This window comes from Pleurodeles waltl, chromosome 2_1 (genome assembly GCF_031143425.1).
Source record: "Pleurodeles waltl isolate 20211129_DDA chromosome 2_1, aPleWal1.hap1.20221129, whole genome shotgun sequence".
Lineage (NCBI taxonomy): Eukaryota > Metazoa > Chordata > Amphibia > Caudata > Salamandridae > Pleurodeles > Pleurodeles waltl.
In genome coordinates this window covers 559,101,576-559,173,664 of record NC_090438.1, presented here as the reverse complement: position 1 = coordinate 559,173,664, position 72,089 = coordinate 559,101,576, and positions in this window count along the sequence as shown.

Here is a 72,089-nt window from a genome sequence, read left to right as displayed (position 1 = left end):
ATCACTCATGTCAATACATATTTTCCATTTACAAAGGAAAAGTACTTTGCTACAGCTGTCAACAATTACCCATGTAAGTCATGCCACATGTATGATGGACACCCACGCATCACAGACTGCAGTGAGGCACCCATACCCATTATACACTGAAGATACCTTGCTCCTGGGTGGCTGATGTCAACCTATACATATTCCTACATGGCAGATGACAGTGATCCACATCCTACTTATCTTTGACCAGTAACATTTGGGAGGAATGATCTGTTGGAGATAACACCTACTATAAGAACAAATAGTAAATATTTGTTCACTTCACACAGCCATATGTGGTCCCTGAAAAGCAATAGGTCTGAAGATTCTCCATAGTTTTTTTCCTAAGTCCCAGGTTGAAAAGGAAAAGCACACCAGTTGGGAACACATAACCTGTCTGCACAAATAAGCTCCCATATGATCTGTGACACATGACACATCCCTCATTGTCAGGGGGAGTAGTCAGTCCTTCACTCAATCACCTGGCAAAGATGCAAGCAGGAACTTGCCTTGTACTCTCCCCCCTGTGGCTGCGGTGCTGCCCTCAAATGCCCATCCAACTCCGGGTAGGCCTCTACCAAAATGCGGGCCATCAGCGGGGTCATTGTCTGATGGGCACCCCGTCCACGTTGGGAGGGCAGCCTCAGCTGGGCGTCCGCGATATTCCATGCCCAGAATCTCAGGTCCTCCCACCTCTTCCGATAGTGGGTGCCCCACTGGCTGTGGAGCCCCAGGGTCCACACCTTTTTTGCGATGGCTCTCCAAGTCCCCTACTTCTGATGGGCATTGACTGCTGTAGCATCCGCCTACCGCCATGATGACTTCCGCTAGTGGTCTCAGGAGGTTCCTAATGTTCAGTGGAGTAGGTCAAGCAGCCACCATTTTAGAGGCATACAATGCAATTTGGGGTGGGGGTATGGCCCCCCTCCCTCTTTTTTGATAAAAATCTTCCCTGGTCTCTGGTGGGATTTCTGCCCCCTTGGGGGCAGATGGGCCACACAAAAATAGGCCGATCCACCCTCAGGGGGGGCAGAAATGGCCAACAGCTCCATGGGGAGCGACCCTTGCCTAAGGGGCTGCCCCTCCAAACAAAACACACACCAATCCCTGGTGCTAAAGTGGTTTCTGCTCCCTGGGGGCAGATTGGCCTAATAGAAATAAGCCAATCTTCCCCCCAAGGCAGGCAGAAATGGCCTAAAATAAATTTGCCCCCAGGGGAGCGACCCTTGCCTTAGGGGTGGCTCCCCATCTGTAAAAAAAAAAAAAATCAAAAATACTTGGTGCCCAGTGGTTTCTGCTCCCCTTGGGGGCAGATCGGCCTAATTAAAATGGGCCCATCTGTACCCATGGGGGACAGAAGTGGCCTACAATAAATGTTATTGGCTAAGGGGTCGCTCCTCTTGCTTGAAACTGATGTAAAAAAAAACAAAAAACTGTTGCCTAGTGGCTTCTGCCCCCCAAGGGGCAGAGCAACCAAATTAAAACAGGTCAATCTGCCCCCAAGGGGGGCAGAGAAGGTGTCACAAATAATTGCCCCCCACGGCAGTCACCTTTGCTCAAGGGGCGCTCCCCTTCATTGTTTAAGTAAAAAAATTAAATTATCCAAGGTGCCTAGTGGCTTCTGCCTCCCTGGGGACAGATCGGCTTAATTAAAATTCCCCCCCCTCCGAGGAGCGAGCCTTGCTCAAGGGGTGGCTCCCCTTCATCATAAACATTAAAAAAAAACATCCATGATGTCTAGTGGGCATTTCTGCAGCCCGATCACTTCACGATCGGGCTGCAGAAATGCTCAGAGAGACATCAAAGGAAAGAAAAAGCCTTTCCTTTCCTTTCATGCCTCTCCCGCCCCCAGTCCGTGATCAGAAGAAAAATGATTTGCATTTCTTTTCCGATCCGCGATGGAAGCTCAGCCTCTGATGAGGCTGACATCATCAGACACAACTGGGGGGTGGAAGGAGAAGTGATTCCGCTTCCATCCCCGCCCATGGGAGGGGGGTGCAAGGCCCTCGAGGGTAGCGTTAGTGCTTCCCCAAGGGCCGGTACCAGGATGAGGTAGCCTCGACCTCGGCACATGGCAACAGTGGCCGAGGACAAGACCACCTTGTCCTGGGCACCCAAGGGGCTAATAAGGAACACTGGAGTTTGAACACAGAAAAACACACACACAACTGATGCCCGTTCATGTATACTTATGGATACATAATTTACAGCTTCCGTTGCGGAGCAGTTAAAGAGATTAGAGAGACTACATGAGTCCTGATAAGATCGCAACTGGAAGGATATTTCATTCCCTGTCAAAAATGAGTCACCGACCATTTTTCTTGAACGCAGCTGGAAGGATATTTCATTCCCTGTCAAAAATGAGTCACCAGAGTAAAGTAAGTGATCAACCAATTTTCTTGTCTAGATTTGACACTTTCAGTAGTGGAAAGCAGACAAGCATTATAGGGTCTGACCTAACTGATATATATATACAGTATATATATATATATATACATATATATATATATATATAAATATATATATATATTAGATTTTTTGGGTGATTTTAGAGCAGGCTTTTAAAAATACTACATTATTATGACATGGAAAATCCTGGTTTAAAAATAAAATATTTGCCTATATACCCTTGTGTTGCATTCTCCGCCTGCCTCACTTCCTGGACACGCTTTCTGAGATGGGATAGATACTCACGGTGAAGATTTAATTAAATATTTCTGAACATTTGAGGCGTATTTTAGGCTTGTTGACCACTGCATTTTTTATCATGAATCTCACTGTTTTTAGCATGAATTTCACATTGGACACTATAAGGTTCGACTTGTTGCAACACACATGGTTATGGATTTCCTGAATTTTTCAGAGACATGCTTGTTGTTAAAATATATACTGTTTAATAGGTTCTTTTTTCACCTACGGTCTTGAAGAGGCCCATAATTATAAGGAGCTGAAACGCGTCAACCTATTCTTTAATGGAGAGGTTTTTAGAATTGCTAAGTAATACCTTTAAGGAGTTATCGTGGCACACATTTTTTCAAAGAAATAGACAAGAAAATTGGTTGATGTCACCATGATGCAATCATCTCCTTTGTGGATTAGTGTAGAAAACAGACATGAAAGCCACATTCTTATGAATGTAAAAGGAAGATTGAAATACATATTTAATAAATTGAAATAGTTGAATAATTGTGTGTGTTAATATATGTACAATTCTGTGTTCTATGTGTTGTGTAATATTTGTCAGTATTTTTTTACATGAATTATGTTTATTTATTTTGGCTCTTATAACGTTCATAAAAAATGATTAAATTAATTATATAACTTGATTGTTTTTTCAGTGACTGATAAAGAGTTTCACTACTACTAACTATAAAAAAATGTTCCTACCACTTCACCATATTGTTTATTTATTGCTCTAATTTTGTCCAGGTATAGTAGGGTCACTAGGGTAAACCCCCTTCTTCTTTCCCTTCATCATAAGGAACAGCACAATTCCCCAGCAGATGACATGACTGTACCTAGAGAGGGCCTGGCTGGTTGGTAAGTAACATATGCCATGTGTGTTTGCATGTTATGTCTGCTGCAAGTGAGATGTTGCTCTGGACTGATACTTGGATGCATGTTGTATTTCCTTACAGGGTATTCTGCCTACCCAAACTGTCCCTGGTTGTTGACACCAGTGAGGAACACAACTATGCCAGGGGAAGTCCGCTTCAACGAGGCACATGGAAGAACATGTCATGGAGCAGGCTTTTGGGCATCCCATACATTCCTGATGAGGGGGAACTGGCAGTGCCATTATGTGAGTCTCCTGAAATGCCAAATGAGGATGACAGTGTTGAGGATGAAGGTGGAGACATGCGGGCAGATCTCATCAATCAGTACTTCACTTGAGTGTAAATAAGTGATGTTCTGTGATTGCTATGACTCCTTGGGGTACTGTAGGGGTCAGCATTTTTGGAGAAGGGTATCTCTGTCACCATGAGACAGGGCATCTCATTCTATGCACCATACAGGCCAGATTTGCTGGCTACATCCAACTTGAAGTTGTCCCTCTCTTGGGGCCAGATGTATGAAGAAACCACTTTGCGAATCTCTAATAGCGTTTTTTAAGAAATCGCTATTTCTGATTCACAAAATGGTATGTATCGTATTTGCGATTCGGTAATAGCCTCGCAATTTTAAAGAATCGCTATTTTAGCGATTCCTTAAAATTGGATAGCAAATGCCTTTCATACATAATGAAAGGCATTTTTGCATTCGCAAACGGCTATTTGCACCGTTTGCGAATGCAAATTTGCTTGATACATCTGGCCCCTGAGGACCTCCTTTGTTTGGGACAGTAACATTGCACTTTCAGAGAAATAATAGAAGTTTAATATGACTTGTGTCTCAAGTATGCCTTTGTCTGCCTAAAGTCGTTGTATGTCCCTCTTTCCTTCCAGGTCTCTTCATCGTGCCATCCTAATGTGGACATTTCAGAGTTGTGTCATTGGCAGGTGGCTGTAGTTGAGCTGAAATGTGAAGGGGACATAGAATTGATCTAGGTACTCATGTTTGCAAATTTGTGTTGTGTGAGTTAAATGCCCAGGCTGTCTGAATAGTGGCAGGGCAATCATCTGAGCTGCAGAATAGACCTGTTTGTCCTGGCATATTGATCCAATGGTTTCATGTGTATAATCATGTGGCCTTGAAACAGGTCATCCTATGCAATCCATCCATTCTACCTTCACACTGTGTTGATAATGATCCTGTATGCCCTGTATGTAGATGTGGATGTGTTTCCTCATTGCAGGCCATAGTGCCTGTGCCACAACACTGACATAAGTGTGTAACATGCCAATAGATGCCTACCCTTTGTAATAGGAATGGCCTCTGACTAGAGACTGTTGCACTGTCCTCTGTCTGTATCATGGGGTATGTTACGTTGGGTAGACCTGGTTTTGGTATATGTCTGCCTATAGTACAGGGCAGGGTCTGAATTAGCCCTTTCTTCTGTGGTCAGGGGGTGGTGCTTTGAGATATCTAGCCAGAAGCAACAATGTTTACGCATTCTTGGCAATGACAGTCCACACATACTTGCAGCCTGTGGGCTGTACAGTGTAAATAGAAAAAAATTGGCGTGTGTGACCACTTCTGTTGTTGTGTTACTAGTAATCCTCAGCCTGACACTGTCTGTGACATATCCCTCCTTATGTTACCATCTTAAAATTACCTCATTTGCATCTTATGAATTTCCCATTGCACATCCCACAATGATGAAATAAACACTATTAGGTATTGCTTTGGTGCTAGTTGTGTTTGTTTACAAGTGCTCTGAAGTTAAAGTTTGAAATTAATTTAAAAATAAGTCAATGGATCAGTCATGGTGGATGTAATCATTTTAGTAGCTGCCACAACATTTGAAGTCCAAAGTCCAGTTTCATACTATCCTGAAAAATGGATACTGTTTGCAGAACAGTCCACAGAGTGAATCTGTGGCACACAAAGCAGCTCCAGCAGGAATAAGTGACTTCCTGGCAGTGGTTGAGGTTTTGGCATCTGCACCTCCTGGATGTTTGGGTGGATGTCCCCAATTATGGGGGGATCTTCACCTTCAGAGAGAGGGGTGTCTGAGGCAGTTCCTTCCCCTGGCAGGCCCTCCCATCTACTGGCAGCCACAAACGTTGAAGGGGCAGATGTTACTAGGTCAATGTAAGGGGTCTGGTCTTGGTCTTGATCCATGCTCAGGGTGGTGTTCATGTCCCTCAGAACCCCTGTTTGGGAGGCCAAGGTGGCATTGTGGGCTTCCCATTGTTGCAAAATTTCATGGTGGAAATCCCTCTTCAGCTGCTTGATCTCCTGAATTCAGTGAGTACCTGGCCCATCATGCTTCAGGATTGTTGGCAGGCTTCTAAGACTTAGGTGATGGTGTCCTGGCCAAACCCATCCCCAGTAGCCTCATACCGCTTACCCACACCATCCCTCCCATGTACCCTACCCCCACATGCCTGCGCCCTGGACACAGTTTGGCCCCCACCACTGGGTCAAGGTCCATCATTATGAGAGGCGTCTAGATATAACTTAGGAACCTGGCACAAGATTGTTAATTCAGTCTTCGGGACACAGGTTTGGGGGCAACTGGTTACCTGAGATGTTGATGCAATAGGGCTCGGAGGAGTCGATGTGGTCATGGTGGGACTGACAGGTGTCGTCTGATCAGATGGGCCAGTGACATCCTCAGCGTCAACATGTCCACGAGTGGTATACACACTGAGGGCTTGATCTACGGGTGTAGGAGCAGTCTCTTGATTGTTGTCAGTGTACCCAGTGGCAGGTAGACCTGTTCAAGTGAGAGGCAGAATGTTACAGGTTGTATTGTGACATGTACCTCCAACAGTTTACAGTAACATTTGAATAAGGCCATGTGCATATTGGCTTTGCATTTTTCCCTTATGTGAGAGACACACCTGCTATCAACTGTATATGCCTGACATTTGGGGAACAAGCAAATTCCATTTCAAGTCACCTTGCTACAGAATGTCTGAAAATCTTGGCACTTGGATGTCTGTTCATAGACTCTTACCTTTCCAGCAGTGCAGTCAAAACAGCGGCTGGACATGGTGTGCCTTAGGTTATCTCAGACCTAGTAGACTATGCGGCAGACCCAAATCATTGCTATTGTGTGTGTTAGTTGTCATCATGTGGTCAGTGCATTGTGAATATGAGCTCTGCTGCAAGCATTAAGATGATGCATCTTCACACCTTTGAGTTGTCCTTCATTCTTTGGGCACATAGGTTGGGCTGTCCTTCCTGTCCACATTATTTTCATCTTGGTTAATCTGCTCATGATGGATCTGTCGTGTAGGCTCTCAGTAGTCTCATGAGACTACTGGATTTGAGTGACCCAATTACTTGCACTGTGGGGGATTGAGTCTGAACCCACTACAGGTGACACCTGCCTAATCCGGGTTTTGCTCCAGCTAACTAGCAGTGCCTCATCTCTACCCAAGAGCAGGGATGATTGGGCAGCAGAGCGCATGACACAATTGACTCCTCAGGGAAATCAAGGTCTCCCAGATCGCATCTGTTTCGCTCATTTACATTAATCTCACTATACAGGGACAATCAGATGCAGTGTATCTTTCAATAAGGTTTTAATGAAGCAACTGCATTTTAGATAATAAAGCATGTACTGCAATAACCAGTACGATAAAGCATGACGGAATTAAAATTGTGACGAGGAGGATAAAGCATAAAAATAATGCTACCATATTGTCATTAGAATTGTTAAAATAATTCCTACCTAGGTTATGTTAGAGCACAGCATGTTAAGCTCTAGTTCTGCTCTTCAGTTTCTCCTAGGAAGACATCATCCGTCATACCTGAGCAAGAGACCTGTAGTCTACATAAGCAGCTGTAGCGAAGCATTCAGCAATCAGCATACAGTCGTGGTCATCTGGCTGGAATCTCCCTCTAACGTGTGTGGGACAGAGAAGTGTTTTTTATAATAAAACGGCTGATGTTCTGAGAAAATGTTCTTACGTAAGGATGTGTATGTTTCTATGAACACTAGAGACAAAGCGTTACCACATTTACCGGCAACCTATCGTACTGCGGCCTTGAGAAAACCACAGAGTGAAAGAAATGTTTTGTTTATGAATGCAGTGCTGACCTAGGCAAAGAACAGCTATATAGAGAGAAGTAAAACAAGACCGCAAAATGTGGCTATTTTTAAAATAATAAACTAATTTGAATAAAATATATCTAGGTTAAAGTGCACAGCGGCAGTCCTGGTTCGCTAAAATAATATATATGGAGCTGTAACTAAAGTAGCTGCACAGCACCCTCCCCTTGCCGGTTCAAAGGTGGTTCAAAGACTAATTATACATAAAAGCTACTAAAATTCAACCTAAGGCAAATGTTTAAGAATGACAATGATGACAACTTAAAAAGACACTTAAGCAGGTGTAAAAAGGTCAATTTAAATTGCTAACTGTGGCAGAAATAAGCCGAATTTCAAGAGTCAGAGTCATTTTTGAAGTTGCCAATTGAATCCGGGATAATTGAATACAGGAAATCTTCCACTTTGGCAGGTGGTAAAGTAAGAATTTCATCGCCAAGGAAAACCAAGAAGCATTCATGTTCCAAAGCCTGAGGTCCAGCCAAGGCAGCAGGATTCCGTGGTGTGCCTAACAATGAGTTTATCTCTGCATCGTGCTTGAAGGGTTAACTCATAAGCAGCTTCCCGTAGTGAACGCACCCTCAACGCGCATGTGTGGTAATGAACCCTCAGTGAGAACATCAACAGATCAGCATCCAATGAAAGTAAGTGCTGTGTAGAAAGACAAACGTTCAGTGCATGTTCGAACGAGCACCAGAGGCACCGAAACACGGGCTGCACACAATACAAAACCGGTCTGAATGACAAAGACCGGTCTCACTCCAATTGCTCCAAGAGTGATGCTCCAAACTACTGCATCATGTGTTCACAACACAGCTGCGCTGGTGGGAGCGCTTTCAGCTTCCGTGCTTTCAGTCCTCTGTGTTGCGGCGGAACTGCCATTGCGCAGAAAAAGTAACATTAGCAAGACACCACCTATTATAGCCTAAGTTATCAGAAATCCCCCGAAAATACTGGAAAATATTGAATGGATGGCTGATGGTATTAAATTGAATATAGAGGAGAAGGTGTGAACGAAACCAAAACCATCAGCCTTAAAGAAATTTGCAATTCCAGTAGTCCTGGATGCATTAAATATGCGTTTCACAAGCTCACCAAAGTGTCTCGAAAAGTTAGTGCTTAAAAGGGATTGTATCTCTGCTGATGACCTTGCCACATAGGTCTTGCATGCAGATGTGAGTGCCACATGTTTTTGAAACAATAAAGCCTTGAGTCTGCTCAACTTGTCAAAATTCACATTTGAAGTAGCAATATGGGGCAAAATATCAGCTACTTGCCTCTGTCGTGCAGAAGGAAAAAGTACGTTCACGCTGCATGTAACAATCTTAGAGACCGAAACAACATAAACAATTCCGGCTTGCATCCCACAACAGTTTTCACTATTGAGGAGGACATAGTTGCCGTTTGAAAGCACCTGGAATGCAGGTCTAATCAAGGGGGCTGGAACTCCCTTCAAATAACAAGCCAAGTTTGCTGCTGAAGCGTTACACATACCGTGCAAGGACAGCTGTTCACAAAACATCAAATGGCTGACAGAAGTCTTGCATTTACTACCGCTAAGAAAGACCTCCTTCATGCCACTGAGACATTTGTATGAGAAGGGCAGCTCCCGCACCTCATGGAAGTACCTATCTCCTAGCCTTTCGTATCTGCCTAATGGAATGTGTTTTAAGCAGGACGTGAATTGAAGTGTTGAAATAGGCAGATTAATGACCCTGTGAATGACCACTCAGTGCACGGTATTTCAGCCACAGTAAAAGGCAACTTTTCTAACTTCTCAATCTTTAACATGACATAAGTTGCTTCTTTCTTAGCCATTAGTTGTTGTTGTTTTGTTAAATTAAATATGGAAGATATGTCCCTTGCACTAACGTGTTGCCAGGAAACGCAACCTGCCTTCAATCTTTGTAGTGTCCAGCCCAACTGCATAATGGACCTTAGTTGACTCTGTCCATGGTTTAAATAAGACCTTTCACTTTGTATTATGTCTATTGCAGAAGAAACGATGTTGTTTAAGGTGTATATCCGGTCGGTATTAATCCCATTATCTACAACAACTAATGCCTTCTGTAAGTTTTCCTGATCTATTTGCCTTAACCATGCAGCAGCCTCCTGTTGGGAAAGCTCCCAAATTTCATTATAAACTGCTTAAAAAGAAGTGCTTTCTGCGTTGTTTTCTGGGGCCTAACAGGAAACCTTGTAAGTCAGTGTTATTAGACAGAAGACTGAGGTGTTCTCTAACATCATCTAGTGAGGAACTCTTCAACCATTGCTGGCATAGTTGACCTACACTATATTTTCTTACTAAACCCGCATGTTCGGATGACACATAGCGACGGTCTGGCCTACTTGTTCTAAAACCCAGTGGAGTTTCTAAAACGTTTATGACACTATTTGGTATCTATTGGCCACCCACCAGGACGTGACAGTGAAGCATTAAACTTACCATTCTGAACCCATTCATTGAGCTGATCTTCAGTTGCATTTATATACTTTTGCCATTTGTAAAATTTTGCAGGTGCAGGATTACTGGGCGCATTCAATTCCTTAATCTTTGCTAAGCCTAATCAATTTATCTGTTGTACAGTTTCATTTAAAATATCTTTTGAAAAGGTATCAGGAAAGCTCTAAATAAAGCTTCCTTTACCCTTTTTTGCCAATTTCCTGTACCCCACATACTTTTTAAGTCAATCAACTTCAGCCAATATTCATAGCCTTCTATAGCCAACTGGGAAACAAAGGAATCCGAATAAATGAATTTTATATCTGTCAATAATATATGTACATTTTCCATCAATGGCAATTTGAAATAATATGACTCAGCATTTTGAACATTGTGGCCAGAAAAATATGCAGAATTTTCAGATTATGTATTAGAACTCCCTTGTGGTGGAGGTGGGCAATGTTCCCATTGTGTGTAATTAAAAATAGTCTTTGGGGTACTTGCTCTGAGAATGAAATAGTGCCCATAATAATTATAGCAAAACATATCACCATAATTCTCTTTAGATTGATAAACATCTTCACTTTCAAATACAGTGAAATACTGCAATTGAGTCATCATAGAATCAACTGTTTTCACATACCAGTCATCAGAAACAACTCTGGGTATTATTACATCGTTCATTGAAAGTTTAAACACATATGGTAGTTGAATGACCTCTGTGGGGCCATATATATCAAATGTGACTTTATACCAAATAATTCCATCAGGAATTGGTATTGCAGAAATGTTCACGAAAGACAAGTCTCTGCGGACCTTGTGAGAATTAAAATGGGATTTTAGGATCTCATCCACCATTTCCATTGTTGATCTTTCAGGAAGAAAATGACCATGTGTTAATAGGAATAATGTTAAGACAAAGCCAATCCAAAGGAGGAAAGCTAACAGTCAAGCAAAACCACAGATAGTTCCATGGCAGAATAACGTTTTTTTTTTCTTTCAGCCAGTTTATCAGCTTACATGTTTTTGGCAGTTCAGATGTAGAAATGCAAAGGAGTCCGAGAAGGTATTGTTGATGTTGGCAAAGTATCCAGAAGCAGTTCATGCAAAAGCTGGAGCCGTATTTGTAGGAGTAGAACTGATAGGGGTCTCCCGCGATGGTTCACAGTAAATGACGCCATCCATCTGTATTGAAGTTGTATCAAATCGATCAGTAATTTCTATGTTGTTTGTTGTAACAGATGTTAGTGGAACTAATGCAAGATCATTTTCCACCCTGCCCAAGCTCGGAGAGGTATCAGCTTTGCTGCTCAAAATTTGTATAGGGATGTATTGACCAGTAGTGAGAGGGATTCGGGAACTACTGGCTCCTCCTCTATGTCTGCTGTGCAGGATCAGCCACATGGTGTAACTTGACATTGTCGATAGATACAAAGCGGTTTTCTTTAGCACCAGCCAACGGTGGTAGAATGACCTTTCTGGTACCGTGTATTCCCAAGACTAGGACCGGTGCATGATAAGAAGGACCCAATTCCTTTTTCACAGCAACTTTTTTAGGTACTAGGGGCCATATGTAGGAACACATTTTCCCATTGACACAGAATAGGAAAAAACCTTTGATATATCTGGCCCTAGATCCCCAACTTTTGGAATCCAGTCAGTCGATGTTATTGGTACATCCTTAATTCCTGCGGAGGCAGCACTGGCAGAAGCGTTGTCGTCATGGAACTGTTGTAATTCCTGCAAGACGGTGACACGTTCATTTATGTAAAAAGGTGTTTCTGCTGCCTCCACGGCAGGGTCATCAAGATCTGGAAAATACATTTGAGTTCCAAACAGGCACTCGTATGAAGGGACCTTTAGGCAGATTGTTAAGTGCTCTCTGGACTCCATGCAGGTGACTAAGCCAACTACGACCCGTACCTAAGACTTTGGCTGTTGAGGACTGCTTTAAATCACAGTTTTATCGCTCCACAACACTATTTCTGTAGGGATGAAATAGAGACGAGTAATGGAGTTGGACCCCAACGAAGCTATGGCATTCCTGAATGCCTTTGAGGCAAAAGCAGGGCCTCGGTCCGAGTGGAAAGCCGCAACAGCTTATGTGCAGTCTGAGCGTCAGCCGAGTGTTGTGCCCACATCCAGAGAAATCTGGAGATAGAGTCAACAGCGACTAAAATGTATTTGTGTGCACTGTCCGGTGTTAGTGGACCAAAATGGTCCAAGTACACGTATTGTAATGGTTTGTTGGAAATTAGGAGGGGTGTCTGCAGTGGGCGTTTGATGGTGGAACCCTTAATTTGTTGGCAGATGTCACAACAAAGGACATACTGCTTGGTCTGTTTGTATAGACCTGGCCACCAATAATGTGAATGCAATAATTATATTGTAGCTGCTACACCAGCATGGGAAGTTGCAACCCCCTCATGCGCTGTTTTAATCAATTCCGTTCTCATGTCTTTGTTGGGAATGACTCAAACTCCCACTCCTGGTATTTTTACTTTGGCGTCAAGGAAGATTCCCATCTGGTAGGAATATTTAGCGGGAAATGCTTTTGGATAGGGCGTGCCTTCAGCTGTGGCTTTCACGGCAGCCCATATGTCATCGTCCGGTTTAGTTCCAGAACGGGTCATTGCAGCAACAGCAGTCATAGCTACTGCTGATTTGGCCGCTTCATCAGCCAGTGTATTTCCAGCAATAGTATTCCAATGCACTGGTGTTCAAGTGCATGTACAACATGGACATTTGGTAGCGTTTCCTTCAGATCCGCTATTTCCCCACAGAAGTGTTTAATGGTGTTGCCTTTAGAATCTCTGACCCTATTCTGGCAGTAATGCAGGTATTCATTGAAGGACTAGACACAGTAACATGAATCACAGACAATCAGTGCCAAGCTGTGCAGAATCCATGTGGTCCAGTGCCATCACGAGAGCCTTTAGCTCTGCTAGTTGTGCAGTGCAATCCCCTAGGGTTTGCATGAATGTATGCTGGGGACAAAATGTATTACCCTCCATATAGCCATTTAAGACTGCGCAAACAGCGGATTACTGATGTTTTGTGCCTATTGCAGGTTGTGCTGAGCCATCGGTGTACATGACTCTTTGATATTGATCAATAGGCAATGTATTTCCCGGAACAGGGTATTCTAGTTCACATTGCAAAAATTCTTGAGTTTGTAACTTTGCGTCGAAAATATAGGCCCTCATTACAGCCTTGGCGGTCGGACGAGGCTGACTGCCAAGGCTGTGCCGTCAGTCGGCCGCCCATGCAGCCGGAAACCTGCCGGCGGCATTTGGACATCCCGGCCGGCCCAGCATGTACATCAGCCGTAACATTGCAGCCGGCTCCTAATGGAGCCGGCGGCAATGTGGCAGTGCGGTGGGTGCAGCAACACCCGTCGCGCTTTTTACTGTCTGCCAGGCAGACAGTGAAAATCGCGACGGGGCTGTGCCTGGGGGCCCCTGCACTGCCCATGCCAAGTGCATGGGTAGTGCAGGGGCCCCCAGAGCCCCGCGACTCCTGGCGGGAAGGGGAGTAAAAATCCCCAGGGCAGTGCGGCAACACTTTGTGTTTTGGGGCATATCCTGTCATGGGCGCTAGGCCTACCCACACAAGTGAGATACCATTTTTATCGGGAGACTTGGGGGAACGCCTGGTGGAAGGAAATTTGTGGCTCCTCTCAGATTCCAGATTTTTCTGTCACCGAAATGTGAAGAAAAAGTGTTTTTTGGCCAAATTTTGAGGTTTGCAAAGGATTCTGGGTAACAGAACCTGGTGAGAGCCCCACAAGTCACCCCTTCTTGGATTCCCCTAGGTGTCCAGTTTTAAAAAATACACAGGTTTGGTAGGTGTTCCTAGGTGCCAACTGAGATAGATGCCAAAATCCACAGCTAGTCACTTTGCAAAAAACAGGTCTGTTTTCTTTGGGAAAATGCGATGTGTCCACGTTATGTTTTGGGGCATATGCTGGGAAAATGTGATGTGTCCATGTTGTGTTTCCTGTCGCGAGCATTATGCCTACCCACGCAAGTGAGGTACCATTTTTATCCGGAGACTTGGGGGAACACAGAATAGCAAAACAAGTGTTATTGCCCCTTGTCTTTCTCTACATTTTTTCCTTCCAAATGTGAGACAGTGTGTAAAAAAGACGTCTATTTGAGAAATGCCCTGTAATTCACATGCTAGTATGGGCACTCTGGAATTCAGAGATGTGGAATAACCACTGCTTCTCAACACCTTATCTTGTGCCCATTTTGGAAATGCAAAGGTATTCTTGATACCTATTTCTCACGTTTTACATGCAATATTTCACCAAATTAATTGCTGTGTGCCCTGTATACAATTAAAACCCGTTGAAAGGTGCAACTCCTTTATTGGCTCTGGGTACCTAGAGTTCTTGATGAACCTACAAGTCCTAAATATCTCCGCAACCAGAAGAGTCCAGCAGACGTAACAGTGTATTGCTTTTGGAAATCTAACATTGCAGGAAAAAGTTACAGAGTAAAACGTGGAGATTTTTTTTTTTTACCTCAATTTCAATATTTCTTTATTTCAGCTGTTATTTTCTGTAGGAAACCCTTGTAGGATCTACACAAGGGACCCCTTGCTGAATACAGAATTGTGTCTACTTTCAGAAATGTTTAGGTTTCTGGGATCCAGCATTGGTTTCATACCCATTTCTGTCACTAACTGGAAGGAGGCTGAAAGCACAGAAAATAGTAAAAATGGGGTATGTCCCAGTAAAATGCCAAAATTGTGTTGAAAAATGGTGTTTTGTGATTCAAGTCTGCCTGTTCCTGAAAGATGGGAATATGGTGATTTTAGCACCACAAACCCTTTGTTGATGCCATTTTCAGGGAAAAAACAACAAGCCTTCTTCTGCAGCCCTTTTGTCCCATTTTGTTTTTTTGTATTTTGGCTAATTTCTTGGTCTCCTTCAGGGGAACCCACAAAGTCTGGGTATCTCTAGAATCCCTAGGATGCTGGAAAAAAAGGACGCAAATTTGGCATGGGTAGCTTATGTGGTGAAAAAGTTATGAGGGCCTAAGCACAAACTGCCCCAAATAGACAAAAAAAGGCTCGGCACAGGAGGAGAAAAGGCCTGGCAGCGAAGGGGTTAAGTCATATAAATGTTTTATGTGTGATGCATAATTAGGAATGTAAGTTCTGCCAAAATTTAGGAAACCCAATAGGGATTAGACTCAAAATTGTGACGATAGGCTCTTTCCTTCACTTGACAATTAGTATCCTAGAAAGAGGACACTAAGGAAGGCTACTTTTGTTTCAGCAAATCCTACAACAATGCGGACTAATCGTCTTAGATGTTGCAGTAATTCATCATCCATGAAATATATATCATCTACATAGGGCAATGCTTCAGAGTCAATGTCATGCAATATTGAAGTCATACAAGCCGCAAACAGTCCTGGACTGTTCTTGTACCCCTAGGGTAAACAACTGAATTTTTTCTGGAAGCCTAGCGCGCTGAAACGTGTTAGGCCTCTACTCTCAGGTGCCATATTTTTGCAGAATAAACCATTGGAAATGTACAGCACTGTTTTGTATTTTTTGCGCACAATGTTGCAAGCAACATCCTCCTAGTGCGGCTCCGGCCGTGGTGGTGAATGCACCCACAAGCAGGTGCCTGCATGTGCACCGGGGACATGATACGAAGCACTCCTGTTCCCCAGGGGCACTACACAAAGCCCTCTTCATGCGCTTGGAATGTAGAGAAGCAAAGCAAAGCTAGGAGCTATCCACAGTGCTCCTCATACACGTGGCTCCACAGTGGCCCTCAAGGGGGGACAGGAAGACAGGTGGCAGTGAACAGGGAGACCAGCACCCCACAGCAGGTAGAGGCGATCACCATCAATGGTCCAGCAGTGTCAGTCCAGCCCAGCCCACGGGGGCAACTGGGTAACAAGCAGAAAGGCGATCCTACTGAGTCCTTTGTGCCACCTGGCAGAGGTCAGGCAGCAGGGCAACACACAGAAGGGCAGTCCAGATGAGTCCTTTTTGCAGTCCAGTAGCTTCTCTGGTAGAGGTTTGGTCCCCAGTCCAAAAGTGCTCTAAAAATGTGGGGAAAACCCCCTGTACATATACTCATTTTACACAGCCTCAACAAAAGTGGAGAAGGGATTTCAACCAGTCCTAACTGGCTCTAGGAGTGTCCCCTCTCTCCTCCAGCATAGGCTCTAGACATCAGTGGGGGGTAAATAAGCCCTTTGTGTGAGGCCAGTGTACAGCCTTTACAAATGCAGGTGTGCCCCACCTCTCCCTCTCTCTACCTAGTCTGTCTCAGTCTGTTATATTGCCACAGTCTCTTTTGTTTGTCCTGCATGGTTGGTTTGTTGCCCCTGCCCCCCTTTCCCCTGCCCTCCATCGTCTGTTGTGCTGTCACTGCCCCTTCCACCTGTCCAGCGTGGTCAACTTGTTGCCTCTTAGTCCTCCTCCCTTCCCCAATTATCAGATTCTGTGTCCCTGACCGCTGCCTCCCTGCAGTTTTCTAATGAATAACTAGATTGCTAACATTCAATATTTATTACAAAAGTGTTGCTCGCCTAACATCATCTTGCTGTAATCAAAACTGTAATGCTTAAAGCATTTCCCTTAGAAATTATAAAAATGTGAGGGCCTTATTTCTAATAAAATTATGGTAAGTGCTCTAAAAACTAAAATGAGGACATATTGTCTGAGTTCTCAAATAGTGACAAAGCACTTTAACATGTTTTGCAATCTTTATGCTTTTTATCCAGTTGATCACTTGATTATATTGGGACCTGTCAAACAGATCCCACTGTCAGAAAGCTTAGTTAAAACAGCTCCTTAGTTGCTGGAGAAAATGCTGGCTCACGCAGGAGGTGGGTGCCGGCTGAGACTACGGGGGAGCCTTGAGGCTTCCCCGGGGTCCTAGATAGCCTGTAAATGGCTACAAATACATTTTTTGAAAAAATTCATTCAGCCTTGCGGCTTCCCCCACAGTTCCAGATAGCCCTTAAAGTACAAGAAAAACAAAATAAAAAAGCTGTAGATTAGTGGTGAAGGTCACAGACCTCCACGTTGAGAGTTGAGCATTCGACACCAGGTGTATCCTGAGTCGTTTCCTACCTATAATTGTTTTTCAATTGAAAATGTTTAAGGCTCATACTGAAAGATGCTCTTACTATTTTTAAATGACAAGTACATTTTTCTTATCAAAGAGTGCAGAAATATCTCATTCTAAGTGTATCATACATCAAAGCCCAAAAAACGGTCTGTCTCTCTCCCTCTCTCTCTCTCGCTTTCATTCTCTTTCTCCTTCTCACATACCCACTCAGACACTGACACACCCACTCACAGACCCACTCACACTTACACACCTACTCACAGACCCACTCAAACACTTACACTCCCACTCACACACCCACTCAGACCCTCACACACCCTCTCACAGACCCACTGAAACCCTCATGCACCCACTCACATGCCTGCACAAACACTGTCACCCCCACTAAGACACTGATGCACTCACTCTCACACCCAGAGACTCTCACAGCTACTGTCATCCAGAGATACACCCTCTTACACCTATTCTCACACCCAGAGAGACAGGCTGCTGTCAACTCCTGCCAGGTATGCCCAAAGGGCCATACACAGTGTGGAGTTTGGTGGTTAATCAGTTGTCCACAGGGTCTGGCTGTAGGCCAGGCCTTGCGGGCAACCCCTACCACACATGGGTAGAGGCCATGCATGTTGCAAGATTAGGTGCTGTAGAGGGTTGGCCTCAGACACGGGCCTGTGGCCAACCGCCACTGTGCAACGCCGAAAGCCATGCGTGGCGGTGGTTGAATTAACGTGTAGTAATGAAAATTACTTTATGTTAAAAAAGCAATAGAAATTCACTGAAAAAACCAAGGGTTACAAGGACGTTTCCGTTAGGCTCATATTTTAAATGTAAAAACCATAGAAATGCACGAGTTATAGTTATCTCAAGTAATTGTAACTTGTACCCTAAGATAGTTATAACTTGCACCCTCGCCATGCAGTACCGATTACCCCACAAATTACGACACTGATGACATCTTGCACATGGAAAGTTTCACTGCCAAGCGGGGCCGAGCAAAAAACGTGTGTTTCCCATGTTAATTTCCATAGGAGTTTTGAACATTACAGCTCAATCCACTAGATGGAATTGCTCCAAATTTGGCAGAAAAGTAGATTTTGGCATGCAGACTATGCTTTTGGATATTTGGTGTCAATCCTTTCAGTTAGTTTTTTAGATATTAAAGGGGAAATTTGTTTGTATATCTAGGGCAGCAGATCAGTTGCAACATTTTCCGGGCAATCACAGCATAATAAGGAATATGAGTACCAACAGGAATGCTGTGATTGTCTGGCCGCAATATTGTATTGTATTGTAATAGTATTTAAATAGCGCTTACTACCCCTGACGAGGTGTTGGAGCGCTTTTTGGTGAGTAGCACACTACTTCGGAACCCAACAAGAATTAGTGATGGATTAGTATCGGGAAATATGACTACAGTTTTAGTATTATTATGAGTTAATTTGAGCCGCAGATATGAAGGTTTGTGAGTTAGAGTGACTGGAGTAATGGAGGGGTGGAGGAGGAAAGATTGCAGAAGTGTTAATTGCGAGTATATGGTAATAGGATTTAGGCTTGGGATGAGTAAAGGGGGATGGAGGAGGGAAGAGTCTCTGGATGGGGTTAGGGAGATCATAGTAGCAGGGTGAGATAAATGAGGGAGAATTTAGTAGGGTTGTTTGGGAGAGTTATTTAGGAGATGAAAGTAGTAGAATGGATTGGGATGGGTCAGAGTGGGAATGGAGGATAGATTGATAGAGACATGACATATGATGATGGGTAGATAAGTGTGATATAAGATGAGAGCAGGGATTAGATATATAGAATAACAACCCACCCAGGAGCCGTGCAATGACCCATGAACGTGCCAAGCACAGAACAACATACACACATACATACAGACATATATATATATATATATATACTCACATACACACACACACACACATGAATACACACATATATGCACATATAATACATATTTAGAACCATGGGTAAATATACTTAGTTGAACAGGTTTAAAGAGTGTGTGTGTGTATTTTATTGTTATGACATAGTAGTGATACATATTTTCTGAAGAACTATACCTAACTAGAAATATACACATAATCTGAAAAAATATTTATCAACATAGGCATATGCAGTCCATAGTTGTTTGAATATGGTGGTTATGAAGGAAAGAGCCAACTCTTGAATAGTATTCTGAAGACAATAAAGTTATCTGAGGCTCTTATAGTTGGGGGTAATGAATTCCATAGTTTGGCTGCTTGAACGGAGAAGGATGTACCACCTATAGTCTTTTTCTTGTATGGTGGTGCCAATCTTGAGTGGAGGTTTCTTTGTTGCATGTATTTGGTTATTTTGTTTCTGATAAAAAGCGGTCCTGTTCCATTTATAGCTTTGTGGGTGATACAAAGCAGCTTCAAAGTGCTCCTTCTGGCAACGGGTAACCAGTGTAGTGCTCTCAAGGCAGGAGAGATGTGGGCTTGCGGCTTTACATTTAATAGTAGCCTGGCTGCGGAGTTCTGAATATGTTGTAGTTTTTTCATAATAGATAGAGATGATCCATGGTGAAGGCCATTGGCATAATCCAGTTGGGATAGTATAAGCGAGATAGTAGCTTGCACCCTGTGTTGAAATCTGAGGTGAGGGAAGATGCGTCATAGAGTCGTCAAGGTGATGAAGCTTGTTTGTGCTAATTTGTCCACTTGGCCATTCATAGTTAACTCGGAGTCCATGGTGATTCCAAGGTTTTTAACTTCCCTGGATAATTGAGGAGGTGGTCCGAGATCATCAGGCCAGACGTACAGAGGGTCATAACTTTTCCAGTCACCACATATGAGTATTTCTGTTTTGGAGGTATTTAGTTTGAGATGGCTCCAACTGAAGATTTCTGAGTTTTCAATGTTTTTGGGGCATTCTAATTTAAGTAGTATTTGTGTGTCATCTGCATAGTTGTAGCATGTGAGATGAAAATCATTGATCAGTTCTGGTAATGATATCATGTAGATGTTGAAAAGCAGAGGTGAGATGATTGATCCTTGGGGGAACCCTGCTTTTGTGAGGTAGGGTTTGGACGAGATGGGGGGAGTGTAGATGTTATTAGATCTTTTTTGAAGATAGGAAGTAATCCAGTCGAGAGCAGTCCCTTGTATGCCGGCTTCACGGAGTCCTTGAATTAGGGTGTCATGGTCAACCGTATCAAAGGCAGCCAAGAGGTCCAAGAGAAGTAGTGCAGCAACTCCCATTGTGGTCGACTGTGTTTTTAAGATCATCCCAGATTGCTGTGAGTGCAGATTCAGTGCCTCTTCCTGGGCTGAATCCAGTTTGGAAGTCTGAAAGTATAGAATTGTCTTCAATGAACTGTGACATCTGGGCAAATGCTGCTCTTTCTATCAGTTTGCCCAGGAAAGGTCCATTTGTGATTGGTCTGTAGTTGTTGGGGTCCTGCAAGTCTAGGTTTGTTTTCTTTAATAACGGTCGTATGTATGCCTTTTTCAGGTCTACAGGAAAAGTTCCTGTAGTTAAAGCATTGTTGAGGATTCTTCTTACAGGTGTAGCAGCAGAAGCAGATAAAATAATTTTCTTGAAGATTTGTGGTGGACAAGGGTCAGAAGGGCAACCAGAAGGCCTGCTTGCTTTGACCAAATCCATAAATTCACCTTGGGATATGGCCACCATTTTAGGTAATGGAACACGGTTCCTGGGCTTGAAAAATAAAACGAAAAGTGACATTTTGTGTCAGGGTTTGAGGCCTCTGAGGGTGAAATTATGCCCTTAAAATATTTTTCTTCACGCCATGCAATATTCACGAATATGTTGCCACGCTCAGTGCGGCCCCTGCCTAACGCTGTGATGAATTTGTGAATATCCGTGGCAACAAAAAAACAATCACAGATTCATTCATACTCTAATTCATTCACTCATAGTAGCACTCAGAAACTCATGCACCCACTCACATACCGTCAGACGTTCATGTATCCACTCATAGATCCACTCACAGCCTTATATACTCACTCACAAACCCACTCAGACACTCATCCACCCACTCACAGACTCACTCAGACACTCATACACCCAGTCACAGACTAATTTAGACAGTGATGCCCCCACACAGAGAGCAACTGAGATCTCACACACCTAGTTACAGAGCCACTCACAGTGACACACCCACTCACAAACCCATTCTGACCCTCACACACCCATTCACAGACCCACTGAGACACTGATGAATCTACTCATAGACCCACTCAGACCCTAACGCAGCCACTCACAGACCCACTCAGACCCTCACACACCCACTAACATAGCCAGTCAGATCCTCACACACCCACTCAGAGAAACTCTGAGACACTCATGCACCTACTCACAGACCCACTCAGAGCCTAACGCAACAAGCCACAGACCCACTTAAACATTAAGACCCACAGAATCAGAGACCAACGGAGACCTCACACAACTAGTTACAGACCCACTCACAGTGACACACCCACTCACAAACCCATTCTGATCCTCACACACCCAGTCACAGACCCACTGAGACACTGATGCATCTACTCACAGACCGACTCAAACTCTAACACAGCCACTCACAGACCACTCAGACCCTCACACACCCACTCACATAGCCAGGCAAATCCTCACACACCCACTCACAGAACCACTCAGACCCTCACACACCCATTCACAGACCCACCAAGACACTCATGCACCTACTCACAGACCCACTCAGAGCCTAACGCAACAAGCCACAGACCCACTTAAACATTAAGACCCACAGAATCAGAGACCAACGGAGACCTCACACAACTAGTTACAGACCCACTCACAGTGACACACCCACTCACAAACCCATTCTGATCCTCACACACCCAGTCACAGACCCACTGAGACACTGATGCATCTACTCACAGACCGACTCAAACTCTAACACAGCCACTCACAGACCACTCAGACCCTCACACACCCACTCACATAGCCAGTCAAATCCTCACACACCCACTCACAGAACCACTCAGACCCTCACACACCCATTCACAGACCCACCAAGACACTCATGCACCTACTCACAGACCCACTCAGAGCCTAACGCACCAAGCCACAGACCTACTCAGACATTGAAGCACCCCCCCAGACACCAACTGAAACCTCACACACCTAGTTACAGACCCACTCAGATAGTGACACACCCACTCACAAACCTATTCTGACCCTCACACACCCAGTCACAGACCCACTGAGACACTGATGCACCTACTCACAGACTGACTGAGACACTGACTTAGCTACTCACAGAAGCACTCAGACCCTCATGCACCCACTCACATACCCAGTCAGACCCTCACACACCCACTCAAAAACCCACTCAGACACTCATGCATCTACTCACAGAGCTACTTAGAGACACATGCACTAGCTCACAGACCCATTCAGACACTTGCATACGCAGTCCCACTCATACATTCATGCACCTGCACAGAGACCCACTCACTCACACACCAAGTCACAGACCCATTCAGACACTGACACACCCACTCACAGATTCACTCAGACCCTCATCCACCCAGTCACAGACACACTCCAACACTGGTGCACCTACACACAGACTCACTCAGACCGTAACACACCCACACACACACTCACATGCTTACTCAGACATTCGCGCATCCATTCACAGACCTACTTAGGCAATCATGCACCCACTCACAGACGCACTCAGACACTGACATACTGTGGTAGGCTGGCTCTCTAAATAGTGAACGTAAAAGATGTGCACTGTGCAGAGAGTCCAAGCAACCCCACCTTTGTAACCAGAGGTAAAAAAGCTGACCACCCAATGCTCTGTTTTTGTGGTAGTATGGCCGAGCAGTTAAGCTTATCTTGGAGATGTGCTAAGCATTTCTTGTGCTCAGTGTATGGATAAATGTGCACACACACTGTAAAGAATAACCCGAGATCAATTTACAAAAATATTTTGGATATCTATAAAACGTTTTTAAGACCAGGATCATCAAAATCAGGTAAGTACTTTTCAAGTTATGGTTTTTACAAACTTTAGAAAAAATAGTGTTTTTGTGCTTAATTACTCACCATAGGAATCAATGGGAGGAAACTTAAAAAATGTATATAACATGAGGCAATGCTCTTACAAGTGTCACCTTCTGTTTTTAGGTCGAGGTTGTTGAGATGTCATGTGGGCCAGCCAGAAAAGTTCGGATGGTCCCGGTTCAAGCGGGAGCAAAGGCTAAAATTATTTGAGCCGGTGTAGAACGGAGGACAGGACCACTTGGAAACACACTGCACAGGAAGACCTAAAGGCAAGTCCGAAGGGTCCCTTTGGAATGTAGAGATTGGAAGGGGTTAGGGACCTCTAGAGCACAGTTGGTTTTTCAATGCAGGGGCCAAGGAGGCCTGGTGCAGTGTAAATCAGTCAATCAAGGGCTGTGCGTCAAGGAGCCTTTGGCGCCAGGTGCAGGTCATTTTCAGGGTGGATTGAAGGTCAGCAGAGCCTCTCTGAGGGATGATTCTTGGGTGTCCTGAAGTCACTGAACTAGTGCTTTCCTCTAGTCCTCCAAGAGGCCAGAATGTCTCTTCTGGGTGTCCAATGTTAGGGGTCCAGTACCACAGGCTATAGCAGGTCGTAACCACTGGCAGTCACAGTGACACCAAACGTAGGACACTGGCAGGGTTTGTCCTATGGATCTGTTGGGGGAGATTTGGTCTAGCTGCTCTACCCGATTCATTGGTCAGTGGCCACTCAGTGAACTGGACTTCACTGGTTCTTCCCTGCTGGGTGCAGGGAGTGATGCCTTCAGTCTGGGGGAGGTTCTTGGCATTTCTTAGAAGGTTGGAGGATTTCTGGGCTTTCTTAGAGTCTATCTGATATCCAGTTGACCCCAACAGCAATAGTCGAGCCCTGGGTCTAACAGACAGGGTTTGCCACCTTTTTCTTCTTGCCTCAGGACTTCTTTTCTTGAGCCTTGGGTCTTCTTTGCCACTGGTCTTCTTATGTCCATCAAATCAGGTCTAGGGATGCCCACTAAATACTGCATTTAGTAGCATTTAGGGGAGTACCTGGTAGTAGCCAATGGGCTACGGACCTTAGGGTAGCTATACCCACTATGTGACCACTTCCTGTGGGAAGAGGTCACACCCATAACCCTGATTGGCTATTTTCCTGCCAAGATGGAGGAAAATTAAATGGAGTGAATACCTTGCCTGCCACACCTTCCGTGCTCCTCCTACTCTGACTAAGTTTTCCCACTCAAAGTTGGGTACAAACCATTGGGCAGCCATCTGCTGCTAGCAGCACAGTCAGAGGTCAGAGTTCAAAAGTGGTAAAGCATTTAAAGCTGACCTCTGGGCCTGGTGCCTGCCTGTGGGAGGAGTGTAACACCTTTACCCAGGAAAGTCTTTGAGTTCTGGCTCCTGAGAGCAGAGGCTCTCACCCCAAGAACCCATATCTGTGTCTTGTGGTGCAAGCTGGTATAAACCAGTCAGTAACCATGTTGGGGCTAGTAGGTTTTGCAGGGGGCACTTCTAAGGTGCCCTATGGGTACATGTTATATTAAATCTAACACTAGTATCAGTGTGGGTTTATTAGTCTGAGTTGTTTGATTCCAAACAACCCAATATTCAAAGAGGCTATCATGTAGCTGTGGAACTCATAATGACCAGTGTCCAGCAGATGTATCTGCTATGGCTCCCCTGCACACTTACTATATCTTGAGGTTTTGTAAAGGCACAGTAAGGGCATATTTGCTCATGCAAAGATATGTCCGCACATGTGTCGAGACGGGGCCACTCACCTGAAAAGCAGGATGTCTGCAGGGTCGATGGTATGCCTCGACCTCCTAGAACACCTCCCGGCACTTCCTGGAGGACACAGAAACCCTGGCAGGTGTCCCAAAAGGAAAGGGGGAGTGGAAGAGAAAGAGACAAAACACTGCCACGTCTTGCCGATCCAGCGGGGCACCCTGTATCTTCAGGGGGCAGGTCGTTGTTGACAGACTGATAGTAGAGTTAGTACACTCAACTTCCTTGAAACCGAATCTCTCTTTCTGGTATGGGCACGAGAGTGGTAGAAGAACACCGGGATGTTCCAGCACTTTTCTTGGATAATAATAACTGTTGGCACAATTACTAACACTGCATTACCAAAAACCCAAACTGAGTAGCATAACAATAAGTACTGCAACACTAGGGCTGGCTTCACAGAGATTCACTGTTGCACACTACAATTAGAACTGTGGTTGCAATTATCATGCACAAGAAAGACAAACAAGGGCATTAATTATTTCACGTATAACTTTCCTGTAAGCATAGGGTTAAACTAAAAAGAACAAAAACAATCCAAGAAATACAAATGTCCACTCTGGGTTTAAACAGTTAGGGTGGCAAAGTTTGATTTGGTTTCACTGTGTGTGTAAAAAACCCTTCAAAAGCAAATTCCTCAAACCTGAAACACAGGCATGAATGACACAATTTAAATCCAAGAGTTATGTTATTAGAGAAAGAAAAGTCACGTAAATGCTCTTTTAAAATTGCACTGTCACTTTTTGTAGTACTTGAGCTCAAGCAGATTTCCTGAACCACATTTAGGCAAGTAACTACAATAATAATGTAGAATGTTCAGAAATGCATTTGTCTCTTCAAGATAAGCACTCTGCCAAAATACGAAGTCTGAAATACACCAGCTGTTCTAGTAAACCGCGACGCTCAAAGAACAAACTCTCTGGAGAATACTAGTCACTTAGCTGCAGTCTTTTCCGGAGTGCTGGAGGAATGCCTGGTGTCAGCTGGTACAGGAACGAAGAAAATAATTGCCTCAAAAGTCCTGAATGTGAGGATGAGAGCAGGGGCTGGACTGCCAAATCAGATGCTGAGATCAGGAAGCAAAACAAAGCCAAACAGGGAGGCATGCTTCACTCCGCTATTTATAGCCAATCAGGAAAGCAGTTGAGTTTACACATGTGGATGAATACCCAATTAGAAGCACATGTCTACACCACACCCAATTAGAAGCACATGTCTACACCTGCTCACATTAGCAAACAAGCATTGGTAAAACAAGCATTGATAAAAGCAATTGTGTAACACAACACATTAGGAGCCTGATTGCAACTTTGGCAGGGGGGTTAATCCGTCCCAAATGTGACGGATATCCCAGCCACCGTATTACAAGTTCCATCGGATATAATGGACTCGTAATACGACGGGCTGGATATCCGTCACATTCGGGACGGATTAACCCCCTCCGCCAAAGTTGTAATCAGGCCCAATGTTTACTTAGAAACATAAAGGTTTAACCAAGAACAGAGATATGATTTAACCCTAATCCTTGGGGATGCTGACAGATAACGAAGGAGGCACCTTGGGGATTCCTGACAGTCCTCCCCACCAAGGACCCTCTCAAAGGGCGGGGCTTGGAAGGTTGCAGGAGATGGAATTTTTTAGTAAGACGTGGAGCATGAACTGTGGACGCGGGTTCCCAAGAATTGTCTTCACGCCCATAGCCTTTCCAAGCCAATAAATAGTGTAGAACACCACAGACTCGCCGGGAGCCAAGAATTTTGACCACTTCAAATTCCCATTGCCCGTGTACTTTTACCAGGGGAGGTGGTGGGGCATCGCGGGTATCAGGGGAATAGGGACGGAGTAACCACACATGAAACACGAGGTGTACCATGAAATCATCTGGCAATGTCAGTTCTACTACCAGCATTGATGCTTTTGGCAATAGGAAAGGGGCCTAGAAATTGGGGGTTTAAATTTCTGGACCCTGCAATATGGAGATTTTTTTATGAGAGCCACACCTAATTTCTTATCTGATAAGAGGGAGCAGGTCTCCTTCTTTTGTCTGCTTGTTATTTTACTTGAGCTTGGTAGAGTTTTAAATGGTGTTGTACTTGTTTTTGAATCTCCTGTAACTCTTTATGGTGTCTCTGTACTGATGGGACTCTTGTGGATGTTTGGGACCCAGTTGTAGGTAGCATTCTTGGGTGCAGACCAAACAAACAGTAAAATGTGGATACTCTTGTAGCCATGTGGACACTGTTGTTATATACAAATTAAACAAGAGGTAAAGCCTTATCCCACTCAGTAGACCATGTGTCAATGTAACATCTCAGGATTTGCTCTAGTGATTGGTTGGCACATTCTTTCTGCCCATCCGTTTGTGGATGATTGCAGAGGACAAGCGGATGTCCATACCGACAGAGGAACAGAAGCTATGCTAAAACTGTGATATAAATTGGGGCACGATCAGAAACAATTGTGGTGGGCAACCCATGAAGCCATACAATGTGTTGGACAAACAAGTAAGAGAGCTTGGCAGCCGTAGGGAGGCATTTTAATAGAACTAAATGAGCCATTTTAGTTAGGTAATCTACAACCACCCATATGACAGTGTGCCCATTGGAAGCTGGGAGATCAGAAAAAAAATCCATACTTATGGTATGCCATGGGGCCACAGAAATTGGCATGGGAAGTAACAATCCTGTGGCTGGAGTACGTGGGGTTTTTGCCCAAACACAGGTGGAACAAGTCTGGACGTAGCTTCTGACATCCTGCACAAGTGTGGGCCACCAAAACCATCTTTGACAGAGATCTAACATCTTTTTCTCACCCGGGTGGCCTGCGAGGACAGAATCATGTCCCCAATGTAACACTGTATCCCTTAATTCTTTGGTAGGAACTTACAACTGATCAGCATGGTATAGTAAACCCTCTTTTTCATACACATCAGTTAAACAGGGAACCTTGTGTTGGGCTACCCGTATTTTCTCAAGGAACTCTTGGGAAGTGCACACAGCATGATTCTTTCTGGGGGTATAATGCTTCTGACCTGTTCTAGCACAACATCAGAGGAGAAACCCATCCCAGACAACATGTCTGCCTCTTGTTGTGTAGTACTGGGCCCATAGGTGATTACAAAGTCAAACTCATTAAAGAACAGAAGCCAGCGTAATTGACAAGGTGTCAGGGCCTTGATCGCTTGAAAAAACTGTAAATTACGGTGATGTGTGTAAATAGTTACGGTGAGACTAGCTCCTAGTAGGCAGTGACGTCATTCCTGGAAGGCAAGCTTGATGGCCAGATGTTCCCGATTAACCAGCGTGTAATTTTGCTCTGCGGGTAGCAATTTCTTTGAGAAGTAATCTACTGGATGGAAATGACCAGACTCAGGATCTCGTTGGGACAAGACACCACCCACTGCCATTTGGGAAGTGTCTGCTTCCACGAAAAATGGCTGAGCCGGGTCAGGATGATGGAGAAATGGTGCTTCAGTGAATGTGTTTTGAAGACGTTGGAAGGCTTTCTCAGCTTCTGCATTCCAGAGGAACTTAACCCCCTTTCGTAGGAGACGAGTTATGGGACATACCACAGTAGAAAAGTGGGGTATAAATCTCCAATAAAAATTTGCGAAGCCCAAAAACTGTTGCACTTCCTTGATGGATCTTGGGGATACCCAATCCAGGATGGCCTGTACCTTGGACCTATCCATGGAAATTCCATCGGGAGTGATCACATATCCCAGGAATTCTACAGTTGTAGCGTGAAAAACACAGTTTTCCAGCTTGCCGAAGAGGTGATGCTCATGAAGCCATTGTAAAACCGCTCTTACATGCCCTATATGTTCCTCAGTAAAAGACAAATAAATCAAATTGTCATCTATGTATACACTACACAGATATCCAGAAACTCCTGCAGCACTTCATTGATGAAAAATTGAAACGCTGCAGGAGCATTACACAACCCGAAGGGCACCACTGTGTCCTGGAAGAGTCGGAATTTAGTTTGGAACGCCATCTTCCATTCATCCTCCTTCATCATTCGGATCAAGTGGTAGGCGCCTCGGAGGTCGAGTTTAGTATAAATAGTCGACTGATGTACCTGATCTAAAAGTACCGGGATCAACGGAAGTGAATGCCGATTTTTTATGGTTACTTTGTTCACTGAGCGATAATCTATACAGGCGCGCAGCTCGCGATTCTTCTTGGGCACGAAGAACAAAGACGACGATACTGGTGATGTTGAACGCCGAATGAAAGCCTCAGCCAATAGATCATCCAGGTAGTCTCACAGGTATCGATTCTCAGGCTCAGAAAGAGCATACACCCTACTACATGGTAACGTTGCCCCTGGAATCAAGTCTATACGACAATCGTATGACCTATGTGGTGGCAGCTGGGTGGCCTTCTGTTCACTAAAGACATCATGGAAGTCTTTATACGGTGCAGGAATGGCCAGTGTGTCGTCCGGCTTGATAGCCGTACTATGTGTGGACCCACAATGCAATGGTGTCACTAGTAATGGTTTGTCTTGGTAACAGGAGTGCCAGCAATGTTTAGAGTCTAATGTCTCTGTCCTTGCTGCCCAGTCAATTTTGGAATTGTGTAACTGAAGCCAGGGTATCCCCAAAATGGCTCCAAATACTGGGGTATCTATGATGGCAAACTGAATTTGTTCTGTATGGTTGTTTGCACAAAGCATGGACAAGGTTGTTGTTTGATAAACGATAAGCCCGGAGGACAATTCTGAGCCACCTACGGCTCTGACTGGTTCAGGGACGTCTTTTCTGACAGTCGTAATATTTAGGGTTTTAGCCAAACCCTAGTCTAAAAAGTTTCTGGTAGCCCCAGAGTCAAACAATATGAGAATTACCTTAAGAACTTGAGTGGATAACACTAACATCACAATAAGAGTTAGATGTCGAGGTACTGGACTGGTGGTATTAGCCAGAAGATGTGAGACTATAGTAAAAGAAGCGCTCGATAAAATAGTCTCAGAAGTTTTTGAGCAAGTTCGTTTTCCGCCTGTTGTAGGAAGGTAGCCTCTTTCTAGCCTTGTTACCCCCACATTTGGCCTGTTTGTGAGTATATGGCAGGGTGTTTTTACTGTCTCACTGGGATCCTGTTAGCCAGGGCCCCAGTGCTCATAGTGGAAACCCTATGTTGTCAGTGTGTTTAATATGTGTCACTGGGATCCTGCTAGCCAGGACCCCAGTGCTCATAGTTTGTGACCTATATGTGTTCCCTGTGTGGTGATAACTGTATCACTGAGGCTCTGCTAACCAGAACCTCAGTGTTTATGCTCTCTCTGCTTTTAAAATTGTCACTGCACGTTAGTGACTAATTTGACCAATTCTGATTGGCACACTGGAACACCCTTATAATTCCCTAGTATATGGTACCTAGGTATCCAGGGTATTGGGGTTCCAGGAGATCCCTATGGGCTGCAGCATTTCTTTTGCCACCCATAGGGAGCTCAGACAATTCTTACACAGGACTGCCACTACAGCATGAGTGAAATAACGTCCACGTTATTTCACAGCCATTTTACACTGCACTTAAGTAACTTATAAGTCACCTATAGGTCTAACCCTCACTTAGTGAAGGTTAGGTGCAAAGTTACTAAGTGTGAGGGCACCCTGGCACTAGCCAAGGTGCCCCCACATTGTTCAGGGCAATTTCCCCGGACTTTGTGAGTGCGGGGACACCATTACACGTGTGAACTACATATAGGTCAATACCTATGTGTAGCTTCACAATGGTACCTCCTAACATGGCCATGAAACATGTCTAGGATCATGGAATTGTCCCCCAATACCATTGTGGTATTGGGGGGACAATCCAATGCATCCCCGGGGCTCCAGAATGGAAGCCGGGTACTGTCAAACTAGCTCTCTGGGGTTTTCTCTGCAGCTACCGATGCTGCCAACCCTCAGACTGGTTTCTGCCCCCCTGGGGCCTGGGCAACCCAGTCCCAGGAAGGCAGAACAAAGGATTTCCTCTGAGAGAGGGTGTTACACCCTCTCTCTTTAGAAATAGGTGTTAAGGGCCTGAGAGGAGTAGCCTCTCATGGCCTATGGAAATGTTTTGAAGGGCACAGATGGTGCCCTCCTTGCATAAACCAGTATACACCGGTTCAGGGATCCCCCAGCCCCTGCTCTGGCGCGAAACTGGACAAAGGAAAGGGGAGTGACCAGAGCTCCTCCAGTGTTTCCCAGACCTCTGCCATCTTGAATGCAGAGATGTGAGGGCGCAACGGAGACCTCTGAGTGGCCAGTGCCAGCAGGTAACGTCAGAGATCCCTCCTGATAGGCTCTTACCTTGTTAGGTAGCCAATCCTCCTCTGAGGGCTGTTTAGGGTCACTCCTGTGGGTTCCTCTTCAGATAACGAATGCAAGAGCTCACCAGAGTTCCTCTGCACTTCCCTCTTCGACTTCTGCCAAGGATCGACCGCTGACTGCTCCAGGACGCCTGCAAAACCGCAACAAAGTAGCAAGAAGACTACCAGGAACATTGTAGTGCCTCTTCCTGTCAGCTTTCTCGATTGTTTCCTGGTGGTGCATGCTCTGAGGGCTGTCTGCCTTCACCCTGCACTGGAAGCCAAGAAGAAGTCTCCCGTAGGTCGACGGAATCTTCCCCCTGCTAACGCAGGCACCAAAATTCTCATCACCGGTCCTCTTGGTCCCCTCTCATCCTGATGAGCGTGGTCCCTGGAACACAGGAGCTGGATTCAGGTGTCCCCGACAGACCAGTGGCCCTTCTGTTCAAATTTGGTGGAGGTAAGTCCTTGCCTCCCCACGCCAGACAGTAATTTTGTGTACTGCATTAACTGCAGCTGATTTGGCTTCTGTGCACTTTTGCAAGACTTCCTTTGTGCACAGCCTAGCCCAGGTCTCCAGCACTCTGTCCTGCATTGCCCAACTCGCTGAGTTGGACTCCGACTTCGTGGGACTCCCTTTTGTTGTGCTGAGTCGATCGTCGTGCCCAGATATTCTGAACGCCTGTTCTGGTGCTTCTGCGGGTGCTGCTTGCTTCTGCGTGGGCTCTCTGTGATCCTGAGTGCCCCCTCTGTCTCCTCCTCCAAGGGGGGATCTCTTGGTCCTTCATGGGCCCTGGCACCACCAAAAACCTTTAACAGCGGCTCTTGCAGCTAGCAAGGCTTGTTTGCGGTCTTCCTGCGAGGAAACAACTCAGCATCCTCCAACACACTGTGGCACATCTTCTGACTAAAAGAGAAGTTCCTGGCACCTTTCGTTGTTGCAGAATCTTTGGCTTCTTCCACCCGGAAGCAGCCCTTTGCACCTTCATCCAGGGTTTAGTGGGCTCCTGCCCCTCCTGGACACTTGCGTGACTCTTCGACTTAGTCCCCTTCCTTTACAGGTCCTCAGGTCCAGGAATCCATCTTCAGTGCTTTGCAGTCAGTGGTTGTCTTTGCAGAATCCCCTATCTCGACTTTACTGTTTTTCTGGGGTAGTAGGGTAACTTTATTCCTACTTTTTAGGGTCTTGGGGTAGGGTATCTTGGACACCCTTAGTGTTTTCTTACCCTCCCAGTGACCCTCTGCACACTACACTAGGCCTGGGGTCCATTCGTGATTCGCATTCCACTTTTGGAGTACATGGTTTGTGTTGCCCTAGGCCTATTGTCTCCTATTGCATTCTATTGTGTTCTACAGCGTTTGAACTACTTTTCTAACTGTTTACTTACCTGATTTTGGTTTGTGTGTATATTTTGTGTATTTTAATTACCTCCTAAGGGAGTATATCCCCTGAGATACTTTTGTCACTAAAATAAAGTACCTTTATTTTTGGTAACTCTGAATATTGTGTTTTGTTATGATATAGTGCTAAGTGAAATAAATGGTATAGTAGGAGCTTTGCATGTCTCCTAGTTCAGCCTAAGCTGCTCTCCTATAGCTACCTCTATCAGCCTAAGCTGCTAGAACACTTCTAATCTACTAATAAGGGATAACTAGACCTGGCACAAGGTGTAAGTACCACAAGGTACCCACTATAAGCCAGGCCAGCCTCCTACATTGGTGGTGCAGCGGTGGGATAAGTACTTGTAACTGCTTTACCACTTTGTCATTGGTGCTTTTCATAAGAAAAACATATACCAAATACTTCATAATATACACAGTAACCTAAACAGTTTAACTTTCCTTCTCTAAAACTTTCTAAAAAGTTTCTGAAAACTTTCAAAAGTTTTCAAACGTTTTCAAAAGTTTTTCTCTGTTCTTTTAAAAGTTCCAAAAACTTTTTTCTCCCTCTGTCCTAAACCTTTTCTGTCATGTCTGCAGTAGAGCTTTCTCCCACAGTTGGCCAGGCAACATATAGGAATCTAAACTTTAAAGGTTTGAGGGTTCTCTGCATTGAAAGAGGTTTAGCAATTGGGAAGAATCCTACAAAAGATCTTGTCCTTAGCCTTCTCCTAGAAAGCGACCAGAATCAGTCTGGCCCATCCCAGGATCAGGAGGTAGAGGAGAGAGATACCCAACCAGACTCAGAGGAGTCCCCTGAGGATGCTGGGGAGGGTTCTTCCAAGGACCTGTCAGCCAACAGGCCATCTAATGACACTGGTAGTGGGAGGAGGTCACACACTAGTTGGGCACCTTCCACTCCTAAAGGCCAGGTTACTAGAGTCGAGACAGTTAGGGACAGGTTTCTATCTGCCAATTCCCATATTTCTTCTGTGTCTCACAATTCCCAAGCCTCCCACCCTGAGGATAACTTAATGGAAAGGGAACTCAGAAAGCTGAGGTTGGAAGATGCCAGGCTGAAGCTTAAACAGCAGCAGCTGGCCTTAGACAGGGAATCTCTGGATGTGGAAAGGGAAAGGCAGAGGTTGGGGTTAGTTCCCCATGGTGGCAGCAGCAGTGTTTTTGATAGCAATCCTGTTAGTGAGCAAGATTCCAGAAACCTGCATAAGATAGTCCCCCTTTACAAGGAGGGGGATGACATTAACAAGTGGTTTGCTGCACTTGAGAAGGCCTGTATGGTACAGTTGGTCCCTCAAAGGTAGTGGACTGCTATCTTGTGGCTATCTTTGACTGGTAAGGGTAGGGATAGGTTCCTTACTGTCAGAGAAAGTGATGCTAATAACTACAAAGTTTTGAAGGATGCGCTCTCGGATGGATTTGGCTTAACCACTGAAAAATACAGGATTCAGTTCAGAGACACCAGAAAAAAGTCCTCTCAAGACTGGACAGACTTTGTTGACTGTTCAGTGAAGGCCTTGGAGGGTTGGTTACATGGCAGTAGGGTGACTGACCATGAAAGCCTGTATAATCTAACCCAGAGAGAGCATATTTTGAATAATTGTGTGTCTGATTTGTTGCACCAGTACTTGGCAGACTCAGATCTGACCTCTCACCAAGAACTGGGAAAGAAGGCAGACAAATGGGTCAGAACGAGAGTAAACAGAAAAGTTCATACAGGATGTGACAAGGATGGCAAGAAGAAAGATGGTGAGAACTCTCAGGATAAGCATGGGGATAAGGGTGAAACTAAAGATCCTTCTTCAAATCCTAAACACTCTTCAGGGAGTGGGGATAAATCAACTTCGTACTCTTCTTCACAATCCACACACATTAAAAAGCCTTGGTGGTATGTGTGTAAAAATAAAGGCCATAGGCCAGGGGATAAGTCCTGCCCAGGTAAACCCCCTGAGCCTACCACCACTAATACATCAAACTCTAGTGCCCATAGCAGTAGTGGTAATAGTGGTGGACAGCTGGCAACAGTCAAAACAAGGATGTAGTTGGGTTCACTTATAGGTTTATCATAGAAACTGGGGTAGTCAATCCCAAGACAGTTTCTGTCATACCTGGTGGCACTAGCCTTGCCACACTGGCTGCTTGTCCCCTTACAAAGGATAAGTACAGGCAGACAGTGTCAATAAATGGTGTTGAGGCTCAAGCCTACAGGGACACAGGTGCCAGTATCACTTTAGTGACTGAAAACCTAGTGTCTCCTGCACAACACATCAATGGACAACAATACAAGATTATTGATGTTCATAACTTCACTAAGGCGGTCATTCCAACCCTGGAGGTCGGTGTTAAAGCGGCGGCCAACCCGCCAACAGGCAGGCGGTAAAAAAAATGGAATTCTGACCCTGGCGGGAACCGCCAACACAGCCCGCCACTTTAACACTCCGACCGCCACGGCGGGACAAACAAACAGCGCGGCGGTCACCGCCAACAGACAGGCGGCAGACAATGTACCGCCCACACTATCACGACCCACCAATCCGCCACCTTTTCCGGGGCGGGAGCCCCGCCGATAAAAACACGGCGGAAACAGACTACGCACGGGAAAACGCTCACCTCTATACACTCCACGAGGAATCTGGACAGCATGGAACCCGAATTAAACATCCTACCAGCTATTGTCTACCTGCTCCTCTACCAGGAGCACGAACGCCGGCGCAGACGACAACGGTGAGTACTGCACCTACGACGCAGGGGAGGGGGGAGGAGAAAAGGTTACGGGCACACACATAAGTGACACCCGCCCCCCCCCAAATCCCTACACACCAATGCAGAGCAACAAGTCAGAGTGACACCCCCCAAACCCCCCAGAATAATGCAAAGACAAAATAAAATGATCATTAAAATTGAAGTATATTATAGCATATTTGAAGTTAAGTGAAATATGAAATATATAAATAAAATATATTACAACATGAACAATATATACATAGCCCAAAAGTCCGGCACATATTGGCTACCTTCCATTGTTCGTGGGCCAATGTGCATAAACACATGGGCAAAGCCCACACACGAGACCCGATTCCATTGGAGAGAACACTGCTGGGGCATCAGATAATAAAACCACAGGCACCTCAGGGGGAAGGGAAGGGGGGGCACCTCAGCCACATGAGTCCACGACGCCAGATCCACGAGGGACCTCCATGCCCATTGTACCATCCTGGGGAGTGCAAAGCCACAGTCTCTCAAGTCTCTACAGTGGGTGGATTGCCCACTGTACCATCCTGGCGAGTGCAAAGCCACAGTCCATCAGGTGGATTACAGACTCCACTGGTTATGGAGGAGGCATGTTGGCCAGAGTGCTTCGTGAAGCCCTTCCCGACACAGATCCGGCCCTGCCAATGGGCCAGCGGTGCTTGAGATGAAGGGCCCAGCGGAGCGGTGCTTGAGATGAAGGGCCCAGCGGAGCGGTGCTTGACAGGAAGGGCCCAGCGGAGCAGTTCAGAGACGGCGGTGCCCAGCGGAGCGGTGCTTGACAGGAAGGGCCCAGCGGAGCAGTTCAGAGACGGCGGTGCCCAGCGGAGCGGTGCTTAACAGGAAGGGCCCAGCGGAGCAGTTCAGAGACGGCGGTGCCCAGCGGAGCGCTGCTTGACAGGAAGGGCCCAGCAGAGCAGTTCAGAGACGGCGGTGCTTGAGATGAAGGGCCCAGCGGAGCGGTGCTTGAGATCAAGGGCCCAGCGGAGCGGTGCTTGAGAGGAAGGGCCCAGCGGAGCGGTGCTTGACAGGAAGGGCCCAGCGGAGCAGTTCAGAGACGGCGGTGCCCAGCGGAGCGGTGCTTGAGATGAAGGGCCCAGCGGAGCGGTGCTTGAGATGAAGGGCCCAGCGGAGCGGTGCGTGAGATGAAGGGCACAGCGGAGCGGTGCTTGACAGGAAGGGCCCAGCGGAGCGGGGCTTGACGGGAAGGGCCCTGTTCAGCGGTGCTACTCACAGCGGGCCCTGTTCAGCTGTGCTTGTCTTGGCCCTGTTCAGCGGAGCTTCTCACGGCGGGGCCCTGTTCAGCGGTGCTTGACAGGAAGGGCCCTGTTCAGCGGTGCTTGACAGGAAGGGCCCTGTTCAGCAGTGCTTGTCTTGGCGGGGCCCTGTTCCGCGGTGCTTCTCACGGCGGGGCCCTGTTCAGCGGTGCTTGACAGGAAGGGCCCTGTGCAGCGGTGCTTCTCACGGCGGGGCCCTGTTCAGCGGTGCTTCTCACGTGGGGCCCTGTTCAGCGGTGCTTGTCTTGTGTTCCTAGGGAACCAGATCTGGCCAAGAATTCCCGCTCAGTCGCCATCCGACCTTTCGCTTGCGGGGCCCTCCTGTTTTGGAGTCCTGGGCCCGTGGGTGTCCTCCGTCACACCCGAAATGGGGCTGGTGGGGCCCTCCTGGGCAGCTCGCCTGCTGCCGGACTTGTCCGCCCTGCTGCCCTTGCCCTCCTTCGCCGAATCTCTGGGGCCCTTGCCTCCCTTTGGGGATGTGCCAGGTGACGGTGCAAGGGTAGTGTCCTTGGGGGCTGCCGTCTCTGGCCTCTCGCGCCGGCCCTTCCCTTTTTTAGTTCTTTTCCCAGGGGGTGGGCTGGCTGTCCCCTTGCTGCTGGCCGATGTTCCTGCCCTAGGAGCTGGTGGACTCCAATAGCCCTGAACTATGGTCCTAGTAGGTGCAGGGCTTGTGGTGGCTGAGGTGCTGTTTGGACTCTTACGAGATGGAGGGGGTGGGTCAGGTGATGCAAAGAGGTTAATTTTGGAGAGGAAAAACTTTTTAGGAGCAATTGGAAGGGTAGGTGCAGTGGGTATGGGAGTGGAGGAAGAGGGTGTGGTTGTAGGAGAGTCAAGTGTGCTGTCTTTGGGTGCAGGTGCTTGTGCTGGATGCTGTCGTGAGGTGGATGGCTGTTGGGTGGGTGGCTGCCTGCGTTTGTGTGGTTTGGAAGAGGGGGTGACAGACACACTGGGAGAGGACACAGGGGACGTGTAAATGGCAGTGGGGGTGGTGACTACACGTGTGCGGAGTGTTCTGGTGGGTGTGCTGGTGATGGACGTACTGGCTGATGGTGGTGTGCATGCAGGTGTGAGTGAAGAAGTCACAGGGAGGGAGGAGGGAGACGAGGAGGAGGGGGACACAGAGGAGGCAGTGGCTGTTGGCATGTCTGCATGTGGATGTTGCTTGGGTGAATGCTTGTGTGATCTGTGGTGCTTATGTCTGGATGAGCTGCCCTTGGGTGTTGAGGTGTGTGCAGGCTGGTCTGTAGGTGTGTCTGGGATAGGCAGAGGAACAGGGGAGTGGGACTGGGTGGAGGGAGTTGGAGGAGAGAGGCTGGAGACAGGGACAATGGCTGCCGTCAGTGCTGAGGCCAGAGCGTTGAACGATCGCTGATGGGCAGCCTGACCCGAATTAATGCCCTCCAGGTATGCATTGCTCCGATGCACCTCCCTTTCTACCCCCTGGATGGCATTCAAAAGGGTAGACTGCCCAACAATGAGCGTCTGGAGGAGGTCAATGATCTCTGCACTGAGGGCAGCAGGGGTAACTGGGGCAGGGCCTGAGGTGCCTGGGGCGAAGGAGATGCCCGGCTTCCTGGCCGAGCGCGCACGGGGCGAATGCTGAGGGGCTGCTGGGAGGGCGGAGCTGGTGCGCTGGGTGGCGGCTGTACCTGTTGTTGCGGTGGGCACGGATGTTGCCGCCACCACAAGGGAGCTCCCTTCCGAGGACGTGTCAGTGTCGCTGACATCTCCACGGGTCCCTGTTGTGGAGCTCCCCTCGCCCTCCGTCTCACTGGTGTACTCGGAGTCGGTTGCATGGCCCTCCGGGGCCATGTGAGATGCAGCTCCCTCGTGCGCCGATGCCACTTCTCGTCCGCCTGATGATGCTAATGCACACATGAACAGGAAAACCAAAAAAAAGGGGGGGAGAAGAAAGAAAGACATGTTGAGTGCATGCATTGGCAACACCGTTGGCAGAGAGGACAGACACAGAAGCCCCCTGCACTACGCTGCGCACTCGGGGTACACTACTCAATTATTGTGACTTGGCCTACAAGTCTATGGATGACAAATGCACACATAGGTGAGCCCGGGCCATGGATAGCTCTACTTAGCACCCTACAGAGGTGAGGGGCGGGGGCACAGGGCCATGCCTTATGGAGGGGCCTAGCCTAGAGAAACCGCCCTGGCCTAGAGATAGCCACAGCCCTCCTCCCCCACCCAGACACCTCCACTGTGCACTAATATAGCAGAATGTGCTGATACTCACCCCCTTGTGTCCTCTGTGATGTCCTCACGCGCCCATCCAAATCGGGGTAGGCCACCGCCAGGATCCGGGACATCAGGGGGCTCAATTGCCGTGTGGCACCCCTCCTAGGTTGGGAGGCCATCCCCAGCAGAGCCTCGGCGGTCTTTCTGCTCCCGCGGCAGATGTCCTCCCACCTCTTGCAGCAGTGGGTGCCCCGTCTGTTGTGGACCCCCAGGGCCCGGACGTCCTTGGCGATGGCACGCCAAATGTCGATCTTCTGATGGGCGCTGACCTGTGTGACATGTACAGGGTGGGAAAAGAAATATCAGCACTTTTCTGCATGGTCGATGTGAGTGGCCCCCCCTCACCAACCTTGCCATGTGGCACATGCTCTCATCTGTCGTGCCTTGCACTCCTCATTCGCTCCCCACCCCACCATCTTACATCCACCCCACTAAACACAGGCATAGCCCATACAACGTGCTCCCTGTGTACTTACCTGTTGGTCTGGAGGACCGTAGAGTAGCGCATACTGGGGGAGGACCCCATCAACAAGTTTTTCCAATTCCTCAGATGTGAAGGCAGGGGCCCTTTCCCCTGTCGCAGCAGCCATTGTCTCTTCCAGACCGAGGTCACAGCAGCACTTGCAGTATAGGTCCTCTCCTGTGGATGATCAGGTCTCGAGTGATTAAGCAGATAGAAAATGGCGGTCATGTCCGCAGCGGTGCGTACCGCGACCGCCGGCGCACTTCGTCATTGGCTCCTGAAACCCATAGGGTTCAATGTTAACCAATGCGGCTTTGCGCCGCGGTCTTCGACCGCCTACTGCCACGGTGTGCCACGCCAGCGCATTGACCTCACATCCCATTGTCACACTTCACAGGTCAGGCAGCCGCCATTTCAAGGGCCCACATGGCTTAATTTCTACTGCGTCACACAGGCCTAGGCCTTGCATTGCCAATCATACAAGCCATTCAATGCATAGCGAATCGTGTACTGTGCAAGCTGTAGTTACGTACCTGTGGGTTGCTTGACTCTGTGCTCCATGTTGTCCTTCCTAGGCACCGTCCGCTGGGACTTGCGAGGAGATGGAGGAATCCTCCCGTGTACAGACCGCTGGTGGACCTGTCGACAATGGAAGAAAGACATGTCATACTGACATACAGACTTGACCGAGCCACTATACAGGAACTGTGTGCCCAGCTGGAGCCAGACCTGATGTCCCCCATTCGCCAACCCACAGGGATTCCCCCTCTGGTGCAGGTTCTGTCAGTACTCCAAGTGGATCATTCCAAACAACAGTGGCCATATCATCAGGGATGTCTCAGCCTATGTTTTCTAAGGTTTTGTCCAGAGTTTTGTCTGCCCTGATGAAATACATGCGGAGCTACATTGTTTTCCCTGAGGTGGGTGATTTGGCTACAGTGAAGGGTGATTTCTATGCCCTTGGCCATATCCCCAACATCATTTGTGCCATTGATGGGACACATGTGGCTTTGGTACCCCCCAGCAGGAGTGAACAGGTGTACAGGAACAGAAAAAGTTATCATTCGATGAATGTCCAGGTGGTCTGTTTGGCTGACCAGTACATCTCCCATGTAAATGCCAAGTTCCCTGGGTCAGTGCATCATGCCTACATCATGCGAAATAGCAGCATCCCTTATGTGATGGAACAGCTACAGAGACACCGTGTGTGGCTAATAGGTGACTCTGGTTACCCCAACCTGTCGTGGCTACTTACCCCAGTGAGGAATCCCAGGACAAGGGCAGAGGAACGCTACAATGAGGCCCATGGGCGAACTAGGAGGATTATAGAAAGAACCTTCGGCCTCCTGAAGGCCAGGTTTAGGTGCCTGCATATGACAGGTGGATCCCTAATGTACTCACCAAAGAAGGTGTGCCATATCATCGTGGCCTGCTGTATGCTTCACAACCTGGCTTTGCGACGCCAGGTGCCTTTCCTGCAGGAGGATGGTCCAGATGGTGGTGTTGTAGCAGCTGTGGAGCCTGTGGAGAGTGAAGAGGAGGAAGACGACGGGGACGACACAGACAACAGGGACACAGTGATACAACAGTATTTTCAGTAGCACATAGGTACGAATCAACCCCGCCATTTTACATTTACTTAAAGTCTCCTGCCTCTCTACTGTCTGTGTTTCCCCCAGTTCCTGTTCACTGAGTTGTGACTTTCCCTTCCGTTTTCAGAGCTGTGGGCCCCACTGCGTGACCTCTGCTTTGTTTGCCCATGGACTACAGCTGTGTGACAGTGGTATGTTGTCATCACAATGTAACTGAACATTTTGGCACTGTTATGTCTAATACATTTGTTCAAAATACAAGCAGACTCCAGATTTTTTAAGTGCAAGAAGTGATTTTATTAAAGTGCTAAATTTAGGAACATGATTGTAAAACGGTGATGGGTGATGGTGGAGTAATGTCCATGGCAGAGTCCAGTTTTCAGTCTCACAGGTGCATTGTCCATATGCCTGTGGAAGGATGGAGCAGGGGCAGTTTAAGTTTGGACAGGGTGACAATGTGGGACAGTGGGATGACATCAGGGGGTATCCTTTGCTGGCGGGGGTCTTGGCATCCTACTCTGGCTTCTTGTGAGATCTCAGGGACCGCTTGCGGGGTGGTTCTTCTTCTGCAGGAGGTGGGGTTCTGGTGGCCTGTCGTTGTGTGGGGGCCCCTTGTCCACTAGCGCCTGCGGAGGTGGTAGGCTGTTCCTGGTCCATGCTAGTGACAGGGGCCCTTTGTGGTGCCACATGGTCCCGCAATGTGGTGACTATCTGGTTAAGGGCCAGGACGATGGTCCCCATTGCGGAACTAATGTTTTGCAGTTCCTCTCTGAACCCCATGTACTGTTCCTCCTGCAGTACCTGGATCTCCTGGAACCTGGCCAGTACCGTAGCCATCGTCTCCTGGGAGTGGTGGTATGCTCCCATGATGGAGGAGAGGGCCTCTTGGAGAGTCGGTTCCCTGGGCCTGTCCCCCCCGTCGCACAGCAGCCCTCCCAGTTCCCCTGTTTACCTGGGCCTCTGTCCCCTGGACCGTGTGCCCACTACCACTGCCCCCAGGTCCCTGTTGTTGTTGGGGTGGTGGGTCAACCTGGGTGCCCTGTAGTGGTGGACACACCGCTGATTGACGTGTCCTGGAGACAGAGGCATGGGCCCGCTGGGTGGGAGCAGTGCTGGTGTTCCCAGAGGGGGTTAGGTCTGCTGTAGCCTGTGGCTGTCTGTGTGGAACCGACTGTCCCGAGGTCCCCGATGGACCGGGCTGGTCATCTGGGTCCAGGGAGACAGAGCTGCTGTCATCACTGTGGGCCTCTTCTGGGGGTGGGATGGACATTTCTGGACCCTCCGTGGCGGTTTGGTGGCGTTCGGGTCCTGCAGGGGTATAACAGTATGGTTATTGCTTCTGTGTGTGCCATTTCGTGTGATGGGTGGGTGGCCGTGTCCCCCAGTGCTGGCATTCCCTTGTGGGGGCTTTTGTGACGGTGGCTTGTGGGGGTGATGGGTGTGTGCAGTGGGCATGCTTTGGTGATGGGTGTCCATGCTTTGGGGACGCATGCAGGGCTAGGTTTTGGGATGGGTGGGTTGTGATGGTGAGCCATTAGCAAGGAGTTGGTGTGATGGGGTGGGGGTGAGGGTGGGGGTATGATTTGGCATCCAGGTGGGGTGGGGGGAATGAAGTAGTGAAGATTTGACTTACCAGAGACCATTCCTCCGCCTACTCCTGCGAGGCCCTCAGTATGCAGGATGTGCAAGACTTCCTCCTCCCATGCTGTGAATTCTGGGGGAGTAGGTGGGGTTCCGCCGCCAGTCTTCTGCACCGCAATGTTGTGCCTTGATACCATGGAACGCACCTTCCCCCGTAGGTCGTTCCACCACTTCCTGATGTTGTCCCGATTTCGTGGATGCTGTCCCACAGCGTTGACCCTGTCCACTATTCTTTGCCATAGCTCCATCTTCCTGGCAATGGTGGTGTGCTGCACCTGTGTCCCGAAGAGCTGGGGCTCTACCCGAACTATTTCCTCCACCATGACCCTGAGTTCTGTGTCAGTGAACCTGGGGTGTCTTTGGGGTGCCATGGGGTGGTATGGATGAGGTGAGGGGTGGTGTATGTGTTGTAGAGTGTGGTGAGTGTGGTGGTGTGTGGTGTTTTTTGCGTGGATATTGTGTAGGTGATGTTGTGATTTTTCTCTGTGTGATGGTGTACTCTATTCTGTGCTGTCTCTCTCTGTCCTTCAGTCGCAATTGTGGTCGTAGGGGTTTGTGGGTGATGTGGGTGTGTGTTTTATATTTAATTGGGTGTGTGGGAGTGGTGTATGTGTCTCAGGTGTGTGTATTTTGAATTATCCAATGTGATGTGTTCTGTAAAGGTGTGTGTATTTTGAGCGCGGCGGTGTGTACTGCCAATGGAATACCGTGGTTGAAAGACCGCTGTGGGGATTTGTGGGTCGGAATGGTATGGGCGTATTTCTGTTGGTGTGACGGTGGAGGTTTGGTCATCGCCAGTTTCCCGCTGACCTTTGGTGTGGCGGACTTTTGTTGAAGTCGGGTTTTTGGCGGTTTGCTAGTTGCGGGTCAGAATGACCGTGGCGGTTTACCGCGGCGGTGTTATGGCGGTCTTCTGACCGGCGGTAAGCGCCTTTTACTGCCGAGGTCAGAATGACCCCCTAAGTTTCTTCCCTTAGTTATAATTCAGTTTAGTTGGGGTGGAGTTACTGGCCCTACGCAGGTGATAGTATCACCTAGCTTACCTGTAGATTGTCTCTTAGGTAATGACCTAGAGGCCTCAGGTTGGGCTGAGGTACAGTTTAATACCCATGCAGCCATGCTGGGTATCCCTGAGGACTTGATCCTCTCATTTCAGGTGAAATGAAAAAACAATGGAGAGGAAAAGGCCTGAAAACTCAAGATCCTTCTCCAACAACAGGTAAAAAGGGCATCACAGTATTCCCTACCCACCCTGCCATTCAGGATATCATTCCTGTGGTGGGAGAAACCTCTCCTGGAGTGGCACCTGTACCAAGGGAACCATCAGCTGGCACAGCACAGCTGTACTCCCTAAGGTGGAAGTATCTCTCTGTGGGATAACTAATATTGGTGAGAAAAAGTGCACCATTTTAGTTAACATGGAGAATCCCTCCAACCCTCCCAGAGAAACTTTAGTGCAGCAACCCTGCACTGCCTCACAACACTTAGAACAGCAGCCCTGCCCTAGTGTGGACCTCATAGGACAGCATCCCTGCCCTACTCCAACTCAAGAGAAACAACAGTCCTGTTCTCTCTTGCAGCCATATGGACAAAGGTTTTGCCCAGCTTTGGCTTTATTGAGACAGCACCCCTGTCTGACAAACTCATCACTTGATATAGGTCCAGTGGACAATTCCCACTGCTCTAAATTTAAACATACTAAAAGGAACTCTGAGAATATAACATCACATTGTTGGTTAGCTACAAAACTTAAAACAGGGTGGTTTACATCCCCACAGGGAAGTAACCATATAGTGGATGATAAAGGGAGTAACCAATCTACTGCAGAGCTACTCTCCAATTATCACCACTTAGACACTAAAGACTCAACTGGCCAAGGTTAGCCTTATTGTCCTTCGTTGGGGGGTAGGGGGTTGTGTAGGAAGGTAGCCTCTCTCTAGCCTTGTTACCCCCACTTTTGACCTGTTTGTGAGTAGATATCAGGGTGTTTTTATTGTCTCACTGGGATCCTGCTAGCCAGGGCCCCAGTGCTCATAGTGGAAACCCTATGTTGTCAGTGTGTTTGATATGTGTCACTGGGATCCTGCTAGCCAGGACCACAGTTCTCATAGTTTGTGGCCTATATGTGTTCCCTGTGTGGTGCCTAGCTGCATCACTGAGGCTCTGCTAACCAGAACCTCAGTGTTTATGCACTCTCTGCTTTTAAGATTGTCACTGCAGGCTAGTGACTAATTTTACCAATTCTGATTGGCACACTGGAACACCCTTATAATTCCCTAGTATATGGTACCTAGGTACCCAGGGTACTGAGGTTCCAGGAGATCCCTATGGGCTGCAGCATTTCTTTTGCCCCCCTTAGGGAGCTCAGACAATTCTTACACAGGACTGCCACTGCAGCCTGAGTGGAATAATTTTGCATTCTATTGTGTTCTACAGTGTTTGCACTACGTTTCTAATTGTTTACTTACCTGATTTTGGTTTGTGTGTATATTTTGTGTATTTTACTTACCTCCTAAGGGAGTATATCCTCTGAGATACTTTTGGCATATTGTCACTAAAATAAAGTACCTCTATTTTTGGTAACTCTGGGTATTGTGTTTTCTTATGATATAATGCTAAGTGATATAAGTGGTATAGTAGGAGCTTTGCATGTCTCCTAGTTCAGCCTAAGCTACTCTGCGATAGCTACCTCTATCAGCCTAAGCTGCTAGAACACTTCTAATCTACTATTAAGGGATAACTGGACCTGGCACAAGGTGTAAGTACCGCAAGGTACCCACTATAAGCCAGGCCAGCCTCCTACACCTGTTACCGTTCCAATGGCTTTCTTTCGAGCAGTAGGCTTGTTAGGACATTCCCAAGCAAAATGCCCTGCCTTACCACAGTATAAACACAGTTAAAAAAAAAATCCTTCATTCTTTATCTTTCTTAGATAGTGGGCCCGCACACTACCAATTTGCATGGGCTCAGGTGTATCATGAGTGGGAAGGGTGGACTCCTTTTTCTCATTTTTGAGCACCACTAAGCGCGTGTCACCCCGGAATTTTCCTCCCTTACGTTCACTCAAGCGGTGATCCAATCATACCACCAGGTCAATAAACTCAAAACATCCCGTAGGAGGCTCCACAACTAGAACATCCTTGAGATCGTCCCGAAGGCCACGATAGAAGAGGGAGGTCCTCTTCTCCTCGGCCCACTCAGTCTCTGCCACCAACCGATTGAAAGAGGTGATATAGGACAGTAGATCCTTGTTTCCCTGATGCAAATTCAGCAACTCATTGTCACTGTCTTGCACGAAGAGGTGTTTGGTGAACAGTTTCCACAAGGCTTCCTTGAACCGATTGAAATCATACAGTATAGGGTCATTGCGCTCCTCTAGCGGAATAGACCAATTAGCTGCATTGCCTCCCAAATAAGAGATAATAAAAGCTACCTTTGCAGCATGGTTGGGGAATGCAGCTGCCCGACACAAAAACTGTAGCTCGCACTGGTTAAGAAAAATGTTGAACTTGGCACTATCTCCAAAAAAGCTACCTGGAGGAGCTAAGGGCACAGTGGTTGGTGTTGTGACCATTACCTGTATGGGTTGTGTGGTGGAAGCAGTTTGGCCAGAATCGGGTCTAGGGACATGATTAGACGAGTCAAACCGAGGGGCCTGTAGTACTGGAGATCTTTGTTTTAGTTTGACTCCTCCCCATGTGGTGTCTTGAGGTTTAAACCGCTGTAGTTCAGTGTGCAACTCCAGGTTCTCTTGCTTTAAGGAAAGAACTTCCTTCTGTAATCCTGCTAGGGCCCTAGTTAAATCTAATAAAGATGGAGCATCCTGATCAGCTGGTAAAGCCTGTGCTAAACCTTTGAAAGTACCCATTGAGGAATCCATCGCCCAGACAGCCCTGTATGTTGTGGCTTGGCTTTATGTCAAGACGGGGCCACTCACCTGAAAAGCATAATGTCTGCAGGGGTGATGGTATGCACCCCGACCACCAAGAACACCTCTTGGCACTTCCTGGTGGACACAGAAACCCTGGCAGGTGTCCAAAAAAGGAAAGGGGGAGTGGAAAAGAAAGAGACACAACACTGCCACGTCTTGCCGGTTCAGCCAGGCAACCTGTATTTTCAGGGGGGCAGGTCGTTTTTGACAGAGTGATAGTAGAGTTAGTGTATTCTCTCTTTCTGGTATGGGCACGAGAGTGGTAGAAGAACACTCGGATGTTCCAGCACTTTTCTGAAATAATAATAACTGTTGGCATAATTACTAACACTGCATTACCAAAAACCCAAACTGAGTACCATAACAATAAGTACTGTGACACTAGGTCTGGCTTCACAGAGGTTCACTGTTTCAGACTACAATTAGAACTGTGGATGCACTTATCATGCACAAGAAAGACAAACAAGGGCATTAATTATATCACGTATAACTTTCCTGCAAGCATAGGGTTAAACTAAAAGGAACAAAAACAAGGAATACAAATGTCCACTCTGGGTTTAAACAGTTAGGGTGGCACAGTTTGATTTGGTTTCAAGGTGTGTGGGAAAAACCCTTCAAAAACAAATTCCTCAAACCTGAAACACAGGCATGAATGATAATTTAAATCCAAGAGATATGCTATTAGAGAAAGAAAAGTCACGTAAATGCTCTTTTAAAATTGCACTGTCACTTTCTGTAGTACTTGAGCTCAGCAGATTTCCTAAAGCACATTTAGGCATGTAACTACAATAATAATGTAGAATGCTCAGAAATGCATTTGTCTCTTCAAGATAAGCACTCTGCCAAAATACGAAGTCTGAAATACACCAGCTGTTCTAGTAAACCGCGACGCTCAAAGAACAAACTCTCTGGAGAATACTAGTCACTTAGCTGCAGTCTTTTCCGGAGTGCTGGAGGAATGCCTGGTGTCAGCTGGTACAGGAACGAAGAAAATAATTGCCTCAAAAGTCCTGAATGTGAGGATGAGAGCAGGGGCTGGACTGCCAAATCAGATGCTGAGATCAGGAAGCAAAACAAAGGCAAGCAGGGAGGCATGCTTCACTTTGCTATTTATAGCCAATCAGGAAAGCAGTTGAGTTTCCACATGTGGATGAGTCATCACACCCAATTAGAAGCACATGTCTACACCACACCCAATTAGAAGCACATGTCTACACCTGCTCACGTTAGCAAACAAGCATTGGTAAAACAAGCATTGATTAAAGCAATTGTGTAACACAGCACATTATGTTTACTTAGAAACATGAAGGTTTAACCAAGAACATAGATATGATTTGACCCTAATCCCTGGGGATGCTGACAGATAACACAGGAGGCACCTTGGGGATTCCTGACAACATGAATTCTAGTGCCCTCTGCCTTATAACTGTAAGGCCTGCCAGAGGGGTGACTTACCTATAATGTATCCAGTCTTGGTTGACAGTGCACTCTTGGTGAGTGCCATGTCAAGTTTGCAACTTTTAAATACACCCTGTCATGCATTTGTAATGGCAGTCTGCATGAGTCTGGCGTGGGACACCTCAGAGTGGCACAATTGGTGCTGCATTTCGGGGGGGGCCCTCTTCAGTACCCACACCCTAGAACCAGGGGTATCATTTACTAGGGATCTACAAGGTAGGCTGAATTGCCGATACATAGTACAGTTTTGGGGAAAGAGATCTGGCTCTGGGAGCCTGCTGAGCGGGGTCCTGGGCACTTATAGTTTGAAACCACATCATTTTCCAGGCAAAAAGGGCTTGGCTACCATGGCAAAAGAGGCCCTTTCTCACATGCACCCACTCACAGTCCTACAGAGACACTCATGTACCCACTCACAAACCCACCCATACACTGACACACCCAGTCATGAACCCACTCACACACCCATTCATATCCTCACACATCCAGTCACATACCCACTCAGATCCTTGTGCATCCACTCACAGACCCACTCAGACTCTCACACATGCAATAACAGACGTACTCAGAAAGTGATACACCTACTGACAGACTCACTCAGACACATGCACCCATTCACAGTGCCATTAATATAGTGAATCACCCACTCACAGACATACCCTAACTCTCATTAAGACAGTCACAGGGACACTGAGAGACTCATAGATGTGTTTATAAAGTTATTTGGAAAGTGATGTCAATAATGTGATGTAAAATAATCCTTGTTTATATATAAATAATTATGAATTTTGAATGTGTCTATTGAAAGCCTGCTTGTGTTTTGCGTAGTTGTGACTATGTCGTAAAGATCGCAATGTCATCCTGAATATTAAAAAAATTTGAAAAAGAAAAATATTTTTAATGAAGAAAATTAATAAGAGAATAATTTTTTTTTCATTGTATGTTACTGCTGTGTGTAATACCAGATGCATAATTGCAGGTTGGAAAGAAACAACCTGTTGACTTTGTCTGTTTAACGCACACCTTCACCTCTATAGGTACTATCTATGTCAATGCGCAGGTTGTTCTAGATACAGTCCATGTGATAACGCGTCCCTTTATGATAATTTATTACACATCAGGACTCGTTTTAGGCCAATGAATCTTTTGACCCAGTTGAGAGACACCTTAGGACGAGATAGCTAATCAATATGTCAATCAATACGTCTATGATGTCATCAATATTTATCACAAAAATACATTTCAAAGTCATTAATCAATTCAAAACACTACCATGACCTTTCAGTCATGAATAAACACACCAGTTTAGTAGAATTTTATGAGTTTTTATTCCCTATTGTTTACAAATCTAAAAGCAGGTGCGTCAATCTCAAAACCAAGAAACATAATAGCATAGTCACGATATGGCAACTTTGGTAAGATTTCATTAAAGCGAGAATCACAAACATCAGATCATAACACGGCGTGAACATAGATCAATTTTAGCAGAGTGTCAATAACGCATCAGTTCAACAAAGCATAGATTCGTTGTTTGTCTATTTGAGTCAGTTTAGTGAACACCTGTCCTAACCACTGATTAGCATTAGCATGTTGGGCTTCATGCAAAACGATTTTGAACACCAATTTGGAAAACATCTAACTATGGTCTCTATCAAAAGAAAGCAGTTGGTACCTCCGAAGGAAAAGCAAACAGACAAATCACATATACATTGTCATAATTACCCTCCAGAGTTTAGGTCAGCACACAGGTTCAGTCTTCAGGACATCAGTCAAATCGCCATTTGTCAAAACTCAGCTCCAGGGTAAAAAGGGGCACTTCCCTCATAAGGAGGTAAAGTGTAAATGGGCAATCTAAGGGAAAAGGATGGTTTAAGTAAAACCAAGTAAGTCACCAAACAGAGTGACAAAGTTTCTGGATAAAATCAATAGCACTCCCTACCTAATTCTAAATGGCTCCCCGTGCCATGGGTTTTCATCCCTTTTTCGTGGTACATTCCCCCAAAATTCTATTGGACATTTGTTATACCCCACTATCTTTAACCTATCAGAAAACACATTAGGTCACCTATTCTTTCACCCCATATTAATTTACACGTCTCTGATTGGTTTTCCTATTCGATGTCTTCAGAGGTGGCACATCCGGTATGATTTCATCTTTCTGTAATTCTTTGCACATCTTTTGGTCAGTAGCTCCATTGTCTTCACCGGTTTGAATGACCTTTTATATTACATTGATCTACACTGTTTCATTTTGTTTTACCATCACCCTACAAGCAATGAAAAATTTCATGGGAATGGATTTAGCATGGTTACAAAATTTCATGGGAATGGATTTAGCATGGTTACATTCGTCTTCTAGTTTGACGGAAAACAAAGGTCGTGTCCTTTTGTGAGTCAGCACACTGCAAGATAGGAAAAATACATTTAATATGAGAGTCAAGCAGCTAAGCTTTGGCTCATGCTAACTTAAGGCCTATAAGGATTTCAGCACAAATTCAATAACACTATTATTGCTAATTAGTCTAAACTTACTCAATATAATGATACATAAACATTTTAGTCATCATTATTAGTCTACGTATACATTGGCGGCCACTCCCTGTGGTCACATTTCAGGTGCACGTTTAAGCAAAATTACTATTACAGTTTTCTATGCGACCTTATCACACATTAATTTATAAACATTTATGTTAATATAGATTACATAAGCTACGCTCTCTCAGTCCCTCCTCTGATGACGTTCGTCATCACACAAACCTTTCCCTTTGACCTTTCACTTTAATTTTTCACTTTGCGCATAATGCACATTTCAACATCTTGTCCCTTGTGTGATCTTTCCCAAATTTCATTAAACATTTTCTCCCTTTCACTTTCTTCATTCTTCTTATTCCTCTTTGTCCAATTTCTTTTAATTGTATCATTAATTTTGCATGCTCCCCATAAACCTAATAAACAGGCCAATACAATTAATAGACCCCCTAATATTTATGGAAGAACCCCATTCCAAATATTGCTAAACCAGCTCCCTGCTCTGGCAATTCCTTTTCCTAATTTCTCCCACACTCCAGGTTCCTTCAAATCTGCACTATCTTTAGTTAGGTTATTAAGCATACCTCTAATCTTTTTACTATTATCGGGTATATATGAGCAACAATGACGCTCATTGAGCATGTTGCAGACTCCGCCGCTCTTTGAAATAGAGGGGGTCATTCCGACCTCGGCGGTCTTTTCAATAGACCGCCGAGGGACCGCCATACGGAAGTCCACCAGTGATGGCGGTCTTCCGCATGGGCCATTCTGACTGTTGGCAGCGCTCCACCCGTTTCCGGACGAAGAGCCGCCAACAGCCATACTGGCGGCAGGCGGGGAAGTGGAGGTAGCTCCACCTCCACCGCCACGCCAACAGAACACCGCCCAGCGAATCACGACCTGTGATTCGCTGTGGCGGTGTTCTGTTGGCGTGTCGGTGTCGGCGGAGCTGCCCGTTCCCTCCCGGAGGATCACCAGGAACAGGTAAGGTGATCGTCCGCTAGGGAAGGGGGGTGGGGGGTGTTGTGAGTTGTATGCGTGCATGGGGGTGTGCGTGTGTGTATATGGAGGGGGCGTGTGAATGCGTGCATGAATGCGGGGGTGTGTGTATGTGCATGAATGCGTGCATGAATGCGGGGGGGTGTGTGTATGTGCATGAATGCGTGCATGAATGCGGGGGGTATGTGTATGTGCATGAATGCGTGCCTGTATGTGTGTATGTGTGTGTATATGTTGGGGATCGGGGTGGGGGACGGGGGTCCTGCAACCTTTTGGGGGTGGCAGGGGTGGTGGGGGGGGTAGGGGAGGGAGTCGGGGTGGGGGTTGGGGGTGGGGGAGACCCCTATCAGTGCCAGGGAAGTGATTCCCTGGCACTGATAGTGCTTACCGCCATTGATTGCATGGCGGTCCCCAACCACATGAAATCCATGGCGGTAAGCCGGGGTCAGGCGGTTTGGAATACCGCCGGCGGTATGTGACGTCCGCCGGGCTGGAGACCCAGGTCTCCAGCCCGGCGGTCGTTACCGCCGTGGCGGTCGGAACGGTGAAGCGGCGGCTGACCATGGCGGTAACCGCCATGGTCAGAATACATGAAAAAAGACCGCCAGCCTGTTGGCGGTCTTACCGCCGCTTCACCGCCAACCTCCAGGGTCAGAATGACCCCCAGAATGTCTAAAGCAAGCCGATTTTAAAGAGTCATAGCTCTTTCCGCAGCAAGTTCAGTATCCATCAGGAGTATAGCCCCTGTAAAATTTGTCAGCATGTTATCCACAATAGTAGGCAACTTTCAGATCTTTATGGAGTTTAAGATAACCCCCACTGAAGGAATTATGGCTCCAAATATGTCACCAACGCCAGCAGCCGCTGTCTCTCTTTTTTGTCTAACATGTTGTAAATCAGACATTTTAGGTATTTGCTTTAAGTCATCAATCTGGTGAATCTTTGGGAAAACTATTCCCAAATAACATGTCCCATACCATCCCTTAGGTAAACGGTAATAAGCATTGAGTCCACAAATATAATAGATCCCAGGGATCGCTGGATCCTGTCCATTTAACATAAATGTCCATTTACCCTGAAACAAAAACAAATGCCTGCATTCACTCGTTCCCACAAATAAAGTGTCATGTTCAGATTTCGGCCTATATATGCAAAGCCTTCCTACATGTAATGCATCTATAGATAGTTTGCCTAGCGTCTTTATTGCAGTATAAGCACAATCATTTGCATATGTGCGTTTCTCTAGCCCCTTTTCTAATTTTTCTTTCAATGCTTTGCGTCTATCATCAGTGTGATCTAAGAAGCTTTTCTCTACAGGTGTCAATAAGCAAGTCAGATTATTGCGGTGTGCATAAGCTGTCCCAAATGTAAGCGTTGGTTCAAAGAAAGCTCTAACTAATTTTATACTATGCTCCTTAGCTAATTTGTTCAGAAACTCAATCACTGGCACAAAAGAAAACACCACATCCAAGTTCGAATAAAAATATTGCACATGCTCTTGATTATAGAATCATGTTAGCAGCAAACTACAACTTATCCCATAGGTTTATGGAAGACTATGATAGGTGACCCCTTCTTGCACTGATGAAGGAATCTTTGTTCACACATAACAGTTTTTCGCATCCATGGTTTAAACATACTCATTCAGCAAGCGATAGAAGACATTAGTGGAGAGTTCCCCTTTTGAGTTAGTTCCCTCATGCAAGTGTTTTGTCTCCTGCTCAAACTTTTCCCACGGTGTTAGTGTTGAAGTCTCAGGTTTTGAAGTATTGTTAATTGCTTTCTTATCCAACCACGGAATTCCCACAATCACTCCTACAATTATTATCGCACACAATACCTAATATAAGACTTAACCAACCACACACCTTACCCTTTTTGTTACTACCTCTATTATAAGCCATGTCTGTAAAGAATCAGATAGCAGAACAACAATCAACTTGAGGACGATATAAAACTCTCTTTTTTTTTTTTTCTTGAAGCAAAAGTCTCTCTCTCTCTGCGTGTATTTACAGCGTTTCACTCACTCCAGGACCCTTTTGTCAAATCAGGTTAGCAGCTTGTCATAATCGGGTTTTCAAAGTCAATTCAGGTTATTAGTGTCACATCCGGTAGTTTATAAGTCTCTTTCTCAGCTTTTCAGCTTTCAATTTCAATTTTTTGTTTTAACAAAGTCTCTTTCTTTGATTGATTTCAGGTACCGTAGTATTGGCCTGGTACTTCTCGATCAAAACAGAACGCTAAGAATTCTTGTTGCCATTCAGATGTTGTTGCATATGCCCATTCAGGCGCAGGACCTGCGTACCTTCTATTTGCGGTTCTTTTTCTTTTCAATCTGCGTTCGCCTTGCAATTCTCCTTCACTTAGATCCTCTATTCGGGATGTATCAGTTTCTTCTGTTATTGTTTCACCTGGTACGACCCTTTCTTTCGCAGCCTGTTTCTCTGGCCAGTTATTTCCCTTATGTGTCTTCTTCCTGCTTGTCCTTTCAGGACACTGAACAGCACCCTCCTCTTGGGCTATGGCGTTTGATAGGTGACCCCTTCTTGCACTGATGAAGGAATCTTTGTGCACACATAACAGTTTTTCGCATCCATGGTTTCAACATACTCATTCAGCAAGTGATGGAAGACATTAGTGGAGAGTTCCCCTTTTGAGTTAGTTCCCTCATGCAAGTGTTTTGTATCCTGCTCAAACTTTTCCCACGGCGTTAGTGTTGTAGTCTCAGGTTTTGAAGTATTGTTAATTGCTTTCTTATCCAACCACGGAATTCCCACAATCACTCCTACAATTATTATCGCACACACAATACCTAATAAAAGACTTAACCAACCACACACCTTACCCTTTTTGTTACTACCTCTATTATAAGCCATGTCTGTAAAGAATCAGATAGCAGAACAACAATCCCCTTGAGGACGATATAAAACTCTCTTTTTTTTTTTCTTGAAGCAAAAGTCTCTCTCTCTCTGCGTGTATTTACAGCGTTTCACTCACTCCAGGACCCTTTTGTCAAATCAGGTTAGCAGTTTGTCATAATCGGGTTTTCAAAGTCAATTCAGGTTATTAGTGTCACATCCGGTAGTTTATAAGTCTCTTTCTCAGCTTTTCAGCTTTCAATTTAAATTTTTTGTTTTAACAAAGTCTCTTTCTTTGATTGATTTCAGGTACTGTAGTATTGGCCTGGTACTTCTCGATCAAAACACAACGCTAAGAATTCTTGTTGCCATTCAGATGTTGTTGCATATGCCCATTCAGGCGCAGGACCTGCGTACTTTCTATTTGCGGTTCTTTTTCTTTTCAATCTGCATTCGCCTTGCAATTCTCCTTCACTTAGATCCTCTATTCGGGATGTATCAGTTTCTTCTGTTATTGTTTCACCTGGTACGACCCTTTCTTTCGCAGCCTGTTTCTCTGGCCAGTTATCTCCCTTATGCGCCTTCTTCCTGCTAGTCCTTTCAGGACGCTGAACAGCACCCTCCTCTTGTGCTATGGTGTTTTCTCTTGATGGACCTGCAACTGGCTCAGGGGATGCCGGTGTGCTTTGATCTCTCTCTACTATTTCCCCTTCTTCTTCTTCTGGATCTGTGACAAGTTCAAGCTCCAGCCCGTATCCGTCTACTTCTGGGAGAACCTCTCCTTGATTTAGTTCTCCTGCTGCCTCTACTGAGATAGGCACACTGTCACCTCTCTCGAACTCGTTTACTGTTTGAGGGACTAGGCTGTTCTCAGTGGGCTCTCCTACAGTCTCAGTTCCCCCTTGGTTATTTTCAGGCCCTGAGACTTCCTTCTCTGGACTTGCTGAGTCAGATACTTCAAGTTCCTCATCAGTTGGACACGTTACCTTCTTTGTGTGACTGGCATGTATCCAATTTGGAACGCCTGCACATTTCACAGCAGTGGTTGTTGTCAGAATTACTTGATATGGCCCCTTCCAGCGCGACTCCAAACACAACTTTCTCACGTGCTTCTTGACAACCACCCAGTCACCGGCTTGCAGGGTGTGACCTGGATCACTGATCGGTGGCAATGTGTTGGCTTCCACCTGGTGAGAAAAAGAGCGAACCACGTCAGCCAAACCTTTGCAGTAGTCCAACACCATAGCATCCGTGATATTCACAAGAGCATTTGCAGGCACTGCGGGCAGCCTCATAGCTCTACCCATGAGGATCTGGTGAGGTGATAGTCCTATCTTCTTATCAGGGGTGTTCCTCATCGACATCAGCACTAAGGGCAATGTATCTGGCCATTTCATATTGGTAGCTGCGCACATTTTTGCCATTCTCGACTTCTAGGTACCATTCATTTGTTCTACTAGTCCTGATGCTTCAGGGCAGTAGTTACAATGCAGCTACTGTTCAATGTCTAACACAGCACACAAGAGCTCAATCACCTCATTGTTGAAGTGTCTGCCCCTATCTGATTCTAAAGAGACCGGAAAACCGAACCTGGGTATTAGTTCTCTAAGCAGCAGCTTTGCAACTATGAGACTGTCATTTCTACGTGTGGGGTAAGCTTCAATCCAGTGAGTAAAAACACATACAATCACCAACACGTACTTTAATCCTCCACAAACAGGCATCTCAATGAAATCCATTTGCATCTTGCTAAATGGACCGCCAGGTCTCCCTATGTGGCTCAAATTTACCACAATCCCTTTTCCTGCATTCATCTGTTGACAGATGATGCACCTATGACAAGTAACCTCTGCGGGCTGTCTGAATTTCGGGTTAAACCAGTCAATCTTAAATGACCTGATCATTGCATCTCTCCCAAGATGGGCCTGTCCATGATAAAGCCTTGCAAATTGTGACGGAAGACTGTTTGGCAAAACCAGTTTCCCCTCCTCTGAGACCCATAAGTCATCAGCTCTTTGTACACATTGCATTCTCTGCCAGGAGCTTTTCTCCTCTCTGCTAGCAGGACCCTGTAGTGTTTTTAGCTCATCTAGTGTATCAACCAACCTTAATGCAAAGTTCAAACATCTTCAGTTTGCAAAGTTCAAAAATTTTCAGTTTGCGGTAACAATTCCCACTGATCCTTGAACGATATACAGTTCAATGCGCAAAACCTTGCGACTTGATCTGCATAGCCGTTTCCCATGGACACAAAGGCCCTCATTCGGACCTTGGCGGGCGGCGGAGGCCGCCCGCCAAAGTCCCGCCGTCAAAATACCGTACCGCGGTCGCAAGACCGCGGCGGGTATTTAGACTTTTCCCCTGGGCTGGCGGGCGGCCGCCGAAAGGCCGCCCGCCAGCCCAGGGGAAAACGACCTTCCCAACATGAAGCCGGCTCGTAATCGAGCCGGCGGAGTGGGAAGGTGTGACGGGTGCTACTGCACCCGTCGCGTATTTCACTGTCTGCTATGCAGACAGTGAAATACTAGCGGGGCCCTCTTACGGGGGACCCTGCAGTGCCCATGCCATTGGCATGGGCACTGCAGGGGCCCCCAGGGGCCCCGCGACACCCCCTACCGCCATCCTGTTCCTGGCGGGCGAACCGCCAGGAACAGGATGGCGGTAGGGGGTGTCAGAATCCCCAAGGCGGCGCAGCATGCTGCGCCGCCTTGGAGGATTCATTTGGGCAGCGGGAAACTGGTGGGAGACCGCCAGTTGTCCCGGTCCGACCGCGGCGTTACCGCCGCGGTCAGAATGCCCAAGTAAGCACCGCCGGCCTGTCGGCGGTGCTCCCGCCCCTGTTGACCCTGGCGGTTCTGTACCGCCAAGGTCATAATGAGGCCCAAAGTCTTGTGACTTAACATGAGCATTGCACTTCACCACGGCAATTTCAAGAGGCAACTGAATTGCATGTAACAAATCCTTAATTTGTTCACCATTTTTCACAGGAGAACCAGAAGAGGTCATGCAACCTATCCGTGACCACAATTGGCCAAAATCATGTATGATTCCCAATCCATATCTGCTGTCAGTATAGATAGTGACTCTCAGATTTTCAGCTGCGTGGCATGCCTTAGTAAGGGCAATTAGCTCTGCCACTTGTGCGGAATACACTCTCTCGAGCCAGGAATCTTCAATGATACCAGCTATGGTATACACAGCATAACCAGCTCTCAGCATTCCGACTGAGTATCTCAAACAGGATCCATCAACAAACATAATGCAGTCATTTTCTTTTAACTGCATATCTTGAATGTCAGGCCGGGGCTTGGTACATACTTCTGTTACCTCAAGACAATCATGCTCCACTTCCTCTTCATTATTAATCTTGGTACTCTCAACAGGAAGTAGAGTTGCCGGGTTCAATACAGTACATCGCTTCAATGAGACATTAGGCGACCCCAAAATAATTGTCTCATATCGGGTAAGTCGGGCATTTGTCATGTGCTGGGTTTTAGTTCGAGTCAACAGAATTTCAACTGAATGTGGAACCGAACCATTACTTTCAAGGGATATCCCATCACTATGGCTTCACAATGCGTGAGGCTCTGACCAACTGCTGCAACTGCGCACAAACAACCTGGTAAGGCTGCTGCAACGGGGTTAAAGGTAGCTGAAAAATATGCTACAGGGCGGTTTGCACCTCCATGGACCTGTGTTAAGACAGACAAAGAACAAGCATCACGTTCATGACAAAACAGTAGAAAAGGTTTCGTGTAATCAGGCATACCCAAAGCTGGTGCCCTGCACATGCACTCTCTCAATTCCTTGAATGACTCAAGCTCTTCCTTGGATAGGGTTATGGTTTACGGTTCATCCTTAGTCTCTTTGCCTGTCAGCTTTATCAATGGTTTTGAGATAATCGAAAAGTTGGGTATCCACTGGCGACTGTAGCCCACCATTCCCAAAAACATCCTGACATCCCTCTTTGTTGTCGGGGGGTTAATTTGCAAAATAGCTGTCACCCTTTCTTTTGATATTCTCCTGGACCCTCTCTCAATCAAGTGTCCTACGTATTTTACCTCTTTCTGACAGTACTGCAGCTTCTTTGGCGACACTTTATGTCCGTTCTTTCCTAAGTGATTCAGTAAGGCAATTGTGTCATACCTACAGTCATCTTTTGTCCTGGACGCAATCAGCAAGTCGTCAATGTACTGCACTAGAGTCAAACTGAAAGGCAGTACTAAGGATTCTAAGTCCTTTTTCAATATCTGATTGAAGATGGACGGTGACTCAGAAAACCCTCCAGGAATTCTGCACCAACTCTACACCTTGTCCAGGAATTTGAAACAGAATAAAAACTGGCTGTCCTCATGAAGAGGCACCGAAAAGAAAGCTTGTGACAAGTATACAACGGTGAACCATTCAGCATCACACGGAACCTGAAACATAATCACTGCTGGGTTTGGCACTATGGAGCAACACTTCGCCACAATCTTGTTTATTTTTCTCAAATCCTGCACAATTCGAACCTTCCCACAAGGCTTTTTCAGACCCATTATCGGAGAATTACATGGGCTGCTCAATACCTCCTTCACGACTCCTTGTTTTACAAAATCTGCAATTATTTGTGACACCTGAATAAGGACATCTTGTGCCATGTGATATTGTGGCACCTGGGGAAACACCGCATTTGGCTTCACTTGAACTTTAACTGGTTCTACTCCTTTTATCAGTCCCACTTCCTTTCCTGTCAAATCCCACACTTTCTCTGTCACCGTTCCCTGTAACTCGGCGGGCAAGTCAGTCACTGTAAGCATTGGGAATAATGTTATCAAAGGGTAATCTTTATTTGCAGTTTCTGTCTCTAACTCTGAGAATTGACCATCATCCCCTTCATCATCACTGTTTGTCTGCACCTCAATTCCATAATTGGAACAGGTAATTGAACATTTTGTTTTGCACAGTAAGGGCCATATTTATACTTTTTGACGCACAACTGCGCCAACGCAGTTGTGCGTCAAAAATGTATTGCCTGCTAACGCCATTCCAAAGCGCCATGCGGGCGCCTTATTTATGGAATGACGTTACCCGGCGCAGCTGACTGGTGTGCGTAAAAAAAAATGACCCACACCAGGCAGCGCCGGCGTAGGGGAAAATGGAGCTTGGGCGTCAAAAAATGGGGCAAGTCAGGTCTGAGGCAAAATATTGGCCTCAACCCGATTTGCGCAATTCTTTTTGACTCCCAACCCCCATTGAAATGACTCCTGTCTTAGCAAAGACAGGAGTCATGCCCCCTTGCCCAATGGCCATGCCCAGGGGACTAATGTCCCCTGGGCATGGTCATTGGGCATAGTGGCATGTAGGGGGGCACAAATCAGGCCCCCCTATGCCACAAAAAAAAAAAACGTACCTGAACTTACCTTAAGTTCCCTGGGATGGGTCCCTCCATCCTAGTGCGTCCTCCTGGGGTGGGCAAGGGTGGCAGGGGGTGTCCCTGGGGGCATGGGAGGGCACCTCTGGGCTCCTTCCAAGCCCACAGGTCCCTTAACCCCTGCCCTGACCAGGCGTTAAAAAATGACGCAAAAGCGGCTGGACGTCATTTTTTCTGACCTGCCCACTCCCGTGCGTCATTTTTGCACGGGAGTTTAAATAAGGCGCACATGCCTTGGAGTCATTTTTTAGACGGGAACGCCTACCTTGCATATCATTAACGCAAGGCAGGTGTCCACGCTAAAAAATGACGCAAACTCCAAGATCTTTGGCGCTAGACGGGTCTAACGCCAAAGTATAAATATGGAGTTAGCTTTGCGTCGGATTTGCGTAAAAAAAAACGACGCAATTCCGGCGCAAACAGAGTATAAATATGCCCCTAAGGGCCATATTTATACTTTTTGACGCACAACTGCGCCAACGCAGTTGTGCGTCAAAAATTTTAACACCGGCTAACGCCATTCCAAAGCGCCATGCGGGCGCCTTATTTATGGAATGACGTTAGCCGGCGCAGCTGACTGGTGTGCGTAAAAAAAAATGACCCACACCAGGCAGCGCCGGCGTAGGGGAAAATGGAGCTTGGGCGTCAAAAAATGGGGCAAGTCAGGTCTGAGGCAAAATATTGGCCTCAACCCGATTTGCGCCATTTTTTTTGACTCCCAACCCCCATTGAAATGACTCCTGTCTTAGCAAAGACAGGAGTCATGCCCCCTTGCCCAATGGCCATGCCCAGGGGACTTATGTCCCCTGGGCATGGTCATTGGGCATAGTGGCATGTAGGGGGGCACAAATCAGGCCTCCCTATGCCACGAAAAAAAACAAAAAAAAAAACTTACCTGAACTTACCTTAAGTTCCCTGGGATGGGTCCCTCCATCCTTGGGCGTCCTCCTGGGGTGGGCAAGGGTGGCAGGGGGTGTCCCTGGGGGCATGGGAGGGCACCTCTGGGCTCCTTCCGAGCCCACAGGTCCCTTAACGCCTGCCCTAACCAGGCGTTAAAAAATGACTCAAAAGCGGCTGGACGTCATTTTTTCTGACCCGCCCACTCCTGTGCGTCATTTTTGCACGGGACTTTAAATAAGGTGCACATGCCTTGGAGTCATTTTTTAGACGGGAGCGCCTACCTTGCATATCATTAACGCAAGGTAGGTGTCCACGCTAAAAAATTACGCAAACTCCAAGATCTTTGGCGCTAGACGGGTCTAACGCCAAAGTATAAATATGGAGTTAGCTTTGCGTCGGATTTGCGTAAAAAAAAACAGCGCAATTCCGGCGTAAACAGAGTATAAATATGCCCCTAAGTCTCTTCCCAGTAGGGACACAGGACTTGAATCGCAGACTAGAAACTTATGCAGACCCTGGAAGTTGCCAATCTCAACTTGCACTGGATCTGTAATCGGATTTGTAAAGTACTGGTTTGCTACTCCGACCACTCTTATGCTACGCCCTGAAAGTGGTAATTTTGGAACCTCTGCACTTCTGACTGTGGAGCGTGTAGCTCTGGTATCAACCAAGAATGGAACCTTGTGACCCATCACCTTTCCCTCTACATAGGGTCCCCTCTGATCTACTTCTAGGGACACTGCAAGCCTGCACTCTTCACTGTCTGAACTGTCATCCGACCATTCCTCATTCATTCCATCTTCACCACACAGTGGGAATTGCTGTACTGTATTATTTTGGCTCATCACTTGACCTGTGACCTGCTGAGGAAGCATCACCTGTTGCTGTCCCATTGGAGCTAATGGTAGTTGCATTTGCTGTCTAGGTACCATGGGAACCTGCTGTTGTACTTGCTGCATTTGCGCTGGCTGAACACACAGCATTTGCATTTGCTGCATGGGCTGTAGCACTTGCATCTGAACCATGTTATTTTGGAAGTTCGGATTTTGATTTCTCAATTTTGGACCTCTCACATTTTGCAATGTACCGACATTAGTGCTTTGTTGAACGGCACCATCCTGCACCACATTTGGGCATTCCCGCTTCCAATGCCCCACGCACCCACACGCGTGACATGGTGACATCTTTTTCATCACTTGCACATCACTTTGAACCACAACAGTATTCAAATCTGGACCGCGATTCACAAAACCTCGACCTCTGCCTCTCGGTTGTGCCTGAAGCACACTATTCCCTTGCGGTTGCTGCTGTATCATCTGCTGGATTCCATTTCCCTGCATCCCTGCCTGCGCAGCCCTTATCTGCATCACCATCACTTTCTCCTTCAACTTTTTCTGCTTCAGTTCGATCTCGTCACTGCAGTATTTCGCATACTGCAACACCTCATCAATCGGCTTCGCTTGCCAACAGATCAAATGATTCTTAATCATCTGGCTAACCTCTGGTCTCAGCCCTTCAACAAATCTGAACACTAGATGGTTCATGTCTTTCGTCTCAATAGTCTCAGTACCACTGTAATGTTTGAATGCCTTCAACAATCTCTCATAGTAAGCATGTATCGATTCTTTAACCTCCTATGAGGTCAGGTCGATTTTCTGCCAATCAGTCACTTTCGGCAACACTTTCTGCTTCAAAAACTCAATTATCTTGTGATAATACTTCATCACCTCCTCAGAGGGTGCTCCGGTCACCTTATCCCTTGCCGACTCCTGCGTCAGCCAGTCTATCGCTCTCTTGCATTCAAGCCATAAGTCGGGCGGAACAATGATCTCAAACAAGGTATTCAAGTCTTCCCAAAGACACTTTGCAAGCTTCACAAACCTATTCGTCTGTTGATACCACTCTATCGGTTTCTCCCTCAACCTGGGATAATCATTTGTGAAAGATAGGATGTCTCCCCTGCACCACAGTAAAGGGATTAGAACCCCACCAGCTGTTTCTCTCTTGGGAAACATCTTTACTGATTCCGTATCTGGTGAAGTTTTAGCTTTACTTGACCCCGGACTGTCACTTTTCTCCTTATCTCTTTTCTTGGCCCATCTGCCTTCCCACTTTTCTAAGGATCCCCAAATCTGAGCACTTTGCAGTATTTCCTTTAGATGTGCTTTCATTCCGGCAGACCTCATATGCTCGAACTCTTTTGAGTCAAAGTCTAACCTGTAACTTCTTTTCAAATGTTTAGTATCCTCAACATCTATATCGTATTTGTCTGCCAGGTTTGCTAACCTCTGATGCACCTTACCCACTTCTTTAGTAATCTTGGGGCACAGATAACTCAATTCTGCTTCTGTATATGACTCTAATCTGTTTACCCCCATTGTTCCTTCCACTAATTCAGCAGCTTCCACACCCAGTCCTACAAAGTCAGGTAATCATCTCTCTCTGTGGTTATTGTAGCAGGTTGTGAAGGTTTGTTATTTCCCAGCCACTCGTTTAGTTGCTGCACAGAAAAACCTTGCAACAAGATATTTCCTGTCTGCATTATTGGTGTCTGTGATGTCTCCACACTCATTGTCTGTGGGGCTAACACACTTGACCCTACTTGTCTTATCGCCTCAATAGGCGCCCCAATCAGACTAAGGCTTAACCGAGACCTGAGGTGTTCGGCTGTTTGTGATCTTGGCGATATTGATCGTGGGGTTCCTGTGAATCCCTCTCTCATCATCTCCTGGGTCCCCATTCCTTGATCACTTGTCTCAGGTTTACCCTGCGCATATAGTGGTACAGGTGGACCAACAGTAATTGGCAATGATATGGCAGCAGGTGTCTGACCTGGTCCCAAACTCCGTGGAGCAGCAACTCCAAAAGCTTGATTCTCTGAAGCCGGGGCAGGTATTAATGGAGGTCCTGCTGCTGGATAATACCCTTGAATCAGCTGTTGCTGCGGCTGGGGTAACAATTGTGGAGTTGGCTCAAGCTGCATTAACCTTGATTTTGTATATATTGGGTTAGGCGGCACTATCAGATTTGTAGTAGTCTCTAGTACTGGGACGTCTGGATAGATTCTCTGTATCTGCGATGGAGGTTGCAACTGTATCTGTATGTGTGGTGCAGTGGGTTCACTGACACCATTCTGTATCGAACTCCTGTCACTAGTCTGTGCTGTATCAGTAACTCCCTTCTCCTGCGTCTGGTTCCCAGGATCCGCACTACTGCTCGGGACATTGTCGCTTACTGCATAAAGTAGCGGGCTATCATGCAATAACTGATTTAGAAAATCTTCGTTATCTGAATCATCTTCTTCTTCCCAAGATTTCTTAGTCTCTTTAAGCTTACTAGTGTCTTTGTTTGTTTTACATGTGGCTTTCTTCCCCTGCGTCTCGTCTCCTTGTGCTATTGCTGGGAACAATTTGAGTCCGTCAACTATTCCTCGTCTCCACATTTTGCTCTCATTGTCCCATCTAGCTTCCGCTAAAGTCTTTTCTGCCCTTTTTATTATTCTTTGACATTTTTCTTGTCTCTGTTTAATAGCCAATAAGTCCCAAATTGCTAAAGCCTCGTACTGAGCTGGCCTCGGAGGTGGCTTCTGTACACTTAACATCCACCTCAAATTCTCTAGAACTCTTGTATTGAACGTCCCGTGTTCCGGAAACGCCAAACATCCCTCTTTTTCCGTCAATTTGTGCCACTGTTTCATCCATAAACAAGGCGCAACACCTTTTTCCTCCATGACTATATAAGCTGGAGTACCCTCAGGCGGTGTAGGCTCCCCTTCACTCGCCATAATGTATGCATCTCCTTTCAGAGCGCTCTTAAAAGCTTTAATAAAATTCATCTTTGCTTCTTTTCTTTTGTTGTATTTAATAAGAAAGTGACTTTAATTCCCAGGACACTCTTCACTCACCTTTTTCTCAACCTATTGCCTCTCACGTACGGCAACCAATCCGTGCGCGACCCCTCTCGACAACTGACCTATCAAAGCGAGGCACCACTGACATCACACTCACACACTGCAGCTGACAAAGTCTTGCGGCTCGTCCGCCCCTCATTAGATTCACACCAAACTAATGCAAAAATTACTGCGAGCACCTTAACAACAACAACACAAATTTGCCGGTTTACTACAGGAAGGGTACACATTCGCTTCAGAACTTTACAGAGATTTCACTTGAAGCCTCGGCCGCTACTCTTTCCTTTTCAGTTCCCGCACCCGCAAGCAGAATTCGACCTGCAAATCCTACTCTCGACTTGTCAATGGTTCGTTCTAGTGCACTTTAGAATTTGCCAAATCTCCATCTAAGGTTTCACACATACAATTTGACTCAAACTCGACTTGTCAACCACACCCGATTGACCTAATTAAACTGCACAAATTACAACATAAACCCAAGTGTCTCCTACACTTGTCAATGTACTCCGGAGTCTTAGACCACGACGGGTCCGTACATGAACAACCAACCACATGGATAATTTTGAGCACAAAGCGCCACACTCATATGAAGTACGCCGACTTCCCTACTCTCATAATGTGGAGTACGCCCACTCCTACTAAAACAACATTTACCTAGCCTAAATACACACAAACTTCCTAAATCACCTGCAAAATGCATAAGCTGAGCAAGCGCAAATCCTACACCACACATGCTAAAACGCTGAGATCAACTCACTTAGGCAGGCTCCGAGATCCCAGGAAAGTCATGGTGAATTTAGAAACACATCATACCTCCAATTTGCATTTTCTCAGAAAAACTATTTAAACAATGATTCTCCGTCCTAGAGCCCCAAAGGGCCAAACCGTCGCTCTGCTACCAGAACTGATAACGCGTCCCTTTGTGATAAATTATTACACATCAGGACTCGTTTTAGGCCAATGAATCTTTTGACCCAGTTGAGAGACACCTTAGGACGAGCTAGCTAATCAATATTTAATCAATAAGTCTATAATGTCATCAATATTTATCACAAAAATACATTTCACTTTAGTCAAAGTCATTAATCAATTCAAAACACTACCATGACCTTTCAGTCATGAATAACCACACCAGTTTAGTAGAATTTTATGAGTTTTTATTCCCTATTGTTTACAAATCTAAAAGCAGGTGCGTCAGTCTCAAAACCAAGAAACATAATAGCATAGTCACTATATGGCAACTTTGGTAAGATTTCATTAAAGCGAGAATCACAAACATCAGAACATAACACGGCGTGAACATAGATTCGGTCGTTTGTCTATTTGCGTCAGGTTAGTGAACACCTGTCCTAACCACTGATTAGCATTAGCATGTTGGGCTTCATGCAAAACGATTTTGAACACCAATTTGGAAAACATCTAACTATGGTCTCTGTCAAAAGTAAGCAGCTGGTAACTAGAAAGGAAAAGCAAACAGACAAATCACATATGCATTGTCATAATTACCCTCCAGAGTTTAGGTCAGCACACAGGTTCAGGCTTCGTCTTCAGGACATCAGTCAAATCGCCATCTGTCAAAACTCAGCTCTGGGGTAAAAAGGGGAACTTCCCTCATAAGGACGTAAAGTATAAATGGGCAATCTAAGGGAAAAGGATGGTTTAAGTAATACCAAGTAAGTCACCAAACAGAGTGACAAAGTTTCTGGATAAAATCAATAGCATTCCCTACCTAATTCTAAATGGCTCCCCGGGTCATGGGTTTTCATCCCTTTTTCGTGGTACATTCCCCCAAAATTCTATTGGACATTTGTTATACCCCACTATCTTTAACCTATCATAAAACACATTAGGTCACCTATTCTTTCACCCCATATTATTTTACAAGTCTCTGATTGGTTTTCCTATTCGATATCTTCAGAGGTGGCACATCCGGTATGATTTCATCTTTCTGTAATTCTTTGCACATCTTTTGGTCAGTAGCTCCATTGTCTTCACCGGTTTGAATGACCTAGTACATTACATTAATCTACACTGTTTCATTTTGTTTTACCATCACCATACAAGCAATGAAAAATGTCATGGGAACGGAGCTAGCATGGTTACATTTGTCTTCTAGTTTGAAGGAAGCAAAGGTCGTGTCCTTTTGTGAGTCAGCACACTGCAAGATAGGAAAAATACATTTAATATGAGAGTCAAGCAGCTAAGCTTCGACTCATGCTAACTTAAGGCCTATAAGGATTTCAGCACAAATTCAATAACACAATTATTGCTAATTAGTCTAAACTTACTCAATATAATGATACATAAACATTTTAGTCATCATTATTAGTCTACGTATACATTGGCGGCCACTCCTCGTGGTCTCATTTCAGGTGCACGTTTAAGCAAAATTACTATTACAGTTTTCTATGCGACATTATCACACATTAATTCATAAACATTTATGTTAATATAGATTATATAAGCTACGCTCTCTCACATGTTATGGTCTCTGAGAAATGCAGAAACAGTTTTATGAACATGTTTCCTGGCTCTGTCAATTTGTGGCAGAATTGATTTAACCACTTCCATTTCTGCCTTTGGCATATGTTAGAGTACACCAAGACAATATGAGGTAAAAGTGACATCAGTTGGGCAAAGGTATCCTTCATTAGGATTTACAAACCTACCCCAGTCAGTGTGCCTAGGTCATTTCCACCACAGTGCACAATGATGAGGTTAGAATGTTGGCATTCCCTGATACTTTGAACTAAGCATAGTAATTGATGACACTTGAACCCTCTTGGCCAATCCAATTAATGTCCACATTAGCCAGACCTAAGTCTCTGTTAATGCCACTCTTTCTAGCAGCCTCCCTAGCCCAAAGGACATTGCTGTGGCCCACAATCTACACTTTAACTATTTTTAAGTGAAGCAGCAATAGCAGACAGGAAAATACTGGGGTGAATGAGGTAGTTGTGAACATGGAAGACAGATAAACTGGAGGTGTAATTCAGGTTTTAAAAAAACATATTTGTTTGGATGCTGTGAATGTGCTAGTCATAAACTTACATAAGCCCTCATTACAACCCCAGGGGCCGGTGGTAAAATGGATAAAAGTACCGCCAATGTACCACTCCGTCCGCCACAGCGGTAAGAGCCGCTGACCAGCCAGGCAGGCCGTCACTAGCCCGCCCGTGGGATTATGACCCCGTCTGCCGCCATGGTTTTCGGGGCTTCCTTATCGCCACGAAAACCATGGCAGTAGGTACTATCAGTGACAGGGATTTTCTTCCCTGTCACTGATAGGGGTCTTCCCCACCCCCTTCCCACTCCAGACCCACCCCCAACATATACGCACCTTCATGCGCCATTGTACACACTCATATACACACTCATACCCACAGTCATCCACACATGCATACATTCATTCAAACACACATCCACACATACTGACATGCACACACATACAAAATGAAACACACACCGCATTCACGCACACACAAACATTCACTCATACCCCCCCACACACACAACACCCCCAGCACCCGAGTTACCTGATTTCAGGGCTTCCTTTGGCAGGAGATGCGACTTGGCGCTGCTGCCAGCAGCAGCATCTGCCAGCAGAACACAACCAGGCCGTATTATGTGTCATGATATGGTCTGCGGTGGTCTACTGGCGTGGCGCAGCTGCTGGTAGCATTGCCACCTTACCGCCATCCGCTGCCATGGCCCCAGCCGGAATTCTGCCATCCTTTTGCCGGAATTCCGGCTACGGTCATAATTTGGCAGACGGCTGGTAGCCACAGCAACGGTCTTTTGGGCGGCCTTCGCCGTGGCGGTGGGCGTTTTTTACTGCCAATGTTATAATGAGGGCCATAGTGTCTTGAAAGGTTTAGTGAGTTAGTCTATGATTGGGTCGGGAAAAAATAAAAAATTGTAATTCAGTCTTGGATACTCAAACCATACAGTAAACCACACCTGCTGCAGCACATATTGTAACTAGTATGCCCCTTCTACAGTGTCCTGCAAACTCGTGACCTACTGGTTCTACTGGGTTGCTATGGAGACTGTGCTAAGAGTGTTTTAAGGAAGGGTGTTAAAGAGTTAGCCCTGCTGTTTAAAAAATTAAATGTATGTACTTACTACAGATTAATAAGGGTTTGATTTCCTGGTGAGGGCTTGCTAACAAATTGTACTGTAGCAGTAAAGTCATTAAAAAAATCAAGATATACATGTTTTTGGACTCTATTTTTTTCGTAAATATGCTGCGAATACTGGGATTCTTTGGGAAAGTGCATGAAAGGGTTAACGCATACTAACTATTCAGAACTGCACATACAAAAGTAAAATATGAAAAGTATGCTTTAATTTACTGACTATCATAGTATGAGACAGTGCAAAGTTGAAAAGGTTGCCATTCATGGTTCCTTTGCATGAGAGTCAAGTGTCATTTTTATGCTTAGTTTCTGCAAATTCTTGAGACTTTTGAAATTGTCTAATAAGAGTCAAAAATCTGTTTCACCAACGAACTCAATCTTCAGGTATGTGAATTACATATAATCCTGAGGAAAAAAAATATTAAAACTACACATGTCTATGTGACATTGTTAATAGAAGGTACAATATATGTAGAACATTATTGAAAGTAGCTGAGATGATCTGTGAGTGGCAGTGTGAGTGCTTTTATTAATAGGGGTCTAAGATGCAATTTCTCCGAGGTGCAGACTAGGAGTTTGAGAGTTTACAAAATGTTGCTATGAAACTACATATTATACATATGCTGCTTTACTGTACGGTGTAATTAGCAGAAAAAAGACTGCACGCTAACAGTTAAAGTTATGCTTAACAATGAATTGCTAGATGTGAAACATTTTACGTGTCTGTATATGATGTGCTGTTCAGAAAGAATGTTTTTCTTCCAAATTCGGGAACTTGTAGTCTTATGTATTGCATTTTAAAAGACGATTACAAGACTCAGAATTGAAAGGGAAAAACATGCACTGTTGGTTTATATGAACCTTGAACCTGTTGAAGTTGAGAGCAATGTATTAGATACTCATTAGGTTAGGTGTTGGCAAATTAATAAGACAGGTTTGTATATGATTAGATGCTAAGATTTGTTTTTTTAAACTAATGTTGAATCAGATGTGTAGTACAGGACTGGTATACTTAAACATGCAGTGTTTAAATATAGATGCATGTCAAGGGCGTCCCTCCCTAATACTGAATTGCAGCGTTATGCAGGAATGTTTTGTGACCGACATGCTTTCTCAAAACAATCACATTTTACCACCTACTTCAAGTAATGGTAACTCATTCCCAAACAGGAAGGGGTCCTTAAGGGATCCCCTTCTCCTTTGTGAATATATGGGAAAGCATGTTTTAAGAGCAGGCAGTGGTCAGAAGGACCACTGCCTACTCTTAAAAAAAATGACAAGAAAACCTTAATTTTTTTTGTTAAATGCAGCCCGTTTCCCTTTAAGGAAAACAGGATGCATTTAAAAAAAAAAGATTGCTTTCTTTAAAAGCAATCACAAACATAGTGGTCTGCTGAGCCCAGCAGGCCACCGTCTCTGTGATTGTAGCCATTCACAATGGGTCGCAAATTGCAACCTACCTCATGAATATTAATGGGGTAGGTCAATTTGTGAGCCATTGGGAATAGCTAAATGAAACTCCTGGAGGTTCATACATTCAAATAGCGATTACCTAATTGCGATTCACAGATAAATAATACATCTGCTCTAGATGTGTATGCAGAGAGGTACTGCTTTAATCAGGGGTGAGGCCTACTACTGCAGAGCATATTTGTTCACTCTTATTGCTGACTCAAATGGCTCTCTAAAAGCCCTTTGTGAAATCTTAACCCCACGTTTTAGTAGAAATATCTGATCTTTGAGATATGCTGGAGGTGTAATATCAAGCCTGGTGGTTTGTACTTTATTGATTTAGAGATGTGCATTTCAATTTTATAAACTTGACCATTCAGTTACAGAACATAGACTATACCAGTCATAAAGGAAGGTACTAACATACATGTTTCTAAACCTTTTAGATTCTTTCTCACTCACTTCGAGAGTGACACACAAATTCAACATTCACTCACATACTCTGAAACTACTTATGTATGCAGCAGTTTCAAAGGCAGTTCAAGACACAACCACATAGCCATGTATTCTTTAACACAGGTACTAAGGGCCAGATGTATCAAAGGGTTTTACCCATTCTATGTCCATGGGAAAATGTGTTCGTACATATGGCCCTAAGCTCTTTGTTCAGCCACTTACATATCCATTTCGAAAACCATATGGGTACTAAAACAGATAGTCACATACTGGCACATTTACTGTAACATCTCATAGCACCTCTGTAGGTGCTCTTCTACATTAAGTTAGAAATATGGGGAAGTAGTGTCATAATCTTGTTATGCATGCAGACAAGTACTCCTTTATTAATGGGTGGTGAGGCCTACTACTACAGAGCCTGTGTGTGCACTCTCACTGCCTATTCAAGCTGGTCTCTAAGGGCCCTTTGACAAGTCCAAAACCTATGTTTTAGTAGAAGTAAATCACCTCTAAGATGTGCAACAGATATGCCATCAAGCATGGTGCTTTGCTCTTAAGTGATTGAGAAATGTCCTTTTCAGTTTTAGAATCTTACTCATTCACATGCAGACTCCTAAAACTAGCAGTATGTATAGTATACCTGTCATAAAGGAACATACATACATGTTTCCAAAGGATAGCTCCTCTGTCTCACCCAGTCACAGAGTAACACAGATACTTCTACAATCACTCACATACTCAGAATATGGGCCTCATTATGACCCTGGCGGGCGGCGGAGGCCGCCCGCCAGGATCCCGCCCTCCAAATTACCGCGCCGCGGTCAAAAGACCGCGGCGGGTATTACGAGTTTTCCCCTGGGCTGGCGGGCGGTTCCAGTAAAACCGCCCGCCAGCCCAGGGGAAAACGACCTTCCCACGAGGATGCCGGCTCGTAATCGAGCCGGCGGAGTGGGAAGGTGCGACGGGTGCAGTGGCACCCGTCGCGTATTTCAGTGTCTGCAAGGCAGACACTGAAATACTTTGCGGGGCCCTCTTACGGGGGCCCCTGCCGTGCCCATGCCATTGGCATGGGCACGGCAGGGGCCCCCAGGGGCCCCGCGACCCCCCCTACCGCCATCCTGTTCATGGCGGCTTTCCCGCCATGAACTGGATGGCGGTAGGGGGGGTCAGAATCCTCATGGCTGCGGAGCGCGCTCCGCAGCCATGGAGGATTCCAAAGAGCAGCGGAAAGTCAGCGGGAGACCGCTGACTTTCCGCTTCTGACCGCGGCTGAACCGCCGCGGTCAGAATGCTCATTGGAGCACCGCCAGCCTGTTGGTGGTGCTCCCGTGGTCGGTGGCCCTGGC